The sequence below is a fragment of the Vombatus ursinus genome, unplaced genomic scaffold (assembly GCF_900497805.2).
Source record: "Vombatus ursinus unplaced genomic scaffold, bare-nosed wombat genome assembly UNPS02014798.1, whole genome shotgun sequence".
In the NCBI taxonomy this organism is placed as follows: Eukaryota; Metazoa; Chordata; class Mammalia; order Diprotodontia; family Vombatidae; genus Vombatus; species Vombatus ursinus.
Window position 1 is genome coordinate 46,057,373 of NW_020954576.1, and position 72,089 is coordinate 46,129,461.

Consider the following 72,089-nt stretch of genomic DNA (forward strand, 5'->3'; position numbering starts at 1 on the left):
TAGTTCTTTCTTTGGATGTGGATAGCATTTTCCATCATGAGGCCTTTGTAGATGTCTTATATTCTTGTATTGCTGAGAAGGGTGAAGTCTATCAATATTAGTCATCACATAACATGGCTGTTATTGTGTACAATGTTCTCCTGGTTCTGCTCACTTCACTCAGCATCAGACCATACAAGTCTTTCCAGGTTTTTCTGAAGTCTGCCTGCTCATCATTTCTTATAGCACAATAGTATTTCATTACATTCATATACCACAACTTGTTCAGCCATTCCCCAATTGATGGGCATCCTCTCAATTTCCAATTCTTTGCCACCACAAAAAGAGCTGCTATAAATACTTTTGTACATGTGGGTCTTTTTCCCATTTGTATGATCTCTCTGGGATATAGCCCTAGAAGTGCTATAGCTGGGTCAAAGGGCATGCCCTTTGGCCATAATTCCAAATTGCTCTCCAAAATGGTTGGATCATTTCACAGGTCCACCAACAATGCATTAGTGTTCCAATTTTCCCACATCTTCTCCAACATTTATCATTTTCCTGTTTTGTCATGTTGGCTAACCTGATAGGTGTGATGTGGTACCTCAGAGTTGTTTTGATTTGCATTTCTCTAATCAATAGTGATTTAGAGCATTTTTTCATATTACTATAGATGGTTTTAATTTCTTCATCTGAGAACTGCCTGTTCATATCCTTTGACCATTTATCAATTGGGAAATGACTTGTATTCTTATAAATTTGACTTAATTCTCTATATATTTTAGAAATCAGGCCCTTATCAGAGAGATTGGTTGTAAAAATTCTTTCCCAATTTTCTACTTTCCTTCTAATCTTGGTTGCATTGGCTTTGTTTGTGCAAAAACTTTTCAATTTATTGTAATCAAAGTTATCCATTTTGCTTTTCGTAATGTTCTCCATCTCCTGTTTGGTTATGAATTCTTCTGTTCTCCATAAATCTGATAGGTAAACTATTCCTTGCTCTCTCAGTTTGCTTACAGTACAAGCCTTTACATCTAAATCATGAACCCATTTCGACCTCACTTTTTTTTTGTGTACAAGACACCTCATCACCCACCTCTGAGCATTTTTATTGGCACAGTGTCCCTCATGCCTAGAACACTTTCCACATCTCTGCCTGCTAGTTTCCTTGGCTTCTTTCCGATCTCGTCAAAAGCCCCACATGCTATAAGAAGCCTTTCCTAGTCTCTCTCAATCTTAGTGCCTTCCCTCTGAGATTACCCAAAACAGACTAGGATTTTTAAACTTAGAAAATTTTAAATGTCAAACTTTGACCCAAGGGATAAAGAATGAAGCTCATAAATTAGTTAATTGAAAGAAATTTTCATTTTAATTCATTGTCCCATTGAAAAAAAGGTTTAATGAGCAAAAAAATAAGACCATTCAAAACCCCTACCAATGCAAGAATAACAATGGAGTCATGAGTTTTGAAGCCAAAAATATAATTTAATATTTAACATCTTCTGTGCCTTGGTTTCCCAGATAAGGTGCTAGAATGTCTTCCTCCATGCACAAGTCACCTATAAGTTTGATTCATATGAAATAAATAGATAAAAGGAAACATGTTAGTTAAAATACTTCATATGTTAAAAAAAATCCATCTTTGCCCCTTCTGCAACTCAGAATCCCAGGAAGTCATGAATTGTTAACACCATCAAAAGTATGTCATTCTTATAAAGGCAAGGTGATCTGCTCTTCTGAGTTCACCTTTATAAGTAAGAAACAAATGATGATTTAAATACTTGATGTAAATTTGATTTTTATAGCCATAGATACCTGATTTTTCATAACCAACTCCTGAAAATGAAGAGTATAAAAACATTTAGTGATGACTGGAGAGAGTCCTCAAAATTCAAAAATTATAACTTTTATGTATTTGTGCATATATATATATATATTTATTTATTTATTGGGGACAGTCAGATGGCATGGTGCTGGACCTAGAGTCAGGAAGACCCCTCTTGATAAGTCAAAATCTAGTCTCAGACACTTACTAGTTGTGTGACTCTGGGCAAGTCACTTAACTCTATTTGCCTCAGTTTCCTCATCTGTAAAATGACCTGGAAAAGGAAATGGCAAACCACTCCAGTAACTTTGCCAAGAAAACCTCAAAGGGGGTCATGAAGAGTAGGACATAACTGAAATGACTGAACAACAAATATATTTTAATTTATTTAAATAAATCTTTATATATTTAACTTTTAGATATTTATATATACAACATATAACACTTCATGTATTTAACTTTTATTAAAAATGACTTATAATTGAAGTGTGTACTATAAATGAGAAAGTATTTGTAAAGCACTTTGAAAACCTCAGTGCTATTATATTGCAGTGTTAAATATTATCTATTAAATTATTCTATTCTATGTAGAGCTGATGTGAACAGTATTGCTCTTATGACAAGAACTATAAAAATTGTGAATGGCATGCTCTCCTCTAAAACCAAAGGTTGCTTAAAAGATGGAAACATATAGAAACAAAGGATCTGATCAGAATCCATAATCTCTCTTCCTCTCCTCTCCTGCTTCCACACACAGCTATAATTCTGGATGCAGTTTTCTGTAGCAGGCAATCCCTGTCTCTTTTAATCCCAAAGTGATTTCTCTCATTTGAGATTTTCAAGGCCCATAAGCTTGTATTAGGAAAGGTAGAAAGGACAGAGGCAGAGAAGCTAAATAACATTCTTGAACCTTGTAGGGAACTTTGATCAATAGAGGAATTGAGCGTTGAGCCATTGAGAGGAAGTCTGGTTACCACAGGTAAGCTGGCAGTTCTAAATATACATTTCTAAAGCTGTTACTAGTCAGAAAAATGTAAATGAAGAATGAGAAGGGATTCAGAATGACTCAATATGCAAAACTATACCTGTAGGAACTTCAATTTTTAGATGGCACCCCTAAATGCCTGCCATTAAACCTTATCGTTGCAGGCTAATATAAAAATCTGACATGGTATCAAGTAAATATTGTTTTAAAAAAGACTTAGATGGAATGAATACAAGTATGGTATTAATAAAATATTAATATATGCAGAAATAATTTACCTTCATATCTGGCTGAAGATTATCAATGTTATCACCAGGATTATTGTGTCAAGTTGATTTTCTTTCTCTACAAATGAAACATTTGTTATATCTGTAAATTAAAATGATCCACAATGGTAATATTCCTTTTCAACTTACTCTAACCTCTCTTTATTCAAAGGATGTTTATATGGAAATAATAAATTTCAAGTCATGGACCATTTTCCTTTAATTCTTTCCTTTATGGAGCCACAGAATGTTAACAGCTGGGAGGTATGTCATCTAGGGGAGCAGTTTTCAAACTTTTTGGATTCAGGAACCCATTACACTCTTAAAATTACTGAGGACCTAAAAAGCTTTTGTTTATGTTATATCTATCTATATCTACTGTGTTAGAAATTTAAATTGATAAATTTTAATTCATTTAAAATAAAATAATAGATAAATTATGAGTTAACATAACATATTTTTTATGAAAAAAACTATATTTTCCAAAACAAAAAAATTAGTGAGAAGACTGGCATTGTTTTAGGTTTTTTTGCAAATTTCTTCAATGACTGGCTTAATAAGAGATAGCTTGATTCTCCTATCTACTTCTGATTTCAATTTGTTGTGATATGTTATTTCATTTGAAATACATAAAGAAAATCCAGTTTCACACAGACATGTGGTTGAAAAAGGAAGGCACATTTTAATTGGCAAATTACTTCTCAGTATTATGAAAATATTTTGGCTTTTCAGACCTACTGAAAGGGTCTCAAGGACCCTCAGGAATCCATGGACGAAAGCTTGAGTTTCATTTATCTAGAGAACTAGAAACATTCTAGTCCAACATTATATAGATGGTAAAGTAAGGACCACAAAGGGAAATTGACTTGCTTAATGTCATGTTAGAAGGCAAATGGCAAAGCTGGTATTCCAATCCAAGCCTTCTTGACTCTGAGGTCCATTCCTCTTTTCACTACACTTTTGTTTCAGAAACCCTAGTTACTTCAATCTGTGGAGGACTATTTTCCATTTTAGGACAGACTAGGTTAAACAAGGACAAATTGTAGGATCAACATAAAACAGCTTCTTAGAAACTCAAAAAAAGTAATGTAAAGTTTGAGTTTAATATTCATTTGATATTTTCAAATGTAAGTCACAGTATTATGCATAACATTTTTTCAAGAAGAATTTCTCATCGGAACCCATAAATTCCATCTGTAAAAAAATTGATACATTGATGGATTTGTGATCTTATTAACATTGCTTCTTACTCCAACAGAACAGATGGCAACCCCATCACAGCTTCTCATCCTTACTTAGAATATAAGAAATCAGAAGAGACCTTGGAAGCTATCAACTCCAACTGACCAGAATCTCCTACATAATACTATTGACCAACAGGTCATTTAGACTTTGCTTGAAGATCTCCAGTGAGTGGGAACCCATTACCTCCTGAAATGGCCCTTCTACTTCTGGAAGTTTTTTCATACATTAAGCCTAAATCTGCCTCTGCAACTCCTATCATTCCTACTTCTGCTTTCTGAGACCAAGCACAGTCTAATTTCTCTTTCACCTGACAAGCCATCAAATATTTAAGAATATTTCATTCTTAGCAATGCTTTATAGACATTTTTCTGGCAGCATCAATTATGACTATGTTCATCACAGTAGGCAGATAGTACTTATTGAGGTTGAAAAGTCTTGGGAGGTTCCTATTTTGATACGGATACATACCCCAGAAAGACAGCAGAACTCTCAGTGTTAACACGGTTGCATAAATACAGGGGCCTTGGAACCCCTTAACATGGTGTAGCCAACCACCACTGTTTGTCTCTTATTCACCTGGTCCTTACTAGATAATTTTCCAGCTCACAGAACCTGTGGGTCCACATGATAATTCCTTTTCAGTCACTCCAGGAGCTCCCTATTGCCCTTGGGATCCAATATAAAGTCCTCTGTTGGGCATTTTAAGCACTTTATAACCTGACATCTTCTTAACTTTCCAGTCTTCTTACACATTACTTTCACATAGCCTGCAGTCCAGAAACACTGGTCTCCTTACTCTTCCTCACACAAGATTCTCCATTTCCTGGTTCCATGCATTTCCACTTGTTTTTCCTCATGCCTGGAATCCTCTTCCTCTTCATCTCTGTCTCTTGGCTACCTTGGTCGGTAAGAAACCTTTCCTGATCCCCCTTAATGGCAGTGCCTTCCTTCTTAGAGTATCTCCAATTTATCCTGTGTATATCTTTGCTTGCATATAATTTGTTTGCATGTTGCCTCCCCCATTAGACTATGATCTCCCTGAGAGCAAGGATTGTATTTTGCCTTTCCTTATATCCTCAGTATTTAGCACAGTGCCTGGCACAAAGTGGCATTTAATAAACGCTTATTAACTTGACTTGATTCACAGTACAGGCTGCTGTTTCTTCCTGGGAGGGGCAAGGTCCCTCTCCTTTAGGAAGAAGATTGTATTTTAACTCACCTCCAAGTATGCAGTGGACCTTCTTCCTTTTCTTCACTATGTAACATTTTTTTACTCTCCCAATATTTTGAAATAATTAAGAATTCTTTTCTTTCTTTTCAATTTTTTTCTCTTTAGTCTCATATTGAGAAACTTTTCCTAATTTTTTAAAGGAACACTTCATTGCTCCTGATAACCTGAAGAAAAGAGAAGTATTCCTCAAGCCCCTTTACCTTCTCTTCTTTGAAGACCAAAGTTGGTTTTGAGCATACACAGTGATAATATGGCTGTAGCAAAAAGCAAGCATCATATACACTATGCAGGTTATTGCAAAATTGTCTCTGTTCTCCATACTTACTGGAAGCAAGATCCATATTCCTTTCTTGTAGAACTCTTGTCCATTTTCTCCCATAAATCCCCCACGTGGATCTACCCAACATTGTCTGGTAGATTTCTTGATGTTGTTCATCTTTTCATTCTTGTGGATGTCATTATGCTGAGTGATTACAAATGGATCTTGTGAACGGTTCACTAATTATCCCCCATTCTTGCTTCATGACTGGCCTGCTTTCTTTTTTTGGCCATATATCTCTCTGGTCATTTCCCTATTTATCTCACTTATGCTATGCAATTCTTTCTTGAGAATGTGCTGCTGTAAACTACTTCTACGCACAGTGTGCCTCTCCATGGACCTCTGGGTGTCCTCAAATTATACCTCCTTAGAGACTGTATTTCTTGTATCACTGCTATATAGCATTACCAGAAGGATAATGATGTTAAAAAGATGATCCTTCATTCCAGGGACAAGTAATTCAAAGCACTGCAGAATTTCCCAAATGCAATCCAGCTTGCCCTACTATTCAGTTCTAGGCCTGTTAGTCTGTACACATGCTATGCACACAACAGTATTCACGATTTTTTTCCTGTGTAGATGGTTAGAAATGTTATGAGTGATTACGGATCTCATTTAGAAGGCTCTTCACTCTTCTGGGACTTGACCCAATTGGGGTTACATGGAGAGCCTCATCATTTATATTCCACTTCTGTTTGGATTCTGTGCTAACATCCTCTATGACAGAGGTAAACACATTTGGCAAGCTTATGTTTCCCTATTTTATGCTTCTCTCTCATATTCATACGGATCTGTGACCTCATTGATTTAGATGTTCACTCTAACAATGCAGATCACAACCATCGGTGCCTGCCCTTCCTGTGTAAACTTTGCCCATATTCTCTAATAAGTTTGTCATAGGCTGTGCATACAACATGCTGATAGCCTTCCTTGATGTCTCCTGATATCACAAGGATCTCAGTGGAGCACTTGGACTGTATACTTGTCCTCTCTTGCAACATCACCCTCACCAGACCATCTTCTCTTCCTCTGACAATTTTTTATTCCTGTTTTTCTTTGAAGTTCCTCATTGATTATATATTGCTGCCTGTTCACATCCACCATATATTTCTTCACTGTCCTTTGTGTGATATTTCAATTCTTCATAAAGGTTTTGTGTTCCATGTTTTATAGTCATATAGAGAACTTTGGTTTCAAAATATGGAACTTTGTTTCTGAGAGGATATTGGAGGAACTTGGCAATTTTCTAATTTCCTGAAGGCAATCCAATCTGATTTCTCCTTCCTATTTAATTACAGGCCCAATTTATTGTCCATTTTATCATCTGTCTCAAATTACACCCATACACACATACATATGTATATATACAACTTATATGTATATTATGTATTGATAGATTATTGTATTCCATAGACTCTCCATCCAATTGTATGTCATAAATGTGGCAATAGACATTTTTCATCCACTTGTTATTTCCAAATTTGATGGTCAGGCCAAACTCTTAAGAGGATTGGTATCTTTTTTAGGAGACTGCCATATTATAGGACTTGATACAACCAATATAATATCACTCACGAACAATAGTATCTATAGGACTCACCATTCACCAAATCAAAATTTGTTTCAATAGTCAACAAACAATAAAATCAGTGGAATCTTGTATCCTTTGTCTATAAAGATGTGGTCTGTTTTAAAATATTGTTTTCAGAAACCTGCCTATGAGAAGTGTCTCATGCCTTCATCAAGGATAAAGATAGATATTGTTTTCATAAAGATTTTATAAAGATGGCAAAGTAAGTATAGGTTAATAGTTACATTTTTTTAATCTTTTTTCTGGTAATAGCAAGGCCAATAATTTTTTTTCAAGCCTTTGGGCATCTTGCACCCTTCAGATAACTTAATAACTGATTTCTAAATACCCTCACCATTATGCAGACTTCAGCATAGTTCTACCCTGTATATAAATGGTCCCAATTATTGTTGCCATCTCTTTTTACTTTAGTACTATTTCTAATTCCCCATGCAACACAGTGGGAACTGTGACACTGGAGTCCAGATGTGGTGGCTCTATTGTGATTTACGGAGAAAATAGTTTGATCTGGAAATACAGATAAATCTTTTCCATTTTTCATGTTTGTTCTTCTTCCACTTAAATAGTGGAAGAAAAACTTAAATAGACTTAGATGATTTGAAATGATCTGGTATACTTGTATCTCTCTCCAAGATAACTGTAAACTTTTTTTCTTTCCACTACTTTTCAGTGTTTTATGGGACAGTACTACTTAATCTTCTATCATCTAAAACATTTAAAAATCAACTTATATTCTAAACTAGTGTTCTTCTTGGCTATCATATCTCTCCACATGGCAAGACCAAATGTTTGTTGCGTAGGACAATTTTTAGGCTCTTTTGTTCTCCCCAATATGGTAATTAATTTACATCAGCTACACTTCCATAAGAAATCGTGATATTGTCAATGTCCTGTGTCCTATCCATTTCCAACTTTTCAGTGTCAACAGCATGTTTAAGTAGGTCACATTAGAGTTTTCTCAATTATATACCACATCATCTCATTTTTATCTTTTCTTCTTATTTAGTTTTGATTTTTATCTTTGTTCTAAGAAGCAGATGGTTTGCTTTTTATTGAATCCTCAGTGCATAACACACAATAAAAGCTTGCTCATGATTGCATATAGATGACTGATTTGGAAGTGATTCACACACTGGTAACGAGTTTTTTCCCATCTATTAGAATATAATCAGTTTAATTTCTTTTATGTTGTTCAGCATTCACCATACTCCTCTCAACTTTTCTTGAAGCAAATGTTCATATTATACAGGGTTAAGGCTTCTGTACAGTCTATAAGCCTTTGGCTTCTTTCATTTCTTATTTCCAAATCATACTTTCCAACATTTTTTCCCTTTGTTATCTATTTCCACTTTTGCATTAAAGTCACCAAATATTAAAACATATGTTAATCTAATTTGGAAGTTCTTAAGATGTTCTTTATAGAATTTCTCTTTCTTCTCATTCTTTGCAACACATGTTGTTTCATAACTTTAGTTAGAGGAGTTATTTTACAAATGGTTATTATGAGTAATGCTATTTAAGATGCAAGTAGGTTTCTTCTTACCTTTGGATGTCAGGATGCATTTTGCTAACTCTTTTACTTGCTTCCCTAAGGAGAAACTGTGAGCCATTCTTCCAATTATAATTTCATTTAAGAAATTCAGTGAGGTTTTCAAGATTGATATGATCCATTTCTTTCAGTTGTATGTCATTCACTAATCACTGGACAAGGATCTTCATTTAGAGTACAAATAACTTGGTTCTCTAAAATGGTGGGGTTTTTTTTTTAGCTTTCTTTCCCCTTTTCTGTCACTCTGCCATAATCAGTTTATAGGTAGAATTGAGTCACACAGGACAAAAAGCTATTTTATGTTTTCATTGTTTTGTGGGTTACCACGAAAGACTTTCTCTGTATTCAGGTAGCCTGGACTTCAAAACACATGGTCTATTATTAAAACCATGCTTAAAGCCCTTCCATCATGAAATAACCTATCCAAGTTTGTATTTTGCTGGAATAACTCTCAAAAATTAGTATTAGTTACCCTTCTGCCATAAAATGGTTTCAAAGTAGAACTTTGTGGAGGGACATTAAACACAGGAAAAATAAAAATAAAGAAAAAATTACAATCCTAGAAAAAATAATAGGAAAATTTATTGGCAAAATGAACAGGTCTTTGGAGAGACTAACAGGTAATGGAAACAACTTTTAAACAAACAAAAGGATCTATAAAATAAAATGTATTATGTGAGTGTAAGATGTTTCAGTAAAACTTACATGCTTGCAAGAAGGAATAGCTATAAACAATGTTGGCCAGCACAGTCTTTTATAGGGACGTTTCATCCATGATTTATGTGTTTGAAAAGAGCATACTGAACTCATGAAATGATAACAAATGAAGTCTATATTAATAATTAATAATCCAAGATGACCTTTTGAATTGGAGAACTATGGGAAAAATACAATTTATTTAGGCAGAAGTAGTTTAATAGTTTAAGAGTAACACAGGTAAGTGGTGCCGTGGTGGATAGAGTGCTGGATCTGCGGTCAGGAAGACACATCACCCTGAGTTCAAATCTGGCCTCAGACACTTACTAGCTGTGTGACCCTGGGCAAGTCACTTAACCCTGTTGGCATCAGTTTCCTCATCTGTAAAATGAGCTGGAGAAGGAAATAGCAAACTACTTCATTATCTTTGCAAAGAAGACTCCGAATGGGGTCATGAAGAGTTGGACACGACTGAAAAACATCTGAACAACATCAGTTTAAGGGAAATAGCCTATATTTTAAATTTGTTTTAATGCTTTTTTTCAATAGTTATCATTATTTTTTTAATTAATTAATTTATTTTTAGTTTTCAACATTCACTTCCACAAGATTTTGAGTTCCAAATTTTCTCCCCATCTCGTCCCTCCCCCCACACCACGAGGGCATGCATTCTGGATATCCCTAATCTGCCCTCCCTTCTATCTCTCCCCCGCTTCTCTTATCTGTTTCCCCTTCAAATTTCCTGTAGGGCAGGATAGATTTCTATACTCCATTTCCTGTATATCTTATTTCCCAGTTGCATGTGAAAACTATTTTTTTTAACTTTTGTTTTTAAAATTTTGGGTTCCAAATTTTCTCCCTTCCTCTCTCCCCACCCACCCTCATTGAGAAGACAAGCAACTCGATACAGGTTATACATGTGTAGTCATGCAAAACACTTCCATAGTAGTCATGTTGTGAAAAACTAAGCATATTTCCCTTCATCCTATCCTATCCCCCACTTATTCTATTCTCTCTTTTGACCCTGTCCCTCCTTAGAAATGTTTGCTTCTGATTACCCCCTCCCCCAATCTGCCCTCCCCTCTATCATCCCCCTGCTCTCTTGTTCCCTTCTCCCCTATTTTCCTGTAGGGTAAGATAGATTTCCATACCCAATTCAGTGTGTATGTTATTCTCTCCTTAAGCCAAATCCAATGAGAATAAGATTCACTCATTCCCTCTCACCTTCACCTGTTTCCCCTCTACTGTAAAAGTCTTTTCTTGTCTGTTTTATGTGAGATAATTTACCCCATTCTACCTCTCCCTTTCTCCTTCTCCCAGTATAATCCTCTCTAACCCCTTAAATTTTATTCTCCAGATACCACCCCTTCATCTTCAACTCACCCTGTGCCCTCTATCTATCTATCTATCTATCTATCTATCTATCTATCTATCTATTCAACTATCTATCTATCTATCTATCTATCTATCTATCTATCCATACACATAATTTTTTCCCTCCAACTACTCTAATACTGACAAAGGACTCATGAGTTACAAATATCATCTTTCCACGAAGAATGTAAACAGTTCAACCTTAATAAGTGTCTTATGATTTCTCTTTCCTGTTTACTGCTTCATGTTTCTCTTGAGTCTTGTATCTGAAAGTCAAATTTTCTAGTCAGCTCTGGTCTTTTCATCAAGAATACTTGAAAGCCCTCTATTTCACTGAATGACCATTTTTTCCCCTGCAGGATTATACTCAGTTTTGCTGGGTAGGTGATTCTTGGTTGTAATCCTATCTCCTTTGCCCTCCAGAATATCCTACTCCATGCCCTGCGGTCCCTTAATGTAGAAGCTGCTAAATCTTGTGTTATCCTGATTGTGTTTCCACAATACTTGAATTGTTTCTTTCTGGCTGCTTGCAATATTTTCTCCTTGACCTGGGAACTTTGGAATTTGGCTACAATATTCTTAGGAGTTTTCCTTTGGGGATCTCTTTCAGGAGGTGATTGGTGGATTCTTTCAATTTCTATTTTGCCCTCTGGTTCTAAAATATCAGGGCAGTTTTCCTTGATAATTTCTTGAAAGATGATGTCTAGGCTCTTTTTTTGATCATGACTTTCAGATAGTCCAATAATTTTTAAATTCTCTCTCCTGGATCTATTTTCCAGGTAAGTTGTTTTTCCAATGAGATATTTCACATTCTCTTCTATTTTTTCATTCTTTTGGATTTGTTTTACAGTGTCTTGATTTCTCATAAAGTCACTAGTTTCCAATTGCTCCATTCTGATTTTTAAGGAAGTGTTTTCTTCAGTAAGCTTTTGGACTTCCTTTTCCATTTGGCCAATTCTGTTTTTTAGGGCATTCTCCTCCTCATTGGCTTTTTGGACATCTTCTGCCATTTGGGTTAGGCTATTTTTTAAGGTGTTATTTTCTTCAGTATTTTTTTGGGTCTCCTTTAGCAAGCTGTTGACTTGTTTTTCATGATTTTCTTGCATTACTTTCAGTTTTTCCTCTACTTCTCTTACTTGCTTCTCAAAATCCTTTTTGAGCTCTTCCATGGTCTGGGACCAATTCATATTTTTCTTGGAGGCTTTGGATGTAGGAGCTTTGACTGTGTTGTCTTCTTCTGGTTGTATGTTTTGATCTTCTTTGTTACCAAAGAAAGATTCTATGGTCTGACTCTTTTTGTGCTGCTTGCTCATGATCCCAGCCAATTACTTGAGTTATAAACTCTTTGTTAAGGTAGGGGTCTGCTTCCAGTGTGGAGAATGTACTGTCCCGAGCTTCGGGGGTTTTGTGCAGCTGTTTTCAGAGATACTGAAAATTTTCATTTCTTCTGAGGTACTATGATCAAGGGCGAGGTGTTCACTCCTTTCCTGGCCTGTTCTCTGGTCTATGAGTGACCATAAGCACTCTTTTCTGTCTTGGAACTGTGAAGAGGATTCTCTCTCCACTGGTACTACAAGCTCTACCATGCCAGCGCTCCTCCCACCATCCAGAACTGTGACCCAGATCCAAGCATGGGCAAAGCAAGAGAATCCTGCACCAGCAGAGAGATCCCTGCAATCCCCCTCTGATCAACCACTCGGTTCCCCCTCAGTCTGTGGGTCAGAAGCTCTGGAAGCAGCCACCACCCCGAGGCTGAGCTCAGGGAATGGGGGTGGGACCCACCTCGTTTATCTCTCTCACCACAGACACAGACCTTTCCTACTGACCTTCTAAGTTGTCTTTGGCATTCATGGGTTGAGAAGTCTGGAAACTGCCACAGCTGCCTGTGATTCTGTCCTCTGAGGCCTGCTCCAGGTTCGCTGAGGCCTGTGTACCCACACCGAACTGCACTCCTCTCCCAGCCCGGCACGATATACCTTTCCAATCAACCATCCAGGCTGTCTTGGGCTGGAAATTTGTTTTACTCTGTCTTTTTGTGGGTTCTGCTGCTTTAGAATTTGTTTAGAGTCATTTTTTAAATAGGTATTTAGAGGGGTTTGGGGGAGAGCTCAAGCAAGTCACTGCTTTTACTTTGCCATCTTGGCTCTGCCCTGATCAATGCTTTTTTTTTAAAAAAAAATTTTTTTTAAAGATTCGGTCTCTCTATCTCACCTAGGCGAAAAGTGTGGTGGCTGCTCACAGGTCCAATTTCACTGCTGATCAGTATAGAAGCTATGATCTGTTCTGTTTTTTGTTTGGTTTTGTTTTTAACTCTAGCACCTCCTCCTTAGGCAGCCTGGCTCCCTACTACATTCGCCTTTGCCCTAAGAGCTCCACATATTGGTGCTACACTTGATGTGGATCAGCTTAGCATCTGATCAGCTTAGCTCATGGCAGCTCAGAATTCACAAGCTCAAGGGATTCACCAACCTCTGACTCCCTGGTACAAGAGATTACAGGTGCATGTGATCATGACTGGCTTTTAATTTTTTGCAAATGCTTTGTTTTGGTAGAGTTATGGATATTTGTCAATCCCTTCAAAGAAACTTTCTGGCTAAAAGAAGTTAATATTAGAAACTGTAATATTAGAGATTGTAAATATTATAAATAAAAAAACCCTTTTCTTATAGTGACAGCAAATACAGGGGAAAACAAATCTTTAATGAATTACCATGAATAGTTCTAATCAAATGCGTTTGTGTACTTGACAGAAATACTTACCACTGGTAGAAGAAGACTCTGAGAAGGGAAAAAAAAGGTAAAATGTAAGGTTGCAAATAAATTATTATTATTATTTTTTTTTTGCTTTTTGGTTAGGCAATTGGGGTTAAGTGACTTGCCCAGGGTCACACTGTTAGTTAAGCATCAAGGCCAGATTTGAACTCAGGTCCTCCTAAGTCCAAGACTGGAGTTCTATGCACTGCACCACCTAGCTGCCCCAAGTCAGTTATTTTTAAAATTGTATTTATGTAGCAGCAGTGTAGAGCCATCACAACAGAGAATCAGGGGACTGGTCACTCCAATGGGTAACTCCTAATGTGTTCTCTATCAGTGTGGGCTGCATCATACATGGTTTCTGTACTTGCTCCCATTCCTGGTGTGTATTTTTTTTTGGAGTGCTTGCTGAGTTTACAGGGGGCATATTGTACTTTGAACAAGAATTGGCTTTGTCAATTAATTACAATGATGTGATTTGTGCATTTAAATCACTCACATCTGGTGAGAGTGTCTTATTCTCAAGAGCAGGAAAATGAAGAAACCTTAAGCTATTCGGGTCAATTTGGCTTGCTTAGCTCATTATCTGGTAAGAGAAAAAGACCATGAAAAGGGACTGCATGTTTTCATAAGCCTGATTATCACTCCAGTAAAAATTTAGTATTTTATGTCTCATTTAAAAAAAATTATTTTAAGTATAGTTATTAATTTAAAAAATTAAATTTTGTTTTCTATATTTTGATGAATAAAATATTTATGATTGAATATTTAATAAATGTTTACATAAAAAAATGCCTGGGTACACACTCTAACAATATGTACTATGAATGACTGGAAAGGATTTTGGAGGCTGACAACCACATATGCGACCCTGGGCGAATCACTTATCTCAGTTTGCTTTAGTTTCCCCATCTGTAAAATGAGCTGGAGAAGGAAATGGCAAACCACTCCAAAAAAACCCCAAATGGGGTCATGAAGAGTCAGATATGACTGAGAAATGACTAAACAACAACAGCAACACTCCAAGAGAGTTATTTAGGGTAAATTAGAAAGAGACATTTTAACCAAGTATGGGACTAACTAGAATAACTCTAAATTATAAAAATAAAAACTAGTGGAGAAGAAATTATAATTAAATTATAATTATATTATATTATAATCACATTATAATATTATATTATAATAAGAATTAAAAATTTAAAAATTCCTCTCTCTGTATGTATTTAAATCTGGAATTTGGTAATGATATTCAAGGCTAGTTGTTTTAAATAGGTATTCTATTTAAAGGTCAATTATCTCCATCGCAGGTAAAGTATGGCAATTGCATAAGTTTTATCGTTTGACCACGTGACTCTGAGACACAGCTGTTACCTGGTGACAATACTTACTAATTGTAATTTCATGCCTTTTATTGATGAAGCATAATGTGATGATAATAATAAAATTCTTAAAAGTTAAATCTGGAAATCTAATATATAAAGCCATAACAATAATGTTATAAGAAAGGCTGCACAAATACAATCTAAGGAATGATTGGTATATATGAGTACAACAGAACTGTCATGAAGGTCAGAGTGGAACACAAAACAATTCAGTTCAGTATCTACTTGAAGACCTTCAATGACAGAAGAAACCTTTATCTTCCCAAGTACCCATGCACACTGCCATATATAAAAAAGTGGTTGAATGAGTGAACCTTCTGGAGGCTAGAATATCTGGTAAATTCTTGATTTGGCTTGCTGATAATTTCATTGTTCAGAAGCTAATGGAGGTGATGGGGGCGAACTGCTGAAATTCTGTACTTCATTTTGACCAAAAAGGAGGAATTGGCAATTTGCTGGTATAGTACTAAAAATGGGAATCTTGGGGGAAAGAGTGTTTAACAGATAAAGAAGGGAAATACCATGCATAGTTTGGTGTATATTTTACATTTTATGAGACAGCTTTTAAAAATTCAGGCACAAGATATGTGGGATTCTATGGCTTAAGACTCTGAAAGAGAAGTCAACTTAATGAAGATAGGAGATAGAAAAGTTATGATTGCATTGTGCCATCCTGCATTATAAAATCAATCTTCTGTCTCTTTGTGTTGGTTTATTATACTCCTCTAGTCCCTGAGGCAAATGTCCACCAAATTGCTGCTCTTATCCTTCTTCTCATGGTGATCTCACTCATTTCCATAGCTTCAATTCAGTGTATTTATGGAGATGGTTCCCGAATCTATATATTTGGCCCTAAAATTTCCTGAGCTTCAGTCCTTCATTTCCCACTGCTCATTGGATAACACCATTCAGATATACTGCCCTCACCTCAAATTCAACACATCTTTTGATGCTTTTGCTAGGAGCTGTTTTGGTCAAGTTCTATGGAGAATTAATGTGGCAATCTTCAGTGGTCACTAGAGGGCAGCATGTTTTCATCAAGAACAAGTCATGCCATACTAACTTCTTTTCCTCATGCAAGTCATTTAATAAATATTTGTTTAATTGAATTTCGACAGGATTATTAGACTGATACCTAGATTTCAACAACTACCTGGATATCATAAAGGTGGACCTGAAGGTAGAACTGTTAGGTAGATTCTTAATTGATTGGATAATAACCCAAATAATGGCAATTAATTGATGCATGTAAACCTGAAAGTGGGGTTCTAGTGAACTCTAGTGGTTCTACAAGGCCCTTGTTTTACTCAAAATTCTTATCATTTACTTAGCTTAACTACAGATGATATTCTTATCAAATCACGATGGCACAAAACCAGGAGGAATGTCTAGTATGCTGGAAAACAATCTTAATAAGATAGACGGATGATCCAAATCAATAGGGATATATGAAAAGTTCTGCATTCAGATTAATTAAAAAAAAATTCACCAAACACAAGGGCAATATGGCTAGACAGCAATTCATGTGAAAATAGATTTGAGGTTTTAGTGGCTACAAGCTCAATATAATTTGAAAGTATACTATAAGTTAAAAATTTGGTTACAATCTAAGGCTATATTAATAGAAATATGGTATTTGTACTCTGATGTTTCACTGGAAGATGGAAATGACCTCAACTCCTTGATAGCAGAGATTGTCTTTTGTCTCTTTTTGTATCTCCAGCACTTTACACAGTGCCTGGCACATAGTAGGTATTTAATAAATGTTTATTGATTGATTGAAAGCTATAGCAGCAGACTAGAAATTCTGGAAGTTTCAATTAAGTTGGAAGCCATTAGAATAAAAGCCTGGTAGAACACATATCTGAGGACCAGTCTAACTATATTTGGAAAGATGAATCACCAGAAAAAGGTTGTTAGCCACAGAGTAATAATTTTTTTTTTTGGCCACAGTAACTCAAAACATTTACAGAGGTAGGATGCAGTAGTGATTTGTGTTAATAGAAGGAGGCCTCACATCAGTGAAGTTCATATTTCTTTTGAATTACTAAAGAGATATCCAGAACAAAGGACGTTATAAGCCTATTTCATACTGCCCTGGTTAGATCATATTTGTAGTACTATTCAGTTCTGGGTGTCATGTATTAAGAGAGATATTGACAGAATGGAGATCATCTAAAAGTTGGCAACCACAATGGGAAGCTATCTTGTTTTAAAATACAAATTCAAAGAAGAGCTCCCTGTACACAAATATCTGGAACAGAAAAAAGAAAGGTAAATTAAAGCATGACATTTCGTAACTGGTAAAATACTTACTAATAGTAATAGTGATAGTGGTGGTGATGTTGGTGATGGTCCTGACAGTGGGAATCTTAATATCTAAGAGGAAAAAAAATAAACTTGGTTAAAATGTGATGTTTTGCCCTTTCTCTGTACATTGTCTACTGTGATGATCTTGTCTCTTCCCATGGATTCAATGATCACTTCTATGCAGATGGTCACAAAATCTATGTATTCAACCATAAATTTTTGGGGTCAGGAACTTTTAAAGATACTCTTGAGAGTGCCGATGAATTTCTTGAGAAGCTAACAAATTAGGATGTGCTTCATTAATCCTAACAGATTAGTATTTAGGGGCCTCTCTTAGAAAGGCAACAGATGTAGTAGACTCAGGAAGACTTAGGTTTAAATCCTACATCAGACACTTACTAGCTCTGTGACCCTGGGCAAGTCATTTCACCAATCTGGACCTCAATTTCCTTATTTGTAAAGCAGGGGGAAGGGAGCTGAACTTAATAACTTCTAAGATCCTTTCCATCTCTAAATCCATGATCCTGTGATCTCCATAGGATTAAGCAGGAAAAAGGAATTGTTTTATAGCAGTAGGGATATACTAGACATAAGGAAGATATAGTAAAGGTTGCTAAATACCACATTCAAGCACCACACTCATTTCAGAATATCATAGAGATGGAAGATAGAAGATGTATGGATTGAATGCATTGGATGAGATAGATGCCAAGGTGCTTTTCACCCTTCAGATTCTGATGCTATAAAGATAATGAGTATAATCATTTCATAAAAGGAAAAGCATTAGAGGACAGAAGATGAGCCTGTAGTGAGCTTGGTATGAGACCCACAAAGCCAGATAAATCATCCTGAGAGGTAGTACCTACACTGTTGAGCTCATGGATTTATTGAAGTGTTAAAGTATATGAGCATATATTGGGGGGTGGTAGAGTTAGCTCCCCTATTAATAGCTCTCCATCACTAGACCATTGCCAGGAATTAGTTGATCAGATAAACGTAGTCACCTTGAAAAGTGCAATGACGAGAAGGGACAAAAAGGCAAAAACATTTCAAATGGTGAGGTAGAAAAATTGAGGGAATAAGATGAGTTACCAAGGTGGGAAGGAGCTCTGAGTAGCATTAAGGATGTGTAAGCCCAGTGTCAGGAGAGGTGTATACTAGTCTGATGGGGCATGGTTGACCCTCAGTGAACATGGTAATATCCAACAGGCTTTTTCTCTACGCTGTACCTATCAAGGCAGGCTAGGTGCGGCTGCTGCCGTGACTGGAGGGTGTGATGGCGCACATGGTGTCGCATCCTGTTCTCTATCCGCCAAGAAGAGAACTTGAGTGGGAAGCAATCAAAAATAAGCACCAATATCAGGTCAAAGTCGTTGAGAGATCAATCAGCAGGAGTACGGAAAGGCACACAAGAAACCATAGACGAAAGAGCCAAGAACAGAAAGACAAAGGCAGGAAACCTGTATGCATAGGTGTTCAGTGAACGGGAAGTAAACATCTGAGGACATGGAACGTACCTAGAAGACTCTGTGATTGCTCCCAGCAGAACTCACCTCTATCTCCTACTTTCTGGTACGCTCTAGCCCCTCCCTCAGACTTTAAAAAGTAGATAATACTAACACTTCAAGAATCCATGATTTTGTCTGTGTGGGTACTCCCTTCACCGAAACACTATGCAAAGTCTTATGACTTAGGAGATGATCTTTGAGAATTGCTGCCGATGAAAAATCAATCACTCTGTGCCCAACCCAGTTATAAGTCTACATGAACTGAGGTGGCAGCTGATGTTACAGTCTACCTTCAAGCCCATTCTCAAAGACTTTTTAGATTCCTAATATCTTCCTGATCTTAAACTCCAATTGCTATAGTTTTAAAGAAACCAGGTCACATACCTGCTGAATGACATCTTCAGGTAACAAGGACAGAGTTTCTTGCTCCAAGCCCAGCTCTCTATCCATTATACCACAATGCCTAGGTTATCATTATCATGCAGCTCACTTGTGCCCACCAGCTGTGTCTCCATTTTCCTCGAGGTCACCCATAATATTAATTTCTCAGAGATTCCAATGTTCTAAGATTTGCATCCTTAAACAGTATTGCCAGGAGAACATTTGTACTTGGGTCTTTGTGCTAGGGAGAAGCTTGGGATCATTATCATAATTAATCATAATATCACATAATTTCCTAAACACATTCCAGCTTAATCTCTTTATCCTATCAAATTTGGGGTCCAATTCACTATCCAGCTGCAGCATCTATCCAGAAGATGTGTACTTAAATCCTAATCCATCCAACTTTATAGCATAATCTAGGAAACAGGCATTTTCTATCCATGTAGTTTTTTTTTTTTTTTTTTTTTGCTGAGGGACTGTTAGGCTGATCTCTTTTGAATAATCATGGATCTCATTGAGGAAACTATAATGTTCTGAAACTTGATACAAGTAACCTAGTTTTATCTACAAATAGGACCAGCTAGAGGAACTCACCATGTACTGGGAATCCTCGCATTTAGAAACTACACAAGAAATCCTTCAGAGTTTTAGCCTATAGGATGTTAGAATGTCTATAAGTTTGAGGGAAGTTCCAATCTGTAGTTTAAAGAAACGAGATCTATACTGTATACTATTAATAGGAATCATGGCATTTATAGTTGAAGTATCTTAGACAGAATCTAATCCAACCTTTCTAAGACATCCAAATATTGAAAACAAGAATAAATGAATCTTGTTTTCAAGTAATTTTCTTTTTTAGATAGAGATAAAGGGGGAGAAAGAGAAAATGAGAAAGAATTGAAACACAGTAAATGGAAAGAGAAACCTAAAGACAAACTAACTTTATATATTTTAGATTTTATATGTTTTATATATATATATATATATATGGAGAGAGACAAACTATTTTAGATTTTACATATTTACATATTATTTATGTATATATGGCTAACTTTGTCTATTTTAGATTTCATATATTTACATATATATGTGTATGTACATATACACATATATGTATTCGATAAGCTAATTTTATATATTTTAGATTTTAAGGTTGGTCCTAGCTCTGAGTTAAAAAAAAGAAGGAATGAGGATAGTAAGAGGCACACGTCTGCAACAACTCTTCCTTCCCAGCTCTTGCATCCTCGTGTTCTTCTGATTGGAGAATTAAATGCTTGAGGTAAGGAGGTTTGAGCCAAGACAGAGGGAAGAAAAACCGACACCTGCTGAAATGCAGGATAAGAAGACCTATAAAGACTCTCCCCTTTTCTCTCCAGGTGTGGCATGCAAATAGGATTCAATCAAATTATTTCATTACAGAGATTACTAGTGTAAGGGATTTGTCTAAGTTCATTCACTGACCTCATCACAAAAAAGGGCCAATTAATGAGATATTAAATTGACTACGTAATTCAGCCACACCAAGTGATTTCTTAATGAGGTACAAATTAATCTCTTGAGTGAATCAGGGGTCATAATGTGATATGACAAAGAATGACAGACAAGACCACAAACACATCGGCCAAGATGTCAAAGTAATAATAATAGCTAGCATTTAGAGCAATTGAAGGGCAGCCAGACAGTGCAGTAGATAGAGTACCATGCCTGGAGTCAGGAAGTTTCATCTTCCTGAATTAAAATCTGGCCTCAGACATTTACTAGTTGTATGAACCTGGTCAAGTCACTTAACCCTGTTTACCTCAGTTTCCTCATCTGTAAAATGAGCTAGAGAGGAAGAGAAAAAACAGAAAAATCTCCCTAATGAATACTGATGCAAAATTTTAAAATAAAATACCAGCAAAGAGATGATAGCAATGGCAAAAAGATCATACACTATGACCAGGTGGAATTTATACCAGGAATGCAGGGTATGGAAGCCACATGTAGCCTACATCCTTGGGTGTGGCCTTTTGACTAAGTTCACGGTTTACAGAACAAATCCTTTTATTAAGGGGATTTGTTCTTTAAAGTTTGGATTCAGTCAAAGGGCCGCACTTGATTCTAGAACATCAAGGGAAATGAAAAAAAAAAGTACGTTTTGAGTAACGACTAAAATGTTTAAGATCTTAACATCGTGCTTTGGATTCTGAAGGTGCTTCTGCTTACTGAATTGAAATGTTCACAAATTTGCTAAAATTGTTACTAATAAAGCAGAAAAAATACTATATTTGGAGTCAGAAGGCCTGGATTTGATAATTACCAACTTTATTATTTATAAGCTCTATGGCCTTGATAAAGTACCATAGCTACTCCGAATCTCACTAAATCTCATCTCTAAAATGGGTAAAAGAGGTAAAGAGCTGGACTAGAACACCAGATAATCTCTAAGGTCCCTAAAGATCATGATCAGAGCATCTAGGAATTATTGGATGCTGTACTGAAGCTCTCTTCCTCTCCAAATTTACACCAAGTTGTAAAGAACAACTCCCTCACCTTTGCACTGATATGCAAAATAGTAGGGACATATTTGTCCCCAGGCAAAAATGAGAACATAATCCTGTGGGACACTGTGGTCAGAGACTGGAATGCCAATGTAAATATGTTAAGGCAGCTACTTGCCCATGATCACCACCAACGCTACAACAAAAACAAAACACTTAAGAACTGGCATTTAGAACTTCTCAGAGGAAGAGGGCTGTGGGTGTGAAATATTCCTTATCTGTCAAATTCCATGCATGTGTTGGTTAGTTTTGCTGAAGGGCTTTTCTCCCCCTTCCCCTTTCTCTTCTTTTGTTTGCAGCAAGGGATGGCTATCTGGGTAGGGGAGGGAGGAGGGAGATATTTAGAAATGGATTCATCTCAGCAGCAGCATCTCTAGATACAAAAATCCAAAATATATCAGTGAAAATTAAAGACCAACAAAAACCTATCAACCACCACCACCAAAACAATGTTCATTTGTCAATGATTGCTGGGACTTAAGCTAAGAAACCTAATTGTAGGGGTGAATCCAAGAGGAGGAGTGGAAGAAGTCTTCTCCCTCCTATAATTTTATTTATTTTTTTATTTTGGCTAGGCAATGGGGTTAAGTGACTTGCCCAGGGTCACACAGCTGTGTTATGTGTCTGAGGTCAAATTTGAACTCAGGTCCTCCTGACTCCAGGGCCAGTGCTCTATCCACTGCATCACCTAGCTGCCCCAAGTGCCCCCTATAATTTTAAAAGGCATTCTGTTAGATCAGAGGGAAGAACTTATTAGAGAATCTAATTAATTTGGAAGTACTGAAAGGAAGCTTGTCTGAGCTCCATGAACCCTCAAGTGTTGCTGAACATAATCTCTTTTCCCTCTATTTGTTTATAGCTCTTTGATAGCCTTTGAATTGCATTACATTTATGTAAGTAAATACATAGACTAAAAGCTATTAAATATGTTTACTTTTATTATATTTTCTTGTGTACATATATGAACTCTCCTGTGATATTGTAAACCCTGGGAGGGAAGTAATAATAACAAACCCTCAAGCATGGGGTTTAAGAGGAAGACAGTAGGCTGCTGAAGCTTACCAGCTATGTAACCACAGGCAAGTACCTGAGCTTTTCTGAGCATTGGTTTCCCCACATGTAAAATAGGGTGGGGGCTTATCATTTCATTGAAATGTGGAACTCAAGTGAGGAAGTGTCTTCTACTGATGCAACTCGCACCTTCTCTCTGAGCCACTGCATGTTGGGGGGCAGAACTTTAACCAACAGCTTCTGACTTTGAGGCCTGTTCTGTATCCAACACTGAGAGGTAACATACTACCTTTCATGTGTAAAATAAGAATAACATTACTTATTTAATAAATGAGAATTATTTAATTACTCAGAATAATATTACTCTAAATATTATATTACCAAACTCAAAGAATTGTTGTGAGGATGACATTTTAAAAATTGTGACACACAGTCAATTTTATATATATATAGACGTATAGCAGTACAGAAATACATTATGAAGAATAGTTTATTATATCACATTAAATAAATGTGAGCTATTATTATGTTATGAAGAAATATTTGTGGAATAGAATTGTATTATGGACAATAAAAAGAACAAACATATAAGTATGTATGTTAGAAAAGATGTAAAAATATATCTTTCTAGTTTTCGTCACACCTTGTTTAATTGAAATCATTGAAGGAGAAAAGGTTTTACTTTAATTTTGTTTCTTCCAACAAGAGTGCTGAATAGTTTTTGGAATGATGGCTTTGTAGCTGAAACTTGATCAAGTCTATTTCAAGAAATTTATGAAGCCCACTCTAGGATGGTAGGGTGTTTCTAATGGCCCCACTTCATAATATAAATGTTGTCTGGAAAGGGACCAGGGAAGAAGAGGTGGTATAGTGGGAGAACTGAAAAGAAGGTATATGATGCCAGCAAGACTCTCCCAAATCACCAACTTTGCTTTTTTTCTCCCCTTCAAAAGACTTCTGGTCATTAATCTGGGGATTCAGCAATGATGAAGAAAACAGCAGTGCTATGCACAGCACTAGTCCTATTGGTCACAAAGAGGGAACTGACTGATGTTTTAGGGTGTGGATGCTGCTGGAATGGTTGCCCAAGCCTCCACCTATTATGATGGATAGACTGAGTAACTGAGAGCAAAAATACAAACTACTTATTGGCACTGGGAGGTGGTACTGCCTGGTATTGAGGCAGATTCCTGGGACCCAGGACCAGCAGCTTTTGAAAGCTGTGTCACCTGGTGAGACCCTCTCATATTTTCTTGAACTAGCTGATAGATCCTGTGATCCCTAAAAAGTGTCCTAGGCTTGTGGCTCCTACCTCTATTCCTTTTGCTTCTTAGGGAAAGCAGAAAAGGGGTTTGTGATTTGGGAAGTAGAGAATTTTCCTCTTATATTCTGTATGATGAAATGTGTATAGCCACAGGGTACATTGCCTCTGAAGTTATATAAAAGATAAAATTCAACTAGATTGAAGAAATCTTCCCAGATATGGAGTAGAGATGGAGCCGTGGAGAAAGTTATGTGGAAATTTCCATCATTTTAACATTTCAGAGTAAGGTCCATTTCTTTATCTCTAGACTAATTTTTTAACCTCGCCAGTGTTCTACTTGCAAACTCTGGACACTCAAGTGAAGAAAGTAACAAGCATTTAGTAAGTACCTACTATGTACCAGGAACTGTGCAAATCACATTTCAAATATTATCACATTTGATCCTCACAACAACCCTGGGAGGTAGATGCTATTATTATCACTCTTTTACTGATGAGGAAACTGAGGCAGACAGAGGTTAAATGACTTGACCACGGTCACACAGCTAGTAAGTGTCTGAGGCTGGATTCGTACTCAAGTCTTCCTAAGAATCCCAAATTACAAAACCCAATGCAAAATAGCACAATTTCTAGTATACTTAATAGTAGAACAAATTCTTTTTTTATCTCCACCCAGTGAAGTCATAGAGATTTTGCAGATAACAGAAAAATGAAGTGCTGTTTTTCTTTCTGAAGTGCTGGTCTTTACCTGGTGTACAATGTGGAATACGAGGAACCCACAAGTTGTCAGAACCACAGAAAATCCTTTGCTCGCCTTCCATGTAAAATCCAGCATTGCATTCCAAAACCACAGTGTCTTGATACTTATAAGGTGGCCCTCTTCTAGACAGCATATGTCCATTTGGGAGAACTGGTTTTCCACAACGGACAACTGAAAATTAAATCAATCATTTTACATTGAAGTGGGGGAAGTGTTGAAAACAAAGACTAAAAAGAATCCTTTGAAAACAATTACTTTTTTCTTTATTAAAAGAATATTCATTATATTCATCTTTTCATTTTGTATCTTTTTTGTTTATATCATATTATAATGTGGGGTTGTGGCACTGGGACAAAAATGAACCACCAAAAATATTTTCAGACCTAATTTCATTTTTAAAGTTAATAAAAGTTTAGTGGTCTCATCATTAATAAATTAATAAAGTATTTGGAATTGCGCTAGGTATTATGGGATAGTAGTTAGAAGAATGTTTAAAAAAAAGATTTCCTACCAGTTATTTATAAACACTGTAAATCCAAAGCTATTCATAAGTATTTATAGCAAAGACAGAGCAGTGGTGGTTGTTGTCCAGTTGTTTCAGCCATGTCTAACTCTCTGTGACCCCATTTGGGGTTTTCTTGGCAAACATACCAGAGTGGTTTGCCATTTCCTTCTCCAGGTCATTTTACAAATGAGGAAACTGACGCCAACAGGGTTAAGTGACTTGCCCAGGGTCACATAGCTAGAAAGTGTCTTAGGCCAGTTTGAACTCAGGAAGATGAGTCTTCCTGATCCCAAGTCCAGCACTCTGTCCACTGTGCTACCTAAATGTCTGTATGTGGTTGAAATGCATATAAATTTCTATAACATGCACACAGACTCTGTCAATATAAAAAGGGGTCATAAGATGTGAGTAGTACATAGACACATCAGAGATTAGAAGAGGAAACACAGTCAATAGAATGTTATTATGTTAAAACTGTATTTTTATCTTTTTTAGTGAATTGTAGTTTATAATTTTTTTATCTTGTACAATAAATGAAATGGATAAAAATTATTTATTAAGAGTTTACTACTTAATACTAAGTATTAAGGGCTACAAAAGGTAGACAATTCCATCTACACATGCAGACACATGTATATACACATATATGTATACATATACAAATATGTATATAACATTTTAATTATTTTATATATACACACACATACATGTCTTCTATCTGTCTCTCTATCTCTCTATCTCTCTATCTATCTATCTATCTATCTATCTATGAGAATGGTGGGAAGGGAATTATGATGTAGGAAATCACAATGGTGATGAGGGTAACAACCAGACACTCAATTGCCACTCTCTTTTTAGAAGCAAGGGTAGCATTGATTTAATTACAGTTCTCAGAGCAAAAGGTGAAATATGTGGTGGTGGGGGGGTTATGATGGTGAATGGCCTGGTGAAGAGGAATGAAAGAGTGAATGAATAAATGAATTAATGAATGGAAAAAAATTATTAAGTGCTTGCTATGCACCAAGCATTGTAATAAGTACTGGGGCTACAAATGCAAAAGCAAAGACGGCCGTGGCCTACAAGAAGATCCAGCTGGAGGTGGCTAGGTGGTAGAGCAGTGGACCTGGAATCGGGTAAACTTGAGTTCCAATTTGGCCTCAGACACTTACTTGCTGTGTAATCTTGTAGGCAAATCACTTAATCTTTGTTTGCCTTAGTTTCTTCAGCTGTAAAGTGAGATGATAATAGCACTCACCTCCCACAGTTATGATGAGGATAAAATGATATAATATTTGCAAAGTGCTTTACAAACCTTAAAGAACTAGCCATTATTACATTCTAAACAACATACATAAAAGTTTGGTAGTCTAGAAGGGGCCATTTGGTCCAGAAAGTTACAGGGATTATGAGTAGAACCATAGGGGAGTAAGCAGATTAACAAATTTTATATGAGAAGAGTTGATTTGATCATGGTTAGAGGTTCCAGAAATGATGGGGAGGTGGGAAGGTAAGAAAGGGAAAAAGAAACAATAATGTTCTGAGAGAGACGGTCATCATTCTGGAGAGCAGTGCCCCAGGGCATAAGTTCTAGAGAACACAGCCTCTGGGTAGGCATACACTATGGGTAGTTATGGAGCTCAGCAAGTATTGAGCCCAGGGGTTTAGTTCCTCCCAAGCATGGCCTCTCTAGTTCTGTTTGGAGCAGGCAACAGGGCAGAAAATACAGGATAATATAAAAAATGTTAAATGCTGTGCTAAAATCTAAGAAGGCTTCATTATACAACATTCCCATTATACAACACTCTAGCAACCCAAGCTAAAAAGAAAATAAGATTGATCTAGTACTGATGGGGTGCTTGGGTGTTTGGGTGCTTGTGCTTGTGCTTGTACTCGAACCCCAATTTCTCCCTAGCCTCAGAAACACTGTCTCTGGCAGTTTCTCCCCAGCCCAAGCACACTGTGCCTAGCAAGTACTCATGGGTGGGCCCCAGCAAGACCCTTATCTCTCTCCCTGGTGCAGTGACAAACAGCACCTGAAAGAATTATTAGTTTGAACTGGCTTTGCACTGGGTCACAAAGATATTCTTACCCACTGGACTATCTATACTACTGCCTTATCTCATTATGTACATCCTAGACTCCTCATTATCTACATTCTAGCCCTAAGATATATGGATATGCTCTACATCTATCTTGTCAAACAAGACATTGACTGGTGGCAGACTGGACAACTCTCAGTTAACCCAACTGCTAGTTAACTTAAAACCACGCCTCTATGTGGCTCGTCCCTTGTAGGCTTTTCCCAGTGAACTCTGTGTAAAATGCCTGTGCAATACATGCAAAAAGTGCATGTTCCTTTAAGAACTGACCACTCCTTACACACTCCCTAATCCTGCCCTGAATCACCTACTTAGCATATTTGGTACATGTTTTATTGTATTTTATTCTATATAAACTTTAACTGTACCCCTTTAAGGTTACAGGTTCCTTAAGAATCCTTGCCTGCTGAAAAGTGTAACAATAAACTTTTTGCCAACTTGACTTAAAGAATGCTTGAGTCTGTGAATTCATTCCAGACGACCCCGTCCTGTACTCCAGTCTTTGAGGGGTCTCAACCTCTCAGACCACAACGGTATGACCTGTTTGTAATCATACCATGGTGCCTCTTAGTGATCATTGCCTTTCTGAATTTACACAAACCTTTTTAAAAAATACATCCTAAACAAGTCATTCCCCAATTGATAAATGGTCAAAGGATGTGAACAGGCAATTTTCAGATGAAGAAATCTGTAGTCATATAAAAATGCTCTAAATGACTATTGCTTAGAGAAATGCAAATTAAAACAACTCTGAGGTACCATCTCACACTTATTAGATTGGCTAAAATGACCAAGAAAGGAAAATGATAAATGTTGGAGTAGATGTGGGAAAACTGAGACACTAATGCATTGTTGGTGGAGTTGTGAACTGATCCAACCATTCTGGAGAGCAATTTGGAACTATGCCCAAAGGGCTATAAAACTGTGCATACCCTTTGTTCCAGCAATACCACTATTAGGTCTGTATCCCAAAGAGATCAAAGAAAAATGAAAAGGACCTATTTGTATAAAAAAAATTTATAGTAGCTCTTTTTGTGATGAAACTTGATTTATAGTGCTTTCCCCTCAGATTCTCTTGAGATGACACTAATTTGATTAATCTCCTTTGATTAGCAAGAACCAATACAACTAGAACTTAACCCATTGTTATGTTTGAAATGGGGCTGTCATGCAGAATTGAATTAGCAGTCACTTAATCCTTCCTTCCTACTCTTTTCTTTTCTCCTGCTGCTCAGACTCTATAGGTTTCCTTTAATCTTCCTGTTACAGTCTCTGCTGATGTTTCTCTGCATGTAGGATCTGATTCCTTACTTTATTTGTTTTCTTATTTTGGTTGATATGGTTAGGTTTATAATAAACATTTTTTAAAAGATGCATTTACACCAGAGCTGTGCTTATCTTTTGAATCCCAAATGTATACAATTAAACTAGGCCAAAAAAAGAAAAATATAGAAAATTTTAATTTCCACATTTTTGGTAGATATGAGTTTAAAATAGTTCATTTCATTTAATATATCATTGGTGAACAAAATGGTCTAGTTTTTAAAAAAATAAAATTGTATAGGTAGCTAGGTGGTATAGTGGATAGAATTGTAGACCTGGATTCAGGAAGACTTGAGTTCAAATCAAGCCTCAGGTGCTTACTTGCTGGGTGACCCTGGGCAAATAAATTAATATCTGCCTCAATTTCCTAAATTGTAAAAAATGAGAATAATAACAGCATTTACCTCTCAGGGTTGTTGTGAAGATAAAATTAGATAGTATTTGTAAAGCACTTTGCAAATCTTAAAGCACTATATAAATTGCTAGTAATTATTATAATCAAAAGATTTATATTTCAAATTAAATTTAGATTTATATTTCATATTAAATAAACCAACTAAAATGTGATTTTGAACATCATGACATCAAAATTAATAAACTGGGGTTGTTTTTACATAGAGATGTTTAGCTACATGGATCCTAACCAGACATCATTCTTCCTTAATTTCCAAAGTTTGAGGACAATGACAGAATTTTTTCTGAGGAAGCTAATTAGGAGAAAGATTTGCCTTTATGGCTTTGGGGGCTTAAAATATAGAGATGTGTGATATAAATACATACATATGTATATTTATAATATAAACATAATTTTGTAAAGAGAGAGAGGAAGAGAGAGAGAGTGCTGCTAGTACCTTCCCTTCTAAGGTGACCTTATATCTGCTTTCTTAATATCTCATTTGTACATTTTATCTACTCTGTTAGAAGGTAAGCTTCTTGAGAGTAGGGACCATTTCATTTTGTCTTTGTCTCCCTAATACCTGACTTATAATGGATTCTTACTAAATACTTACTGAATGAATGGTTGAGTCTATGTATTGATAATCATTTAAGATCAATTGAGCCCCAATAAGGGCCAAAAACCTGAATTAATCTTTTCTCTCTGAGCGAACTAAAAATGCCCCTTCCTGTGTCAGCAGCTACAGGACCAGATGAAACTGACCAGCATTCTTCCTGTTTGTGATCACTAAACACAGGATACCTAGGACGAGACACTCTCTTGAATACTGGGACTTTTCTTATCTTGGACATATCTATGGACATATGTTATGTAGGGGAAACACAGATATCCTGGATCTATAATTTCAATTGACACTTTGACATTCTCCTATTTTATTGTATTTACAACCTATTCAACTAAGAAACTTCCTTTCCCATGCTATATGTTAAAAAACATATGGAGGCTATATTTTTTTGAGTAACCCAGACATCCTGAGTCAGGGTTTAAATGTCCTCCTAAAATTGCTTGATTCAGTCAGAGTTAAAGCTCTGGCTCCATGTACATGTCGCTAACTTAAGGGAATAAACAATATGATATTACTTTTCACTTAGCTTGTTGCCTCTTTAAACAACTTTCAAGTCGACAGTAAGTAGATGATATGAACTGATATTAAACTCAGCTGGTCAAAGGTGGGGGCTACAAATGAAACTAACTGATAACACACCATTTATACAACTATATTTAAAGAAAAGGGATTCACAAAGAGAACTATACAAATATGCAAACCTATCTACAGAGAGTCTTCAAATGTTTATAGTTAACCTTCTTAAGAAATATAACAGCAGTAGTATTAACTTTAAAAACAATAATTAGCATCTTCTTTCATTTTCCAGGAATGCCTAAAGTCATTATTTTTCTAATTTTCTTTTCATGTTTATATGAATCAATGAATCAAATTCATAAAAATGAGTCACCTTTGCATTGAGGGGGAAGGGCACTCCATACTCCATCTCTCATGTTTTCTGTAGTACAATGGATGGATTTCTCTCCAATAAGTGTATGTGGTTCATTACATGTATAAGTCACTGATTGTCCATAATTAAAATAATCTTTAAAATCTCCTGTGTATCTCCCATTGTCGATAGTTGGAGGTGGATGACAGAGAATGACTGAAAAACAAACATACACACAAGTGCAAAGGGAGCTCAATAGTGGTTTGAATAAGGTTTCAGCTTCTTCAAGATTCCTCTCTTCCCTCCTTCCCCTTCTCCCTCTTTCCCTTTTCCTCCCACTCCACCCACAAGGCATTATGACACAGTAGAAAGGCCTCCTCAAAGTCAGGAAGAACTAAATTCTGTTCTCTTCCCTGATGTATACACGCATCCAGAGCAAGTTACTTAACCTCTCAAAGCTCTGAGAAACTCTCTTAGGTTATAAGCATAGAAATCAATAGAGAATCTCATAAAGACAGAAGCAAAAACAGGGAAAAATTCAGAGACACCGTAACATATTATACTATGTATATTATAAAAACAAAATTATGTTATGGTGGAAAATGAACCACAATGAAGAAGAGAATTTTAGAGTCCCTAGAGATTACGAGGCAATAGAAGGGAAAAACAAACAAAAAACTCCAGAATAATTCAAAAGAGAAAAAACTTTGAAAAGATACTAAGATAAAAATGGGGTCAGAAACTAGAGCTTTCAATATTGAATTAAAGACAAATCACAGGTACAAAATTTAGAACACATGATGTAAAGTATCTCCAAAGACGCAGAGGATTTGAAAGAGAGAATGACAGATATGAAACTAAAAAATACAGAAATGGAAGAAAATTTGGTAGAAGAGAAGCAAAAACAAAAGTGGTAACTTTAGAAGAACACATGACTTCTATTACAAGACCTTGAAGATAAGATACACTGAGACAACTAATGTATAACAGTCACCCTAGAAATCAAATAACCTGAATGCCATACTGCAGGAAACTGAACAAGGTAACAAATCTTAAAAAATAATCATCGACAATGTTAATCCTCACATATACTCAGTACTCCTGGCACGCCAGCCTCTATTCTCTGGCAGAGTGGGCATAAATAGACCCACTGTCTTGTGCCTTGGAATACACTTAGGGATCTCCTTTCTTGATTCAGACATTCTACTCTACTCTCCCTCACTCTGTTGCAATAAACATCAGACATTGACCAGTCAAGATGGCAGGGTGTGTGGGAGGGGAGATAAGGAAGAAAATTGGGTGAATCAGGCTTCTGTTTACTTGGAATAGCCCTTGAGTTACAGAAATTCTACCCAGAACATTTATTCTGCCCTCCCTGACTTTGCAAAACCTGGCAGACACCGATGGCTAGAGAAACAAAGAACAGACTGAATTGGGACAGGGCATGGCTGTACCAGACCTTAAGGAAAGGGGACAGAAATCCAGTTAGGGCCAATCCTATCCCTTTAGAAACTACTTGGGGCAATGAAAAAAGTAAATAATTCAATGTGAAGTTTGAAATAGCATTCTGGTCTAGCTCCAAGAGTATACCTACTATCAAAGGGGAAGTAGTCACAAAGTAAGTGACAGGGAATGTGAGAGAAAAAAAAAGCTAAAACCACCAAAGATTTCAAGATGAAGATAATTCAATTAAAAACCTAAACCAACAAAGAAGACATTAAAATTAGAAAGATGCATAATAAAACATTGAAAAAATACAAGCATCTGTAAATGAATATTACTGCTCAAATAAAGTTGAACTAATGCTTGATGGAATCATAGAACCACACCAGGATGTCCTAGAATGGTTCAAAAAACAAATGAAAATCTTAAGAAGTTAGAAGAGAAAATATTAGAAATTTTGTCTTATACAGAAATAATTAGCAGAATAGAAAAACTTGAAGCCATTGTAGTCTCTCCAAAGAAGCAAAAGAGAGAACAATAGATTTGAAATGCAAATATACTGAAGTGGACAGTCTAGAAGAAGATAAGCAAGAGGAAATAATACTAAAAGATACTACAAAAACAAAAACCACTGATTTTGAAGATAGGATTTGCAGAGAGAACAGAAATCAGAAGTCTCCCAGAATATGACAAACTAAAAAAAAAAAAAAAAGCAAAACTCAATACCATAATGCAAGAAATAATAAAACTGTCCAGAACTTTTATGTACAGAAAACAAAGCATCAGTTAATAAGATTGCTTTCAGAAAATAATAGAAAAACCTATGCTTCAAAGTCTAAGACATACAGTGCTTAAATTGAACAATTCCAATGAGAAACAACATATTATTCAAGCAGTCAGGAGAACAGCTTCCAAATATAAAAAAGGAGAGAAAGTTCAAATTTCTGTAAGAGTATTCTGCAACTACTAGAAACCCCAAAAGGCATCAGAATAATATAATTTGAAAAGCAAAGGAGGTCAAGATGCAACCCCAAAATAACATACCTTACAAACCTGAGCTTAATCAGAAATGTAAAAAACATTTATGTTTAACAAGGAAATAATTTAAACTATTCTTGCAAAAAAAAGATATGAAAAAATAATTTGATTTGCCAACACTTGGGGGTAGAGTCAAGATGGTGCAGTGAGAGGTAGACATTTTGTCTTTTCCACTTCATATATTTCTCCATGATGACCTAGAAAACATGCCAAACCAATTTCTGATTGGGAAAGCCAAGAAAAAGTCACAATGAGTCAGTTTTTCCAGCCCAGGGAAGCTTAGGAAGATAGATAGAAAGGACTGAAGACCTACAGTAGGAGTTGGTCAAGTGCACAGTGCAGTAGCAGTAGCATGGTAGGAGGAAGAAACATCACAGGACTGCGGCAGCAGCAGGAATGGGGAGCAGTATAGCTCCCAAGGATGGTAAAGGGACTGAAGATTCAGGCAGAAAGACAATGCAGGGGATTCCTGTACTATCACTGGGAGCAGGAATGGATGCCATATGGCAGCTCTGTTGCTAATTACCCTGTTCTAGATGACAGTTCCTGGGAGGAGAAGAGCAGTCACGGTCACGAGGGAGCAGGGGTTCTACCTACGTAAGGAGCAAGGAACAAGTTCCTGAGCCATAGCTGTGTGACTCGAAGCCCAAGAGCAAAGGAGGGATTCAGTTTTCACCTTTAACCTTATACATAAGTTTGCAGTAGAATAAAACAGGACAGGACCAAAACCAAGGGGAAGTCAACAGTTCAATCACACTGAACCTGCAGAACCTTCCAGAATGCTAACTGTGACTCAGTGTCCAGCAGCAGTCTACGAAAACTCAATTACACATAAGCCAACAAAGCCAAATTGGGTCAGGAATTTGCAGACCAGGAAGGCAGACCTCTACCCAGATCACACCATTTTGGAAGCACCAAAAACTTACAATTCCCCAGACTTAGTTGTGAAAACAGGAGATAAAAAGACTCAGGCCAGACTCCAGGAGTGAGCATAGCTCAACACTGTAAAGTCCAAAGTCAAGAAGTAGGCTGGAAAAAATGAGCAAACAAACAAACAAAAAGAACCTGGATGCAAAAAAGTTGCTATGGTGACAGGAAAGCTCAAGACACAAACTTAGAAGAAGAAAACTTGAAAACATCTACAAGCAAAGTCTAAGAGGAAAAAAAATGCAGACTGGACACAAGCTCAACAAGAATTCCTAGAAAAGTTAAGAGATTTTTAAAAAGAGCAAAAATAAAATTTTAAATCAAATGAGAGTACTAGAAGAAAAATTGGGAAAAAGAAAAGATCACTGTGCAAGGAAACTATAAAAAGAGAATTAACAGCTTGGCAAAAGAGGCACAAAAGTACTGAAGGAATTCATAAAAGATCAGAACTGATGAGGGGCAAAGCCAAGATGGCATATTAGAGTCAGAAACACAGCTGAACTCTCTCAATATTCCCCTCTAAACAACTTTAAAGTAACACTTCAAATCAAATTTTGAAGTGGCAGAGTCAACAAAGGGTAATCCTGAGACATTTTCCCAGCCAAATAAGCTTAAGAGGTCTGTAGGAGTGATCTGTGACATCAGGTTGGAAGTCTGTCCACAGCTGCCACATATGTGGCAGCAGCAACTGCCACAGCAGCTTCAGGAGCTCTCAGCTCAGAGAACATAAGGGGGTCAGACAACCATTCAAAAAGAGATTCCAGGGCACCTGTTGCTGGTGCTGGGTATGGGGTCTGGTACTGACTGGCAACAGTATTGCCTATACTGGGTTGCAGTTCCAGGGTAGAGAGGAATGCATGTGGTTGGTCCCAGAGGAGCAGGGACCCTGGTTACAGTTCCAGGGCAAAGAGGAGTGCTAGTGCTTCTGTCTAGAGGGGAGCAGAGTTCCTTTTTGGGTAAAAAAAAACAGAGTACAGACCATGAGAGTGGTGACGAAAACTCTTCCCAGATCATACCACTTTGGAAGCATCAAAAAACTTGCAGATCCCCAGAACTAACTCTGAAAACAGCAGCATGAAAAAGCCTGAAGCTTAGGACAGTACCTCTTCACCCTCAAATGAGCAAAGTCCAACTTTAACATAAAGTTCAAAGTCAATAAATAGGTTGGAAAGATGGGCGAACAGCAAAAAAAGAACCTGATCACAAAAAGCTACTATGGTGGCAGGGAAGACCAAAATAAAAACTCAGAAGAAGACAGTAATGCAAAATAGCTATAAACAAAACCTCAAAGAAAAAATGCTAATTGGACATAAATTCAACAAGAATTCCTGGAAGAGTTAAAGAAAGAGATAAAAGTGGTAGATGAAAAATTGGAAAAAGAAATGAGAGTGATGTAAAAAAACTATGAAAAGAGAATTGATAGCTTGATAAAAGAGACACAAAAAAATACAGAAGAAAATAACACCTTAAAAAATAGACTTGATCTAATGGTAAAAGAGGCACAAAAATTCACTGAAGAGAACTCCTCAAAAAGCAGAATTGGCCAAATGGAAAAAGAGGTACAAATGCTTACTGAAGAAAATAATTTCTTAAAAATCATAAATGGGTAACTGGAAGCTAATACTCCAGGAGACATAAAGAAACAATAAAACAAAGTCAAAAGAATGAAAAAAAGAAGAAAATTTGAAATATCTCACTTGGAAAACAACTGATTTGGAAAATAGATCAAGAAGAGACAATTTAAAGAATTACTGAAATATCTGAAAGCCATGATCAAAAAAAGAGCCTAGACATCAATATTTCAAGAAACTATAATGATATCTTAGATCTAGAGGGTAAAATATAAATTGAAAAATTCACCAATAACCTCCTGAAAGAGATCCCAAAATGAAATATCCAGGAATATCATAGCCAAATTTCAGAATTCCCAAATCAAAGAGGAAATATTTCAAGCAGCCAGAAAGAAACAATTTAAATATCATGAAGCCACAGTAAAGATCACATAAGATTTAGTGGCTTCCACATTAAAGGATCAGAGGCCTTGGAATATGACATTCTGGAAGGCAAAGGAGCTAGGTTACAACCAAAAATAACCTACCCAATAAAACTTAATATAATCCTTTAGGGGAAAATGGATGTTTAATGAAATAGAGAATTTTCAAACATTCTTGACTAAAAGACCAGGACTGAATAGAAAATTTGACACTGAAACACAACACTCAGATGCAGAAAAAGCTTTTGACAAAATACAATAGCCATTCCTATTAAAAACACTAGCGAACATAGGAATAAATGTAATTTTCCTTAAAATAGTAAATAGTATCTACCTAAAACCATCAGCAAGCATTATCTATAATGGGGATAATCTAGACGCTTTCCTAATAAGATCAGAGGTGAAACAAGAATGCCCATTATCTCCACTATTATTCAGTATTGTACTAGAAATGTTAGCTTTAGCAATAAGAGAAGAAAAGAAATTGAAGGAATTGGAATAGGCAATGAGGAAACAAAACTATCACTCTTTGCAGATGATAAGATGGTATAGTTAGAGAATCCTAGAGAATCAATTTAAAATTATTTGAAATAATTAACAACTTTAGCAAAGTTGCAGGATATAAAATAAACCCACATAAATCATCAATATTTCTATATATTACCAACAAATCCCAGCAGCAAGAGATAGAAAGAAAAATTCCATTTAAAATAACTATAGACAATATAAAATATTTAGGAGTCTACCTGCTAAGATAAAACCAGTTAAACTATACGAACACAATTACAAAAATCTTTTCACACAAACAAATTCACATCTAAACAACTGGGAAAATATCAATTACTCATGGGTAGGCAGAGCTAATATAATAAAAATGACAATTATACCTACATTAACTTTCTTATTTAGTGCCATACCAATCAAACTACCAAAAATTATTTTATAGAGCTAGAAAAAATAATAACAAAATTCATCTGGAAGAACAAAGGTCAAGAATATCAAGGTAATTAATAAAAAATGCAAAGTAAGGTAGCTTAGCCATACCAGATCTAAAACTATATAATAAATATATATAATATATATTATATATATATAATATATAATATTATATATATTATAGCAGCAATCATCAAAACTATTTGTTACTGGCTAAAAATAGAATGGTGGATCAGTGGAATAGGTTAGGTACACAAGACACAATAGTAAATTACTATAGTAACCTACTGTTTGAGAAACCCAAAGACTCCAGCTTCTAGCATAAGAACTCACTATTTGACAAAAAGTGGGGAAACTGGAACATGGTATGGCAGAAACTAGGCATAGACCAACATCTCACACTACATACCAAGATAAAGTCAAAATGGATACATGCTTTAAATTTTAGATATAAAGGGAGATAACATAAGCAAATTAGGAGATAAAAGAATAGTTTACCTGCCAGATCAATGGAGAAGGAAAGAATTTATGACCAAACAAGAGAGAGAGAACATATGAAATGCAAAATGGATAATTTTGATTACATTAAGTCAAAAAGTTTTTGCACAAACAAAGCCAATGCAACCCAGATAAGAAGGAAAGCAAAAAGCTGGGAAGCCAATGTTTCTGATAAAGGCCTCATTTCTAAAATATATAGAGAACTGAGTCAAATTTATAAGAATACAAGACATTCCCCAGTTGATAAATGGTTAAAGGATATAAACAGGCAGTTTTCAGATGAAGAAATTAAAGCTATATATATAGTCATATAAAAAATGCTGTAAATCACTACTAACTAGAGAAAGGCAAATCAAAACAATTCTGAGGTACCACATAACACCTATCAGAATGGCTAATATAACAAAACAAGAAAATAATAAATGTTGGAGAAGATGTGGGAAAATTGGAACACTAATGCATTGTTGGCGCAGTTGTGAACTGATCCAACCATTCTGGAGAGCAATTTGGAACTATGCCCAAAGGGCTATAAAAATGTGCATGCCCTTTGACCCAGCAATAGCCCTTCTAGAGCTGTATCCCAGAGAGATCATAAAAATGGGAAAAGGATCCACATGTACATAAATATTGATAGTAGTTCTTTTTGTAGTGGCAAAGAATTGGAAATTGAGGGGACGCCCTTCAATTGAGAAATGGCTGAACCAGTTGTGATATATGAGTACAATGGAATACTATTGTGCTATAAGAAAAGATGAGCAAGCTGATTTCAGAAAAACCTGGAATGATTTACATGAGCTGATGCTGAGTGAAGTGAGCAGAACCAGGAGAACATTGTACACAGTAACAGCAACACTGTGCAATGATCAACTATGATAGATTTAACTCTTCTCAGCAATACAACGATCCAAGACAATTCCAAAAGACTTGATGGAAAATGCTATCCACATCCAGAGAAAGAACTATAGATTGTGAATGCATATCAAAGCATACTATTTTCACTTGTTTTTTGGTTTTTCTTTCTCGTGGTTTTCCCTTTTTGTTCTGATTCTTCTTTTACAACATGACTAATGTGGAAATATATTTAATATGACTGTACATCTATAACCTATATCAGACTGCTTGCAGTCTTGGGGAAGGGGTGGGAAGGGAGGGAGGGAGAGAGAAAAACTTGGAAATCAAAATCATATAAAAGTGAATGTTGAGAACTATTTTCACATGTAATTGGAAAATTTTTTAAAAATTTTATTAAGTAGGGAAAAACACAACACAGCATAAATATAATGATCCAAAATAATTCCAAAGGACTTATGATGAAAAATGCTACCCACTTACAAAGAAAGAAATGATGAAGTCTGAATGCATATTGAAGCATACTGTAAACAAAACTTACTATTCTTGGTTTTTGGGGTTTTTTTGGTCTGTTTTCTTTTATAACATGGCTAATATGGAAATGTTTTGCAAGACTATACATTTATAATCTATATTAAATCAATTGCCCTCTCAAGGAAAAGGGAGGGGAGGGAGAGAGGGAAAGAATTTGAAAATCAAAAATTTTAAAAAATGTTAAAAATTTTTGTTTACATATAATTGAGAAAAAATAAAATAAAAATTAAATGAGAAAAAAGGAACACAAGATTCAAGAGAAACATAAAAAGGTAAACATGAAAGAGTAATCATAAGGGACTCAAAATTAAACTGTTTACATTCCTACCTAGGAAGATGATTCATGGAACTCCTAAGAACTTTATCATTATTAGGGCAGTTAAAATGAGTTTACATAGTCAGAGGGAATGGGTATGAGTAGATGTTGAAATGATCTCCCCCCAAAAAAATGAAGGGACAAAAAAGAGGAGTATATTGGGAGGAGGAAAGGAAAAGGGAGAATGAGGAAAATTTTCTCACATAAAAGAGGTGCACAAGGAAGAGCTTTTACAGTGAAGGAGGAAATGGTGGGGTGGGGGAGACAGGAAGTATTTAAACTTCATTCTTGTCAGAATTGGTTCAAAAAGGGAAGAAGATATAAACATATTCAGATGTGTATAGAAATCCATCTTACCTAACAGGGAAATAAGAGGGAAAGGGAATAAATGAGAAGAGGAAGGATGATGAAAGGGAGGGCAGATTAAGGGATGCAGTGATCAGAAACAAAATGGACTTTTGAGGAGGGACAGGACAAAAAGAGAGAGAAAAGAACAACCGGGCAAGGGCACAGTAATCACAGGTGTGAATGTGAATGGGATTAGCTCAGTCACAAAAAGGCAGCAGAGAGAGTGGGTTAGAAGCCAGTGTGCAACACTATGTTGTTTACAAGAGGTACATTTGAAACAGAAAGACATATACAGGGTAAAATGAAAGGCTGGAGCAGAATTTAAGATGCTTCAGCTGAAGTAAAAAAGGCGGAGGTAGCGATCATGATCTCAGCCAAACCAAAAGCAAAAGCAGATCTAATTAAAAGAGATAATCAGGGAAACTACATTTTGCTAAAAGGTACCACAGACAACGAAGTAATAGCAAAAAATTATATATCAGGTTTCTCTGATAAAAGCCTCTTTTCTCAAATAGATAGAGAACTGAGTCAAACTTATAAAAATAAGAGCCATTCCCCAGGTGATAAATGGTCAAAGGATATGAACAGACAGTTTTAAGAAGAAGAAATCAAAGCTATCAATAGTCACAGGAAAAAGAAAATGCTCTAAATCCCTACTGATTAGAGAAATGCAAATTAAAACAACTCTGAGGTATCACCATACACCTATCAGAAGTGATGAATTCTGGAGGGGATGAGGGAAAATAGGTACACTAATGAAGTGTTGGTGGAACAGGGAACTGGTCCAGTCATTCTGGAGAATGACTTAAAACTGTGCCCAAAGAAGTTTAAAACTGTGCAGACCCCTTAACCCAGCAATACAATTACTAGGTCTGTATCCCAGAGTTCAAAGAAAAAAGAAAAGGACCTATGTGTACAAAAATATTTATACCAACTATTTTTGTGTTTGCAAAGAATTGGAAATCAAGGGGATGTTCATCAATTGGGAGCAATGTTGTAACGATGATCAACTGTGAAACAGTTGGCTACTCTGATCAATACAATGATTCAAGACAGTTCCAAAGGACTCATGATGAAAAAATGCTATCCACCTCCAGAAAGAGAACTGATGAACAATGACTACAGACTGAAGTATAATTGTCTCACCTGTTTTGTTTTATTTTTAACTTTTGCAATATGGCTAATAGGGTAACAGGTTTTGCATGATTTCACATGTAGAATTGATATCATATTGTTTACTTTTTCAGTGGTTATGGGAGGGGGTCAGAGGGAGGAAGAGAATTTGGAACTCAAAATTTAAAAAGAAAATAATGTTTAAAAATAAATAATTTTTTTCAAATATCAGAACTGACCAAATTGTAAAAGAGGTACAAAACCTCACTGAAGAAAATAATTCCTTAAAAATTAGAATCGACCAAATGGAAGCTAATGACTCCATGACACATTAAGAAGCCATAAAGTCAAAAGACTTAAAAAAAATAGAAGAAAATGTGAAATCTGTTATTTGATAAACAGCCAACTTGGAAAATAGCTCAAGGAGAGATAATTTAAGAATCAGTGGGCTAACTGAAAGTCATGAACAAAAAAAAAGCCTAGACATCATATTTCCAGAAATTATAAGGAAAACTACCCATATATCTTAGAGCTAGAAGGTGAAGTAAAAAATGAAAGAATACGCCGCTCTTGAAAGAAATCTCCAAATGAAAACTCCCAGGAATATTACAGCCAAAATCCAGAATTTCCAGGTCAAGGAGAAAAAACTGAAGGTAGCCAGAAAGAAAGAATTAAAATACTATGGAGTCACAGTCAAGATAAAATAATATTTAGCAGTTACCACTATAAAGGAATGGAGGGCTTGGAAGATGATATTCTGGAAAGCTAGGATTACAACAAAGAATAACCTACCCAGCAAAATTGAGTATAATCAGACGGGGGAAATGAATATTTAATGAAAGAGAGGCACTGATCAGCTTTATTGCATTTCCCCTCCTCTTTTTGCTCCTCTGTTTTAAAAATTCTTTGTTCTAGGAAGGGAAAGGAGAAATAGAGAAATCTAGACAATGTAAAACCAAAAGATAACAGAACACTATTAAAAACTGGATTGTATCCCAAAATTACATGCCCTGTAAACATACCCATTATTTGAAAATGGAAAAACGAACCTCAAAGACCAATAAAATCTGAAAGAAATTATCAATGAAAATCCACAAGAAATCCCTCCAAGCAATACCAAAGGAAATCCAAACTGATTGAATGATATGACTAACAAAATTAGTAATAGATTCTCTGACTACTTTTTCCTTTAATTAAAATTTAATATAGACATAGAGATAATAATAAGATTTGTAATCCATCTGACATATAATGTATAACAGAAACTTTAAAAACTAGAGTTTGGAATAAAGATGTATATTTCAACGATCAATATCAGTGGGTAAAGAACATTTTAAAATACTGAAAAGGCATTTACATAGATGAGAAAAATAACAAGAGTGAGGGGCAAGGGCAAGGTGCTGACATTTATAAAGGCAAAGCTCCTCTCTTTATACAAAGATATAACCTCATATTGCCTACCAGATATGGGGCTGATGTTTCTCTTTCAGAATAAGTTCTGGCATTCATTAGATAGCTGGGTTTAATAGCTTTAGAAAATAAATTTTTGTGTTGCAAATCTCAGAATGAATAGTACCTTCATTCTTAAAATAAATGCTCTGAGTGTTTAAGGTTTAAATAAAAGTTAACACAGTATGCAAAATACGCGCCAATGCTCCTTTGGCAAGGCAGTTTTAAACTGTATTTGCTATGCAAAATACAAAGTTCACCCTGTGAATTTTTGTGGCTTGGGTTAGCAACTTACTTTGGCAATGTGGAAGAGGTTCACTCCACCCAACCCGGTTTTCACCTACAATTTGACATAGGCTCTCACGCTCACCGACTAACAAGAACCTAAAGGTAAGAGTAAAAAACATTTCTGTTTGCTTTTGTGTGAATCGTGGGGCAATTCAGAAAAACTGGGGATTTAATATCAAAGAAAAGGGAGGTATGGAAGAAAGTCCTGCTGATAGATGGAAAGAATGCAGTAAATAAACAAGGTCATGAAAAAAGGTGGATGGATTTGCTTATCTCAAATCAAAGGAATAATCAAAATTCTTGAACAAGAATGACAGAAATAAAATCTTCAAAATAAATATTGCTTATAACAATCTGATAATAATCACTAAATGTCCTTTGGGAAATGGGTAGTCTCTTAAATTTTTATCACTTCCTTGTAGATTCTGAGTATTTTCCAATGGGTATAAAAAAGATATTTAAAAAATTTTTCCAAGGAGTTAGGAAAGAAATTGTTATAATCACATGAATTTTTTCAAATTCCACAGTATACACACTTACAACTATAAAAACAACAACAATAATAATTTTAAAACATCCAGAAAAACATACACAAGAAACAGTACCAAAGAAGACATGGGAAGAGATTGTTTCATTACTATCATCATATTAAGATAAGGCACTGTCTTTTTCCTACGGGAGCAGTCTAGTTGCTGAAAGGGTAAAGAACTTTTGTGCACAAAAAACCTAAATGAGGTTGAAAATTAATTTTAGGAATAGAAATTCAATTGTTGCGTAAAGAAAAAGGATTAAATCATTTTGTGAAGGATGCAGGATACTACCCCCATTTGAATGTGAATGGTTGGATTGCCAAAAGGGGCAGAAAAAGAACCTTTGTCTATTAATTATTATTATTGTTATTATGGCTTTTTATGATTATGAATTTGATAAATATCAAACATTTCCCCACACAAAGAAAGAAACAGAGGACTATATCTGAAATCATGAATCTCCTCTATGAACTTTTTTTTCAATGAATATTTCTAATTTAACACGGTAAACCCAGCAATGCTCTTCTTGCCTATGTTCCCTTGGGAACTTCATTCTACTTGCTTCTGTGTCTGAAAATGTAAACTTTCTAATAGACCTCCAGTTCATCACATCTATACCAAGAGGCAGGTAGCAGGAATCATCATCAAAAGAGGGATCATTGCATTGGTTATAGTTCTTAAGTTTTTTTTTCCACACTTATTTTCTTTTATAATGGAGTATTCATTGTAAAACACTGTCCTCCTGGTTCTGCTTAGTTCACTATGCATCATTTCATACTGTTCCCCCATTCCCCAGTTTACATCTTCTTTTTATGGGTTGTATTCTCCCATCAGAATGTAAGGTCTTTGAGGACATGGACTGGCTTGCTTGCATTGTATAATTCCTAGTACAGAGTAAGCACTTAATAAATTAAAAAAAAAGAAGAAAGGAAAACCAAATCGCTAATATCAAAAGGGAAAAAGGAAAATTCACAAGGAAAGTTCATAACAAATGAAAAGAAAATAAATGAAATTATTAGAATCCAACAATATACTGGGAGGTGAGGGGGATGAAAGAGTAAAAGGGGAAGTGAGGGACAGAGAGAGAAATGGAGACAGCGAGAAAAAAAAAAGATTTTTGTTGTTCAGAGTTGTGTCCAACTCTTTGTAACCCCACTTGGCATTTTCTTGGCAAAGATACTGGAGTGGTTTAACCATTGCCTTCTCCAGATCATTTTACAGATGAGGAAACTGAGGCAAACAGAGTGAAGTGACTTGCCCAGGGTCACACAGCTAGGAAGTGTTTAAGGCCAGATTTGACTCAGGAAGATGGGATCCATTGCTCCACCTAGCTGCCTAGAGAGAATGATTGTATTAGAGAAAAGATACTTCCTCAGTCCCCTCAGGGATACCCTTAGAACCCAGAGGAGGCCACGGAACCAGCTTTGCCCTGAGAGAGAAAAGTGAGTCCAAAGCATTACTCTATTCCAAACGGCTGGTAAGAGTTTAAAAAAAAAACTATTTTGAAAACTATTTGTCCATATCCTTTAACTACTTGTCCCTTGTGGAATGGACATACAGACATGCTAATTCACTGGTCCTTACTCTAGGCACTGCATGCTTACTTTCAGGCACCGCATAAGCCTGAAAATTTGCATGTTTGCCTGCATATTGCAATGTTCATCTGCAGTGGGTCAGTGGAGGCTTTGCACAGTAGTAACTAGTCTTTTCCTGTCTGCTAAGTTATATTCAGTATTATATTTTGTGATTTTTGGGGAGATGTTTGCCATGTTTAGTGACTTCCAACTTTCTTCTTGAAGAAAGTAGTGTGATCCATAAGTTAGACACACTTGCATATTCTGAGAAGCCTATGGATTCTTTCACTTCTTAATCTTGAACCATGTTTTCCAACATATCAGTCAGTCAGTCAGTCAATAAGTGCCTGTTCTGTGTTAAGCACTGTACTAATCACTGGAGACATGAAATTAAGCAAAAGACAGTCCTTGACCTCAAGGAGCTTACAATCTAATGAGGGAAACAATGAGCAAACATATGCAAACAAGCTACATACAGGATATATAGGAAATAATTAACAAAGATAATTAAGAAGAGTTGAGAAAGGGTTCCTATAGAAGATGGTATTTTAGCTGGAACTTCAGGGAAGCCGGGAGGCAGAGATGAGGAGAGATGGCATTCTAGACATGGGAGATGGCCAGAGACTAGAGCCGAGAGATGGAGTGTCTTGTTCATGGAACAAAAAGGAGGTCAGTGTTACTGGATCAAAGTGCATGTTGTAGGGAGTAAGGTGTAAAAGACTAGAAAGGGGTGTGTGTGTGTGTGTGTGTGTGTGTGTGTGGTAATTACAAAGGACTTTGAACTCCAAACAGAGAATTTTGTATTTGATCTTGGAGACTGTAGGGAGACATTGGAGTTGACTGAGTAGAGAAAGGAGTCACATGGTTAAACTTGTGCTTTAGAAAATCACTTTGGTGGCTAAATAGAGGATGACTTGGAGTGGGGAGAGACTTGAGGCAGGCAGACCCACCAGCAGGCTAGTGCAATAGCCCAGGTGTGAAGTGATGAGGGCCCACATTAAAGTGGTGGCAGTGTCAGAGGAGAGAAGGGGACATATTTGATAGATGTTACAAAGGTGAGAGAAGGGGGTGTATTTGAGAGATGTTGCACATATTTCACCATGCTCCTGTGTGCTCACCTTTACAGTGATGATAGCTAGCATCAAGGTTTGACTTGATCTGGAGAATCTTGTCAAGTTTTTTTTTTCTATGATTTCTCTATTGCTTCATCCTCCTCTGTGCCACTTGGCATCATTTAAGCCAAAACCCTCTTTGTATTCACCTTTTTGCTCTAACTCAGCTACTTATGATGAGCAAGGCAAGATGACCAAGAGCTCCATGAAATGGGGTTTCATGTTGTTTTTGAGAATAAATGAAACCAATTCTGCAAACTCATTCACCTCCCTGAGGGGAAACTATGAGCTATTCTTCCATTTAGCTACACCTTATGTTTTCTATTTTCATTTATAATGCAAAATTGTAAGTATGGATATGGTTCACTTGCTAAAGTAGCATCTCAACTTAGACACTGGACATAGATTTCATGTCTAGAGTACCAGCCAGTGCGTGTTTATACATGGTCTAAAAACTATGGTACTTGGTGAGTTTTGTCCTCCTTTGTACCAAACCACCATCATCACTGAAGAAGCATAAGAAAGGACCACAAAGTAATGAAGGCCTGGACAATCAACTTAACCCTTGTCTGTCTCAGTTTCCTCAATTATAAAATGAGGATAATAATAGCATGCATCTACCTCCTAGGCTTGTTGTAAAGATCAAATGAGATATTTGTAAAGAATTTAGCACAATGCTTGGCATACGGCAAGTTTTTAACAAATCCTTCCTTCCCTCCCTCTTTCCAGTTCCTTCCCTCCCTTCTTCCTTCCTACATTGCTTCCTTTCTTCTTTTCTCTCTCCCTTCCTCCCTCACTTCCTTCTTTTCTACTTTCCTTTCTCCCTTGCTTATTTCTTTCCTCCCTTTCTTCTCTACCTCCCTTTCTCTTTCCTTTCTTGCATTTTTCACTAGTATATGTTTCATGGGTCTCCATAGCCAAAGAATTTATCACCCAATGGTCAACACACTACTGATACCTTTGTAATCATCTAGGCTGGCCCTCAGTCAGTAAACTGTTGCTAAGACTATAACTGAAGTTCTTCTAGTTTGGAAGAACTTTCTATCACTTATGCACCCCTGGTGGAGTCTTCAAGGACTCAAAGTTACTTCCAAAACACAAAGGGGAATACTAAATAGATTTTGTGGAGTATCCATCAAAAAGATGCAAGAAATAAGAGGCAAAAATTGAGGGCTTGATAATGTAAATATGAAAGGATTTTGTGTGATAAAAAGAATTCTCTCTAGAGTAAAAAAATGGAAATGAACTAGAGAAAACATTTGCAAGAAATGTATAAGATAAAGGTCTGATATCCAGAATTTGTAAGGAAATGTGTATGGATATACACATATACACATATGAAACTTATAATAATAAAATACTGAAAAAAACTCAAACCATGTAGAAAATGGGGATGATTATTCTGGACAAGAGATGACTTTGCAAGAACATGACTGCAGTCTTCCCATATTTCAGTTTCAGTTACAGGGGTTGTCGTATAGAAGAGGGAATCAGATTTACTCTGCTTGGCTATGGAACATACAACTTGAACCAATGAGTAGAAGTTAAAGAGGCAGATTTAAGCCCAATATAAGGCAGTTTTTAAAAAAAAACAATTGTAATTGCCCAGAAATGGAATGCCAAGCCACAGAAGACAGTGATGGGCAGAATGGTATTGTAAAGAACTCCGGACTTGAAGCACGGGGTCTAAGAGTTGGGATCTCTGAAATCAACTTAGTCCATCCTATACCTGAACAATTCACTTCTCTACAATCTATCTTATGAGTGAATATCCAGACTTGGTGAAAAACAAACAAACAAAAACAAACCTCTATGAAGGGGGGAAACCTTAAATGAAGCCAAATCTGCAATAATAATAGCTAGGGCAGGGGGCACGGTGGATAGAGCACTGGGTTTGGAATCAGGAAGATGCATCTTTGTGAGTTCAAATCTGGCCTCAGACACTTACAAGCTATGTGACTGGACATACAAGCTATGTGACTGGACAAATCATTTGAGTCCATTTGCCTCATTTTCCTCATCTGTAAAACGAGCCAGAGAAGGAAATGTCAAACCACTTCAGTATTTTTATCAAGAAAACCCCCAAATGGGGTTATGAAGAGTTGGATACTACAGAACAACAACAACAATAACAGCTAGCATTTATGTAGCTAATACATAAGGCTTTGCAAAACACTTTATATATGTTATCTCACTTGAAGGGAAAGGAAGGCTTTAAAGCTTGCACTTTACAGCTTGCAAAACACTTTATATATGTTACCTCACTTGAAGGGAAAGGAAAAAGAACAATCCAGGGGTGGGGAACCTACAGCCACATGTGGCTTTAAGAATGTAGGCTCCCCACCCCTGGAATAAGCATTTACTAAGTATCTACTATGTGCCAGATATTGCGCTCAGCACTTTTACAAATTTACAAATATTATCTCATTTGATCTTCACAGCAACCCTGCAAGGTAGATACTATTATTATCCCCATTTTACAGATATGGAAATTGAGTCTGAGAAGAGTTGACTTGTCCAGGATCACACAGCCAATAAGGGTCTGTGGCAGGATTTAAACTCAGATATTCCTGACTCCAGGTTTAGCACTCTATCTACTATACTACCCAGCTTGCCTATTCAGAGCTTGCTATTCACTTCCTGCCTTCTGAAGTCAAAGAGAACAAGTTCAATCCTTCTCTGCAAATGCCTCAAGACTCTAGGACTTATATTTGTCACAAACAGGAGAAGAGAGATTCATTACATGATCAGAACTGGAGGGTAGAGTTTTCTGGTATAGCAGACTTTTAAAAATCTCTATTGTAGACATGGAGGAAGATGGAAAGTTGTAGAGAAAATGCATCAGGGGCAGTGGATTCAGAACTTTTCACAGGAGACTGACCATAAGCTGTGTGTAGCTTTTTCCCTTCCCTGGCTTATAGCTCAGTTTATGATGAGAATCCAACAGAGTGGCTGACCATGGTGTATGTACTGCACTCTCAGGGCAGCATTGTTCATTATGTAAGAATTCTTTGCTTTTTAAAAGTTTTACTTCCTGGCCATTGTGAACAATGGTTTTCTAGATAAAAGTAAAGTATTTTTTAATTTAAGATTTTATTTCATTAAATATTTCCTAATTACATTAACAAAAATTTTTTAATAATCATTCACAAAAATTTTGAGTTCCAAATTCTCTCCCTCACTCTTGCCTTACTCCCTTCCTTGAGAAGGCAAACAATTTGATTTCAATTATATATGTGAGGTCATGCAAAACATATTTCCATATTAGCCATGTTGCAAAAAAAACTCACTAAAAATAAAACAATAAGAATAAAGTTTAAAAAAGTATGCTTCAATCTGCATTCAGAGTTCATCAGTTCTGTCTCTGGAGATGGAGAGCATTTTTCATCATGGGTCATTTGGAACTGTCTTAGATCATCTGGATCAGAGTAGCCAAGTCATCCTTTACAATATTGCTATTACAGTGTCCAATGTTCTAGTGTTTCTGCTCATTTTACTTTGCATGAATTCATCTAAGTTTTCCCAGGTTTTTCTGAAAATCTCCTGCTTGCCATTTCTTATAGCACAATAGCATTCCATCACAATCAAATAACTACAACTTGTTTAGCCATTCCCCAGTTGATGGGCATCTCACCAATTTCTAATTCTTTGCCATCACAAAAAGAGCTACTATAAATATTTTTGTACATTATATCTCCTCATATAGAAATGTAAACCTTTTAACCTTATTGTGTCCTTATGATTTCTTTTTCATGTTTACCTTTTCATGCTTCTCTTGAGTCTTGTGTTTGAATGTCAAATTTTCTATTCAACTCTGGTCTTTACGTCAGGAATGCTTGAAAGTTCTCTATTTCATTAAATATACATTTTTTCCCTTGAAGGATTATACTCCGTTTTACTGGGTAGGTTATTCTTGGTTGTAATCTGAACTCTTTTGCCCTCCAGAATATCATATTTGAAGCCTTCTGCTCCTTTAATGATGCTCAATCTTGTATGATCCTGACTGTGCCTCCACAGTATTTAAGTGGTGTTTTTCTGACTGCTTAAAACATTTTCTCTTTGACTTGGGAGCTCTGGAATTTTGCTATAATAATCCTGGGAGTTTTCACTTACGGTTCTCTTTCAGGTGGTTATCAGTAGATTTTTTTCAATTTTTAGTTTATTCTCTGTTTCTAGGATGTCAGGGTAGTTTTCCTTGATAATTTCTTGAAATATGATGTCTAGCTCTTTCTTTTATTATGGCTTTCAGGTAGTCAAATAATTCTTAAATTGTTTCTCCTCGATTTATTTTCCATGCCAGTTGTTTTCCAATGAGATATTTCACATTGTCTTCTATTTTTTCTTTCTTTTGGTTTTGTTTTATAATTTCTTATGTCTCATGGAGTCTTATCTTGCACTTGCTGATTTTAATTCTTAGAATTTAACTTCTTCAGTGAAAACACCTTTTTCTCCCATTTGGCCAATTCTGCTTTTTAAGGTGTTGTTTTTATCAGTGAATTTTTGTACCTCTTTCTCCATTTGGCAAATTCTGTTTTCTTGAGTATTTCCTTTTGTCCCTCTTTTACGAAGGTGTTAGTTGTCTTAATAATTTTCTTCCTTTGCTTTAATTTCTTTACCTAATTTTTCACCTACCACTTTTATTTGATTTTAGAAAGTTTTTTTTTAGCTCATCCAGGAATTTCTTTCTTTTTTTTTTTTTTGGCAAGGCAATTGGGGTTAAGTGACTTGCCCGGGGTCACACAGCTAGTAAGTGTCAAGTGTCTGGTCTGAAGTCAGATTTGAACTCAGGTCCTCCTGACTCCAGGCCTGGTGCTCTATCCATTGCACCACCTAGCTGTCCCTCATTCAGTAATTCTTGTTGAGCTTGTATCCACTTCACATTTTTCTTTGCGGCTTTGTTTGTAGCTGTTTTGACTTCATTGTCATCTTCTTCTGAGTTTGTGCTTTGGTCTTCCCTGTTATCATAGTAGTTTCTTATGATCAGGTTCTTTTTTTGTTGTTTGCTCATTTTTTTCACTCTATTTCTTGATTTGGAACCTTATGTTAGTGTTGGGCTCTCTTCTCAGCTTGAAGGGGGAGGCGCTCTGTCTCAAGCTTCAGGTCTTTTCACACTGTTGTTTTCAGAGCTAGTTCTGGAGGTCTTGAAGTCTTCTGTGCTTCCAAGGTGGTCTGGGGAAAAGTGTGGTCACTGTTCTCTTGGTCTACTGGCCCTTACCCAGGAAAGGCTCCTGACCCCTTGAGATTGCAATTAATACTGCTCCGTATGGCCCTCCTTCCTTGGAACCAGAAACAAAACTGTTCTCAGAGTCCCTGATCCCTTGGGGCCAGAAGTGATACTGCTGCTCAGGGATTCTACTCCCTCTTGACTGAAAGTACTCCTCTCCTCCCTTGAGCTATAATCCAGAAGTGGACATAGGTAATGGAGTTGCCAAATAAAGTCTGGCCCTGTTGTTCAGCGCTAGAACAGGAGTCCCTTGTAATCTCTTTCTAACTAGCTGCCAAGTCCCCTTACCACGACTAACTTGACAGCACCCAAACCTGCAGCTGCTTCTGTCACTACACCGGCATCCCACCATTGTTGTTTTATCCGCATGGGTCAGCCTCCACCCTCATGTCATAGAGTTCTCTTTCCAACCTCCTAAATTATCTTTGGCTGTTGGCTCTGCCATTCCATGATTCAATTTGAGGTGTTATTTTAAAGTTAATTGGAGGGAAATATTGGGAGAGCTATACCTCCCTTACTTCAGTATCCTGAGTTTACTTATTTATTTTTCTATAGAAAGGATGATAAAGGAAGGAAATCTGTGGATAATTGTTAAATTCAACTGGCCAGGAAATTACCCTCTCTTCTTGGAAATCAACAGGGCTCATAGCATTTTATAAATTCTATCTGCAATTCAGTTTTTTTTTTAAGTTCTGTAACTTTTCAGAGAGAGGAAGCCAGGTGGAACTGGGACCTTTGTCCTATATTAAAACCTTCACAAGCTAATCTCATTATTTCCAACTAGACAGGTTACTTCCCACCAGGACTTTCCTATACCCACTGAAGAGAGGGGGAAGAGGAGTTGGGACTTCAAGGGATCACTTCCTGAGGCCTCCACAGTGACTGCTGCCAGACAATACTTAGAAGATAGTTACTGCACTGTCCTTTTCAACCCTTTTCCTTCTTCCTGACTTCCCCCAAGCCTTCTTTTCTCCAGATAAACACCCTCTACTCCTTTCTTCTGACTGTATTATAGCATGATCTAAGGCCCTTCATCATTCCTGTCACCTTGTTTTGAATGCTTGCTAAAAATAACCATTATCCTTCCTAAAATGTGGCAACTAAAACTGAACAAAAGATTCTAGATATGGTTCTCACTAAGGCAAAGAACAGCAGTTTGAATCTTGACCCTGACTCTAGTTAGTTGTACATCCATGGGCAAATCACCTAATTTCTCTGAGCTTAGCTTCCTTATCTTCCTTATTTATTCTGTAGGATGTTGATACAAGTTTTACAAAAGAATTTACCTGTAAGCCTTAAAGCACAACAGAAAAGTGAGTTGTTACTATTATGAATTCCCTCGTACTGTACATTTTCAAAGTGAAGAGTGGAAGACCATTTGAGGAGATCCATACTTCAAGGATGGGTTGGGCTAAGTGATCTCTGGGGTCCTTTCTTACTTGAGATAAATACAAACCTTTACTTCAGTAACAGGTTTAAGGAGACCAGAGTTACTGAACTCTCAACTTGAGATTGGGGAAAATAAGTTGAGTGATGCCAGGTATGGGAGAAGGTACAGATTGAATGGAAATGAATGAAAAGTTTGACAACAGTGAGAAAAGAGGTTCTAAAACTTTTTTTTTAAGAACAACCTGGTTTATATTCTATTGCAAATTCCCCCAGTGAAGGAGTCTGCTCCAAAAGTATCATGGGAGGTATAATCCAGAACCATCTCCTAAGGATACTATCTCCCTGACACCAAAACATTACGAGAAAATGGTGGACTAGATCTCAGAAGAGGGCCTTTATGCAAGTTTACTCTCTAAGTATCCCCACAATATTAACTGAGTTTCCAAGATTTAACTAATGAAAATCAATCCAATTGTGTCCTTTAAATGTAGGACTTCCCCATGCTATCTATTCTCTAAAAACTGGACTCAGTAGATACCCATTGATTGAAAATGGCTAAACAAATTGTAGTATATAAATATGAAGGAATATTACCACATTACAAGAAATGATGACTATGAGGACTACAGAGAAACAAAGGAAGATACATGAACTGACGAAAAATGAAGTAAGCAGAACCAGAAAAACAATATACATGATGATTACAATATAAATGAAATGAGCAACAGAATCGCTGACATTATAATGACCGATTTTGTCCTCAAAGAAGAGATATGAAAATAAACTTCCTTTTTTCTTTGCAAAGGCATAGGACCACAGATATAGATCACTGCATATAATTTAGTATGTTGGACTTATCTGATGAAACAAATTGTTTTGCTGACCTGCTTTCTTTACCTCTTTAATTCTTTGTTACAAGAGGTGGCTTTCATGGGGTAGGGGAGTGTGGGTGGGGTGGGATTGGGAGAGGAAATATTGTGAAATATAGGTGATGTAAGAATACAAGGTCAATAATAACAAAAATGAATTATAATATGAAATCATTCTGAACCAGTTAAGATCAATGAAATATATAACACACAAGTGCAACAATTAGCTTGAGATCATAACAACAAAAATCATAAAGAACTCTGGGCTGCCCTAATATGAATACAAGTAGCTATTAACCTATTCCTTCACATTTTTGGCAAAGGAAGGTTTTAGAATTTTTAAAGAAAGGATCCTCAGTAACCGTAGACTACAGAGAATTAAAAATAGAAATTTCAACCTTATTTTGGTTCTTCAGTTATTTATCAATAATAATAAATATAATGACACATCAAAGTTAGCAACTTACCCTTTATCACAACTAAAAGTAATAGTTGAACCAAATACAATGTCCTCCTCGATATTAACATGACCATTGGCTAGCTCTCCAATGTTAGGGCACCGTTTTTCTAGTAAGAAATAAAGTGAAAAAAAAGAAATAAAGTGAGAATTAGTTGCCATTTCACATTATGTGAAGCACATATTAGTTTTTAAAATCAGGGTCATAATTATACTGAGATATTTGGGGGCAGTGGACCCTAATTAAAAACTCTTCCTCATGCCCATCAATTGGAGAATGGCTGAACAAGTTGTGGTATGTGAATGTAGTAGAATACTATTATACAATAAGAAATGATATGCAGGCAGATTTCAGAAAAACCTGGAAAGATCTGTACCAATTGATGCAAAGTGAAATGAGCAGAACCAGAAAAACATCATACATAGTATCAGCAACATGTATGATGATCAACTATAAATGACTTAGCTCTTCTCAGCAACACGATGATCTAAGACAAGTACAGAGAACCCATGATGGAAAATGCTACCCACATCCAGATAAAGAACTGATAGACTCTGAATATAGATCAAAGCATACTTTTTTTCACTTACTTTATTTTTTTCATGCTTTTTTCCTCTTGATGTTTTTTTCTTTCACAACTGTGACTAATATGGAAATACGTTTTACAAAATCGCACATATATAATCTATATCAAATTGCCTACCATTTCAAGAAGTGGGGAAGGAAGGATGGAAGGCGAAAAATCTGGAACTCAAAATCTTGTAAAAACGAATGCTAAAAATTATCTTGATATACAACTGGGAAAAAATAAAATACTATTAAAAAAAAGAAAATTCTTCTCGAACCAAACCAAACCAAAACAAAATAAATAATTAAGATTATGTAAACATTTATTAAGAACCTATCTGTTAAAGCTCAATTCAAATGCCACCTTCTCCATGAAACCTTGTCTAATTCTCCCTCCTTGCTTTCATTTCTATCAGGGCACTTTGTTATTCCCTAATATACTTATCATATATTGTGTATAGTACAACTATTTGTGCTGGTGTCTTATTCAGCTACTAGGTTACAAGCTCCATAAGTATAAGGGCTGCGTCTTATTTTAACTTTATATTTGTTTCAGCACTTAGAAGAGCTGGTACTTAAGACCCTGGTAGTGGGGGTGGGAGAGCAGGGGCGGAAAGGCAAAGAGCTTAACAAACTTAGACTATGTGGAAGGAAATAATATGAGCTAGTGCTAGAAAGGCTGCATAAACCCAGATTGTTTGGGTCCTTGAATGTCAAAAAAAAAAAAAAAGGAAGATGAACTTTACTTGGTAGGTAATAGGGAGCCACTGAATATTATTGGCCAGAAGCATGATATAACTAGGAAGAATGGAGCAATTGGGGTTTTTGTTTGTTTGTTTTTGACAGTGATATAAGGTACGGATTGGAAAGGGGAGAGACGGGATGTTATTGCTGTTGTCCAGGCAGGGTTGGGAACAGTGGTCTGAAGCTGTAATTTCTGCTATTAGGAAGGCTGACGCTAGTGGACTGCTGTAACTAGGGAGTTCTGAGCTGCAGTAGGCTGAGCTGATCAAGTGTCCACACAAAGTCGAACACCAAGATATTCAGGCTCTGGGAAGAGGACACCAGATGGCCTAAGGAGGGGAGAACTGGCCCAGTTAGAATGGAGCTGGTCAAAGCTCCCATGTCAATCAGTACTGGGATCTGGCCCATGAGTGGCCACTACACTTCTATCCTGGGTGAAATATGAAGTCCTAGTCTTAATAAATAAAACAAATAAACTAAACTAAATAAACTAAATAAATAAACTAAACTAAATAAACAAACTAAATAAATAAACTAAACTAAAATAAATAAAACAAAAACAAAAACAAAAACAAACACAAACAAAAAACCCATGGTCTATGCAGATAATAATAGGGGCCTGATTCTAGATAGTTGCAGTGGAAAGAGAGAGGAAGGGACCATGCAAAAGACACTCCTATTGAATCAATAGGAGTAGCTATATGGATATGAGAACTAAGTGACAACTGGAAAATAAACCTAAAATTCTAGCCACTGGAGACTGGCTGAATGGTGGTACCAAAGACAATAATAGTGAAGTTGCAAAGAAGAGCAGGTTTAGTGAGTCAGGCAAAACAATGTACCAGTACTCTGCACTGAGGGAAGAGCTGTATATTTCATAAGTTCTCTGAAGTAAAGGTCACTATAATGTGATAACTTGTCCTCTCATCATATCAAATATGAATTCTAATGAATGAATGAATTAATGAAAAAGTATTTTTTAAGGGCTTACTTATTAGGTGCCAAGCACTGTGCTCAGCCATAGGGCTACAAATACAAAAGTGAGACAGTCCTTGCCCTCAAGGAGCTTATATTCTAATAAGGAAAGAAGACACATGCTCAATAGTGGTATCACTGGGTCAAAGGTTATGAACAGTTTAGTCATTTTTCCTGTATAATGTACTTTTGTATGTGGGCATTTTTTTTTTCAGAAAAAGAACAGTGTCAGAAGAAACACACATCCTCAGATAAAAATGTTAAAAGCAAAACAAAGACTTGTTCTGATGACCTGAGAGAAAACTGCTCCTCATATAATATGATATGATATAATATATGATATAATGTAATATGATGTAGTGTAGTGTTGTGTTATGTTATATTATATTAAATTTATAATAACATAAATAAATACACTGAGAGGATCTGTTTGAAGACAGAGGCCCAACTGACTTTAAGATGGTTTCAGGACATTGTGGTTCACTAGCTCACTGACATATGACTATTTTCAGAGTTTTAAAGGTTATACCTGAGAAATCATAAATCAACTAACTGTTTAGGGACCATTAGCATGGAGTCATACCTGACAGGAAGATGGGATTTTTAAGGTTCATAAATCAGATGTAAGGTATTGCTGTTGAGAAGGCCTTGACTTGAGGTTTCAGAAACCATATGATGAGACAGGCAACAATCAGATAAAGATGGAGGCTGGAGGGGATGATGCTTGCCGGAGAAGTAGGGGACAAAAGACACAGAAGGAAATAGGAGGAGATGTTTACAAAGGACAGAACGAAGAAGCTGACAGGCAGGTTCTGGGGCTGTTTTACTGGGAACTATGCTCACTGTAAGAGCAGGATCACTTGGCGGAGAGCTGACCGGTTGGAGAAAGGCTGAATCAACTGAGAGGTCAGGAGTACAAGGGATTCTGGAGTAGTAGCTAGTGAAATATTAAAGTGATAGACCTGGGGTCAAAGGTGAGTAGGGAGCAAAGGGAAGCAGGAATGAGAGATGGACTGGGAGCACAGTGATGGGATAAGGCAATGGTGTCAAACTCAAATAGGAGGGGGGCCACTAAACCACACATAAGGACCCCTACAAACTGCATGCTGACTTAGAAAACTATGTATTACCATTACCTATGTTCTGTTATATTTTTACTTATTTTGTTAAATATTTCCCAATTACATTTTAACCTGGTCCTACCACACTTGGGCTGCAACCCAAAGGACCTTGTGTTTGATATTTCTTGAGTTAAGGAACTGCAAGTCACATTTAACAAGCATTTAGTAAGCCCTTATCTATGTGTGTGGAGTAGGATAAGCCCCGAGGATACAAAGAAAAAGCAAAAATGCTACCTTCAAATTGCAAAGAGTCAAGGGTAGATTTAATGTTAGTGAAAGAGAGGGAAAACTGAAAGGATGGAATGTTCTGGCAAGAGAATACAATGTCAAAGTGTCAGACCTTGGAGATTTTAGAATTCTAAGAGTTAGTGAGTTCTATGGTATGACCAAGCTAATGATTAATTTTAATATGGTCACTGGGGTTTAGAAGTTTGAAGATGCTAATGATCAGGTTGCTAGAAGGGTCATCATTTTTTGTGTTCCCCCATTAACTATTTCTGGAGTCCACTACAAATGGCCATGATTAGTACATATATGCTACAAATCGTAGTTATACCAAGATCTAATATCCATTACTTTTTTCCTACTTAAGTAATCCTGTATGTACACAAAAGGCAATTTCTGGCTTGCTAATTGATCATCCATGCCCTGCCTTCTAATCATAGGTGAGTTGGAAGACACCTCAGAGGCCATTTAATCCAACCCCCTCACATTACAGATGAGGAAAGTGAGGTCTCTGAAGATTAAGTGACTATTTGAACTGAAGTCCTTTGACTCCAGAGCCAGTACCCTGGGTCATCCTCTTTTCTCTCTTTGTACTCTTTCTCTTGTCAATATCATCAACTTCCATAGGTTCAGTTATGATCTCTATGCTGATGATTCTTAAACCTCTAAATCCAGCCCTAAGCTCTCTCCTGAGCTTCAACAACTGCCTGTTGGACATTTCCATCTAAATGTCCCATAAGTAATTCCAACTTAACATGATGAAAACAGAACTTCTTTTTCCCTCTAAACACACCCCTCTTCCAAACTTTCTTATTTCTGTTGAAGGCTTCACCATCTTTCCAGTTCACCAGGTCCACAACCTCAGAATCATCACTGACTCTACTCTCCCTCACTTCTGAAGCCAATCAGTTACAAAGTCCTGTCCATGCAACCTTTATAATGCCTCTCATTCTGTCCACCATGTATTCATACTGGTCCTCTTCTCACAGTTACCTCTCAGAATTCTTAGATTCCTTCAACATTCAACTTAGGGGCTCCTAGAGAAGCCTTTCCTGATTTCCTGACTTTTTCCCTGATGTCCCTCTTCATCTTCTGATATTCTTGTATTTCATTATCTGAGTAAGTGCTAGATCTCCTCAGAAGAATGCAAAGTTCCTTCAGTGTCTCTGTACCCCCAAGACCTTGCATGTTAAATACTTAGTTAATGTTTACTGAATTTAATTGAAGTTTTGTTTCAATTTTCTGGCAAAAATCAGTAAATTCTGATACATAACATAGTCAGTGGCCTTTTCAGAATGGCTAAATTTCATGTTTTCATCCAGGACATCTATCTTAATTCATCTATGTGCTAAAAGTACATTACTCTAATACTTAAAATCAAAGGGTTTAAATGCAGGAATAGAGGGAGTAAAAGCTTCTTTTGAAAATTAATGGAAAAGGGAAGAGTAACAGTTTTAAGAATGCTAACTTTCACAAAAGTTGGTTGCCTTGGACCATGTTCCATCTGCAAGACAAGTACGTGTAGGTTGGAAATTACGGTTTCTTTGGTAACCTGGTCGACAAGTATACGTCACACTGTAACCCTCAGGAAAGCTTTCCCGGCCAGCAGAATCCCCTGACATCAACGCAAATGGTAACTTTTCTGGGACATCACAGTTACCTACATGGAGAGAGAAAAAGAAGAAATACTGAAGAGAGAAAAAGAGTCACTTGCGGATCACTTCTGGTACAATGACAATCCCCATTGGAGGACATCCCAGACATCACCAATCACCATCACTTCCTCCTGAGGGCTCCACAAAGCATCTGTTTCTATCTTTATTAGTCGTGTAGCAGTTTAACCTGGGGTGGATTTATCTTGTTTTTATTGGCGGTATTTGGTTGGTTGGTTTCCTTGATACTTCCTCCCGTTAGCCTCTGCTGGGGAGGCCAGCGGGAGTCCCGAAGGCTCCAGACAAGGACCACCCATCCTTCGTCCTCTCTCCTCCCGGGCCTCTCCGTGGCCATGACAACGCACCCTTCCCCTCAGTCTGCGTATGCCTTTCCCTCTCTGTTCCTCCCCCAATCCCGCGCGCCCTCCGGCCATTCACCGCGCGCCAAGGGCAGCAGCAGCAGCAGCAGCAGCAGCAACGATGGTGCCAGGCAGAGCAGCCCCAGCGCGGGAGGCGCACTCCGGGGCCCGCGGCTCATGATAGCCCCCGGCCGGGATGCACCGTGGGGTGCTCCGCAGTGCGGAATGCAGAGGGACGTCTTTGGTCCTGGCTCCGGACCGCCGGCAGAAGGAGTGGGGCGGGGGCCAAGGACACCGGCGTCGCGCTGGGCTCTCGGCGAAAGCCTGTGAGGGCGGGGCGGGACAGGAAGACAGCCCCACCCTTTGCTCATCGAGGTGTCCGGCGGTGTGGGAAGCATCTGCAGCCCGCCGCGCCCTCCACATCCACCTAGTTCCGAAAACCAAACCCTGTGCGCAGCCACTCCCTTCCGGACCAGCCCTAGTTAGGCGCCCTCAAACACCGTCGCCGGGCTTTATCTCGCGTGCACACAGTGTCTGTGCGCTGGCGCTGCAGTTGGACTTGGGAGCCTCTTGAGGGCAGGCCCTTTTTTTTATCCCCTTCGTACCCTCGGCACTTGGCACAGTGCCTCGCATTATAGCAGGCTCTTCATAATTGCTTCTTGATTTGAACACATTGCAATCTGATTGTAGAAAAATAAAATGTAATAATGCCTGGTGACATAAGTAGGAAAGAAGGAGAATTTTTTTTTAAAGAATAGAAGTTTCTTTGGTGGGAAGAAATGACTAGGAGAGGGCATTCGAGGCGTGGGGTACAGCCATTACAAAGGAACTGAAGTAGGGAAAGAATGAATTGTGTGAGGACCAGCAAGAAAGCCATCCACGGAGTGCAGACAGGTGGTAAATATATGATGCCTCTGGAAAGGTAGTCTGGGGCCAGGTGTGCCAAACAGGGGAGTTTATACAGCGGGAGAAGGCTCCCTTGTTCCAATACTATATCAGAGCTGACCATATGATTTTGCCATCCAGAGCAAGACCATGATTTAGTTTTCAGTTTGGTGGGTACATGGCCCCATAGAGGGAAAGGGGGACCTCCTCGGTAAACTATATGGACTCCTCATATTGAAACTTGTAGTTCCAAAGCATTAAAAGTGTATTTCAAAGTAGGCTATGCTACAATTCAAATCATATTTGTTAATCAGAAAAAAAAAAAACAAGGCACATAGGATTTGGAATATGAGAAATAAAGAATTGAGATGTTCGGCTATGTGTTCACTAGGACAGGTCTATTTGAAAAATGAAGGATTATCTGTAGTTTTTCACATGAGACTAAATTTTGCTGTAAGGCCCAGAAAGACTTAGTGAATAGAAAGCCAGCCTTGCAGGATGAAGACCTGTACTGAAGGCATGAAGATCCCTATTGCTAGATGGATTTTCCATACTCAGATTTCCCTAGGCCAATGAAATTTCAGGTTGAGACACAACAGGAATGTGAGCGAATGAATGAGTGAATGAATGAAAAGGCCCAGTGGTCCTTAGAATACAAGCAATGAAGCAGATGGTAAGGAATCTTCTTTAATGTAATTTCCAATGATAAAACTATATCAATTTTTGATTCTGAATCATTTGCCTGTGCTGAGAATTCTGGTGGCAAGAACTTTATTTTTCCAGTTCTGGGTAACCATGGCTGCTGAGGCAGGGGATTTCTCCACCTACAGATGCATTTGCCAGGTCCCATCTCCACAACAATTGCTTTCCTGGATGATAGTTACAGGGAGCAGGCTGGAAGCAGAGTTGGTGGTCTGGGAGGGGGACCCTGCTATTCCTGGGTTTTGGAGACTTACCTTTGGGACAAAGAGTTCTCAAATTTTTTTGTTTCAGAACCTCTTTACACTCAGAAAATTTATTAAGGACCCCAAAGAACTTTTATTTATGTGGGTTACATACATCAATAGTTAATAATACTAGAAATTAAAATGTATAATTTTTAGAAATATTTAAAATAGCAGTAATAAACTCATTATATATTAAAATAACATTTTTACAAAAAAGGAATATTTTTCCAAAAACAAAAAAAAAGTGTGAGAAGAGTGGTATTGTTTTACATATTTTTGCAAGTATAGGAGAAAAAGTCATCTGCCTCTGATAGGACTTTTATTGGGACTTACTTGTCAGAACTTTTAAAATGCAAATATGCTCTGAAGTAACAGCACTTTAATCCTTTTGTTATATATATAAAAAAAAGAATATGGTGAAGGGTTCTCAAAGCTCAAATAAAGGCCCAATCCTTTATGACCCGACCTGGTATCAGGTAACAGCTGATATCATTTCCAGTTGTACCAAAGGCACAGCATTGTTGGCTATAAGACCTACAATGTCATATGAAATGAGGCAGTTACTACCTTGGCACCACCAAGGTGCATTAAGAGTACATTATTGGGGCAGCTAGGTGGCACAGTGGATAGAGCTCTAGCCTTGGAGTCAGAAGGACCTGAGTTCAAATCTAGCCTCAGATGCTTGACACTTACTGGCGGTGTGACCTTGGGCAAGTCACTTAAGCCCAATCGCCTCACCAAAAAAAAAAAGCAAAAAAAAAAAAGAGTACATTGTGTAATTATGTACCCAATTCCACAGCATTATTCCAGTAACATATTGGAATATTCCACTGTTCCAGAGTATATTGTGAGCTTTAAAAAGCAACAGGATTGAAAAGAAGCAGAAGAGATTCTGGATCCTTCAAGAAAATGAGAGAACCAATATGTGAGGAAAGACCCAGGTGCCCAAACTCTTCCTGTCCTGAGTTTTCGCCTTCCAGCTTTGAGGATAGATCAGCTCCTGAGACTAGGAGACAGTCAAGAAGACGTGGGTTTAAATTCTCCCTCACATACTTGCTAGCTGTATCACCCTAGGTGTAGTAAGAATAGTATTTTACATGGGCTGAGGTGGCTTTCCTTGAATGAAGGAAGAAGGTCATGCTCAGGTCTACTGGCATAATGCCTAGTCTATGTGGAATTGGTGCTGTGGAGGTTTAAAGGAAATGCCTCTGCCCTGTGAGGATGGCTGACTTGTGCTGCTTTTGCTGTAGTGAATGTGAAGGCAAAGGGGAGTAATGTTTTGGCTGAATTAATAACTAGGAATTGTAACCTTTTTAATCTTATTATAAGTGTAACCATGTTTCAGACAAAAATTGAATTCACATAAATTATTAAAAAAAACAAAATTCATTAAAATCAAAGTTAAAATTCTTATGGTATAATGTATTAAATGTATACAGCAGTAATTCAGGAACTTTTGCTTAAATGAGACAAGAAGAATTTAAAATAAAAAAACATTTTAAATCCCATTTGTAGTTTCCACTTGTAACCAGTTGATGTCACCATGGCACATAATTTGGCTTGGCTTTTTTTTTTTTTTTTAAAACTTCCTCCTCCCAATAGGAAAGCAGAACAAATTCCTTCCAAACAATGCCTTTCTCTTCCCTCTTTGGCGTGGCCTTTCCTTTGGTCCTTGACAAATGTCAAAGCTGTTATTTGTTGTTATTCCTGATGTTACAATAACTTAATTTTGTACTAGAAGCACTGATTTCAATTTTTATTCTTTTCCTGTTAACTATCCTTACTTATTTTTCTTGTATGTCTTTTGTCTGACTTGTTTGCTTGTTAAATACCCCCACTCACATATGGTTTCTTTTAAAGAAGTGACTTAAATTCCTCCGTTTTTCTTAAAAATTCATCTTTTTGTCATTGATGATTAAGGTCAAATTTCCAGGAAGTTATTTGTAGACGCAACTTGCTCTCTTTTGAGTTTTGGAATATCATATTTCAAACTCTAATTTTGCATAGTCAAATAATGATTCTGAGGTATTGGATTTGATTTTCCTCAATAACCACTGGAGTTTATTGAGTAGGGAGCTGACATGGTTGGACCTGCACCTTAGGAAAATCTATTTGGTGACTAAATGGGGATGATGGATTGCAGTGGAGAGACGTTTAAGGTAGGCAGACCCATCATTAGGCTTTGTAAGAGTCCAGGCAATGAAATGAGTGGTGGCTGTGTCAGAGGAGAAAAGGGGGCATACGAGAGATGTTGCAAAGTTGAAATCCACGGATCATGGCAATGGATTGGATATGAGAGGTGAGAGATAGTGAGAAGTGGAGGACCACATGAAACTTGTGAGCCTGAAAGACAGGGAACATGATGATGTCCTCTAGAGTAATAGGGAAGGTAGAACATAGGGAACATTTAGGGAAAAGATAACGAGTTCTGTTTTGGACATGTAGAGTTTAAGATGTCTCCTGGACATCCATTCTGAGATGTCTGAAAGGCAGTTGGAAGATGTGTGATTGGAGATCTTGCACCATGGTATTTAGTCTTTTTAAATTAATCATTTTTTCCTGAGTGACATATGATTTTTAAATTATTTCTGTGTATTTATTCATTTAGGTCAATCACTTTGGCATTTATAGAACTTTATGTTTTCTTCCAGTGTGTTTTTAAAAATTCTTTTGTCAAATTTTCTTCTGTATTCCTGTATTTGAACTCCCAATCTGCCATTCTTTTATTATTTTTTTTCCAGAAGCTGCTATTCTGGACAGATTCTCCATTGTTTATCAACTTATATAATCTTTTATTAGCAGTATTGATTTTTTCTTTGACATCTCTGATCTTTCCTAATTTGCATTATTATTTCTTCTTTCAATCATTATTTTATTTATTTTTATTTGTCTTCTGAACTATTACAGGATTCCTTGCTGTTTTCCCATTATTTCTAGGAATCTCAGATTAAATTTTTTTTTATTTTGGAGTTTTCAGGTTCCCTAACATTCACTAATTATGTTCTATCCTTTTCTAGATCATTTAAGCATTTTTCCTTCTCCTTTTATGAATCTCATTGATGTACTATCTGCTTGGTGAGTATAGAATAACTTGAGAACACTTCCAAACAACATAAAGTGTAAGGTACTCATTTTGTTGTTGTTGCTGAGTCATTTTCAGTCACGTCTGACTCTTTGTGATCCCCATTTGGCAAAGATACTGGAATGGTTTGCCATTTCCTTCTTCAGATCATTTTATAGATGAGGAAACTGAGGCAAACAGGATTAAGTGACTTGCCCAGGGTCACACAGCTAGTAAGTGTCTGAGGCCAGATTTGAGCTCACGAAGATGAATCTTCTCAACTTCAGGCTAGGCACTTGATTCACTGTACAACCTTGCTACCCAAGGTACTCATACCAAATGAATGTGAGTTCTTTTTGCCCTGGAAATCTCTGTATTCCAGTTTAGGGCTATTCTCTTTTGGTTTTCTTATGGGTTAGTTTGACATTGAACAGGAATGTATTACCGTGAAAAGAGGAAGGTCCATCATCAGAACTCCAGAATTGTTAGCAGTGCCCTACTAGACCAGACCTATGATCTAGCCCAGAGGAGTTAAATACCTAGCACACAACATTCTCAAGTACTGTCCACACTTAATTGAAATGTAATTGGGAAATATTTAACAAAATAAGTAAAAATACAATAAAACATAGATAATGTGGTTTCTAAGTCAACACATGGCCCACAGGGATCCTTATTCCTACATGGTTTAGTAGCCCCTGTTTCTATTTGACTCTGATACCACTGGTCTAGCCAATCTAGGATTGCTTCTGACAAAAGCACCAAGTCATGTTATATATGACCATGTTTAATGTCTTTCATTGGCATATTACTCATATATTTGTAACAAATGTTTGGATCTGCATGGCCCTTGGCTTCAATTATTTTCTCTCATCTCCTAGTCTGAATCCAAGAAAAATTTTTCCTTGGTTGCCAGTTTTCTAAATCCCTATTTTCCTGGACTAATTTTGTGCTGGGCGGGAAAGAGTCTCTGATCTTGAACCAACCTCCCTTTAAACCTCTCATCCTTCTGGTGATTATCCAGGATGAGGTTACTGAGATAACCTAGACAAGTCAACAACAATAGTCTAGTCCTTTCTGAGGCAGTTTTATTGCTGACCCTCCTTGGACTCTGAGTCATGCTCCCACTATGGTAAACCTTGTAATTCCTAGAATTAAATTAAATTGGGAAGCTTGAAAAAATCATGGAATCAAAGCATTTTCTATCAAACATAAGACCTTTATTTTACAGAAAAGGAAATCGAGTCCTAGGCAAGGATCAGTGACTGGCTGAACACCTAACAGCTGGTTCATGTTAGAACAAGGATCAGAACCTTGTTCTCCTAATTCCTCTTACAGTGATCATTCCAATGTATCGACTACCTTGCTTTCCTGGGGAAAGACTAACAATGATTCATGACAGATCTGTCATCCATTAATTTATCTAAAATTTTTCTAAAGATATTTAAGTTTTCAGTTTGTTCTACCTCTTGAGGTCATGAGTTTTATATGTTGACTAACCACCATGTGAAATGGTGTCATACTTCTTTTAGATATGCCCTTTCATATACACAGCTTTAATCTAGTAACCTTGCATTGGATGATCAAGTTTATTTACCTTACCCCACCCTTCTTGACTTCATAGACTTGATCACATTTCCTTTTAACAACTTTAGTCTGAAGATTATTAATTTTTTAGCCTTTCTGCTACCAGCCATCTGACCTCCATTACTTGAATCGTTTTAACTGACCTTCTCTAGTTGTTTCCTATTTAATGAAGTAGAAAGTTCAGCACCACACATGTTATTTTAGGTGAGGACTAACTACAGTTTTGTGCAAGAGTAAGGTATTGTTTTCTGTCTTAATTTTTATTCTCTACCTCATGTCCCTCAATGTCTGTGCCAAATCTGTTTTCTCCTAAAGCCAGTCACACTGCTCTACTCTCTCAGAAAAGGTCTATGCCAATTGCATCACATCAAAAGCTTCTCCCTCTTTTAATCAGATCACTTCAACATCATCTCCCTCTCTTTCTTGTTTTACTCCACTCTTAAAGGAAGAGATAGACTTTTTCATTGCACATGCTAACTCCTCTGCTTGTGCCCTTGTGCCTTGAGCCTATCCCTTCCTATGTCTTCTAAGATCTTGTCCTCTTGATCATCCCCTCTTGGTCTCCCTAATGTCTATTCCTTCTTATCCACTGACATCTTCCCCACTGCTTTCAGAAGCATCTGTATTACCCCCATCTTTAGAAAAAAGGTAAACAAAAACAAAAATTTTAACTTAATTCTATCATCCCTTCAAGCTACAATTCTATATCTTGCCTCCTTTTCGCAACCAAACTCCCAGGAAAAAAATTGTCTACATTCATTTGCCTCTATTTTATAATCTCACACTCAGTTCTCAACTCCTTGCAATTTGGCTTCTAGCCCCATCACACAAATGAAATTGTTCTGTCTTAGGTAACAATGATCAATTGTTAAACCCAATGGCCCTTTTTCAATCCTTTCTAGACAATCTTTTCTCCCTGAGTTTTTATGCCATATCTTTTTTTTCTTTTTTTAGATTAATTTATTTTGACTTATCAATAATCACTTCCATAAGCTTTTAAGTTTTAAATTTTTCTCCCCCTCCCTTTCCACCTCCCTCCCCAAGATGGTGCACAATCTGATATAGGCAATACATATACATTCCTATTAATCATATTTTCACATTAGTGATATTGTAAGGAAGAATTAGAACCAATAGGAGGAACCACCAGAAAGAGGAAATAAAACACAACAGAAGAAAAAAAATAGCAAATAGTATGCTTTGATCTGCATTCAAACTCCATAGTTCTTTCTTTGGATGTGGATAGCATTTTCCATCATGAGGTCTTTGGGGATATCTTAGATCCTTGTATTGCTGAGAAGGATTAAGTCTATCAATATTAGTCATCACACAACGTGGCTGTTACTGTGTACAACATTCTCCTAGTTCTGTTCACTTCACTCAGCATCAAATCATAAAAGTCTTTCCAGGTTTTTCTGAAGTCTGCCTGTTCATCATTTCTTACAGCACAATAGTATTCCATTACATTCATATACCACAACTTGTTCAACCATTCCCCAATTGATGGGCATCCTCTCAATTTCAAATTCTTTGCCACCACAAAAAGAGCTGCCATAAATATTTTTGTACATGTGGGGTCCTTTTCCCAATTGTATGATCTCTTTGGGATATAGCCCTAGAAGTGCTATTTATTGCTGGGTCAAAGGGTCTGCACATTTTTATAGCCCTTTAGGCACAGTTCCAAATTACTCTCTAAAATGGTTGGATCATTTCACAACTCCACTAACAATGCATTAGTGTTCCAATTTTCCCACATCTTCTCCAACATTTATCATTTTCCTATTTTGTCATGTTGGCCATTCTGATAGATGTGATGTGGTACCTCAGAGTTGTTTTGATTTGCATTTCTCTAATCAATAGTGATTTAGAGCATTTTTTTCATATTACTATAGATGGCTTTAATTTCTTCATCTGAGAATTGCCTGTTCATATCCTTTGACTATTTATGAATTGGGGAATGATTTGTATTCTTATAAATTTGACTTAATTCTCCATATAGTTTAGAAATTAGACCCTTATCAGAGACACTGGTTGTGAAACTTCTTTACCAATTTTCTACTTTCCTCCTAATCTTGGTTGCATTGGCTTTGTTTGTACAAAAACTTTTCAATTTAATGTAATCAAAGTTATCGGGGCAGCTAGGTGGCACAGTGGATAGAGCACTGGCCCTGGATTCAGGAGGACCTGAGTTCAAATCTGGCCTCAGACACTTAACACTTACTAGCTGTGTGACCCCGGGAAGTCACTTAATCCCACTGCCTAGCTAAAAAAAAAAAACAACCCAAAAAACAACAAACAAAGTTATCCATTTTGCTTTTCATAATGTTCTCTGTCTCCTGTTTGGTCATGAATTCTTCTGTTCTCCATAAATCTGATAGGTAAACTATTCCGTGCTCTCCCAGTTTGCTTACAGTATCAGCCTTTATATCTAAATCATGAATCCATTTTGACTTTATTTTTGTATATGGTATGAGATTTTAGTCTATGACTAGTTCCTGCCATATTCTTTTCCAGTTTCCCCAGCAGTTTTTGTTAAGGAGTGAGTTCTTATCCCAGAAGCTGGGGGTCTTTGGGTTTATCAAATAATAGATTACTGTAGTCATTGACTACTGTGTCTTGCATACTTATACCTATTCCACTGATCCACCACTCTATTTCTTAGCCAGCACCAAGCAGTTTTGGTGATTGCTGCTTTATAATACAATTTAAGATCTGGAATGGCTAGGAAACCTTCCCCTGCATTTCTTTTCATTAGTTCCCTTGATATTCTGGACCTTTTGTTATTCCAAATGAATCTTTTTATTATTTTTTCTAACTCTATAAAATAATTTTTTGGTAGTTTGATTGGTATGGCACTGAATAAGTAAATTAGCTTAGGTAGAATTGTCATTTTTATTATATTATCTTGGCCTACCCATGAGCAACTGATGTTTTTCCAGTTATTTAGATCTGACTTTATTTGTGTGAAAAGTGTTTTGTAATTGTGTTCATATCGTTCCTGGGTTTGTTTTGGGAGGTAGATTCCTAAATATTTTATGATGTCTACAGTAACTTTAAATGGAATTTCTCTATCTCTTGCTGTTAGGCCTTGTTGGTAATATATAGAAATGCCCATGATTTATGTGGGTTTATTTTATAGCCTTCAACTTTGCTAAAGTTGTTTATTATTTCAAGTAGTTTTTTACTTGATTCTCTAGGATTCTCTAAGTATATCATCATATCATCTGCAGAGAGTGATAGCTTTGTTTCTTCTTTGCCTATTCTAATACCTTCAGTTTCTTTTTCTTCTCTTATTGCTAAAGCTAGTATTTCCAGTATGATATTGAACAACAGTGGTGATAATGAACATCCTTGTTTCACCCTTGATCTTATTGGAAATACTTCTAGCTTGTCCCCATTACATATGATACTTGCTGAAGGTCTTAGGCAGATGCTATTTATTATTTTAAAGAAGACTCCATTTATTCCTTTGCTTTCTAGTGTTTTTAATAGGAATAAATGTTGTATTTTGTCAAAAGCTTTTTCTGCATCTATTGAGATGATCATGTGGTTTCTGTTAGTTTTGTTGTTGATATGATTAATTATGCTGACAGTTTTCCTAATATTGAACCAGTCCTGCATTCCTGGTATAAATCCTACCTGATCATAGTGTATTATTCTTGTGATAAGTTGCTGTAATCTATTTGCTAATATTTTATTTAAAATTTTTGCATCTATATTCATTAGGAAAATTGGTCTACAATTTTCTTTCTCTGTTTTGACTCTTCCTGGTTTAGATATCAGCACCATATTTGCATCATAAAAAGATTTTGGTAAGACTCCTTCTTTACCTATTTTCCCAAATAGTCTATATAGTATTGGAATTAATTGTTCTTTAAATGTTTGATAGAATTCGCTTGTAAATCCATCTGTCCCTGGAGATTTTTTCTCAGGGAGTTCATCAATGGCTTGTTCAATTTCTTTTTCCAAGATGGGGTTATTTAAGTATTTTACTTCCTCTTCTGTTAATCTGGGTAATTTATATTTTTGTAAATATTTATTCATTTCACTTAGATGGTCAAATTTATTGGCATAGTTAGGTAAAATAGTTCCTAATTATTGTTTTAATTTCCTTTTCCTTGGTGGTAGATTCACCCTTTTCATTTTTGATACTGGTAATTTGCTTTTCTTCTTCCTTTTTTTAAATTAAATTAACCAAAGGTTTATCTATTTTATTTGTTTTTTCATAAAAATCAGCTCTTAGTTTTATTTATTAGTTCAAAAGTTTTCTTAATTTCAATTTTATTAATATCTCCTTTGGTTTTCAATATTTCTAATTTGGTGTTTAATTGAGAATTTTTAATTTGCTCTTTTTCTATTTTTTTTAGTTGTTTGCCCAATTCATTATCTCCTCTTTTTCTATTTTATTCATGTAAGCATTTAGAGATATAAAACTTCCCTTAAGAACTACTTTTACTGCATCCCATAAGTTTGGTACATTATTGTCATTCTCTTGAATGAAGTTATTGATTGTTTCTATGATTTGTTGTTTAACCCAATCATTATTTAGGATTAGATTATTTAGTTTCCAATTATTTTTTAGTCTATCTTTTGATGGCCCTTTATAATTTTTATTGCATCATGATCTGAAAAGGATGCATTTAATATTTCTGCCTTTCTGTATTGGATTGTGAGGTTTTTATGCCCTAGTACATGGTCAATTTTTGTGTATGTGCCATGTACCACTGAGAAAAAAGTATATTCCTTTCTGTTCCCATTCAATTTTCTCCAGAGGTCTATCATACCTAACTTTTCTAATGTTCTATTCTCCTCCTTAACTTCTTTCTTGTTTATTTTGTGGTGAGATTTATCCAGTTCAGAGAGGGGGAGGTTGAGGTCTCATTCAAATTCACAATTATGATTACTATCTGTGTCTTTCTCTCCATCCTTCTCCCCCTCCGTTTATGCTTTTCTTTCTCCTTTCTCCTTTTCCCTCCTTACTAGAGTTCCTCTTTGCTTTGAAACTGTGGCCAGAGCCCCTGCTCCCTTGTCACTGACCACCAGCACTTCGCTCTGTCCTGGAACTGCAGTCCAGCACTGCATATGGGCAATAGAGTTGCCAATCAGTGCCAGCTGTGCCTAGTGGCAGCAAAAGGTCCCCTGTAATCAATCTCTTTCTGATCAGTCATCTGACTCCCTTACCATCTCTGGGCTGAGTTCCTGATGTTGTTGCTGCTGCTGTGGCCACTGTTGCCGCTTTTGCAAGTGTGGGCTTTGGGCTGGCTTGTACCTCATGCCACAAACTTCTCCTGCTGACCTCTTAAGTTTTCTTAGGCCAAAAAAAAATCTCACTCTGACCTTTTGTTAGCTCTGCTGCTCCAAAATTTGAGTTGAGACACTATTTTATAGTTGTTTGGAGGAGAATGTTAGGAGAGTTCAGCCCCTAATCTGTTATTTTGGCTGTACCCCCAAAACCCACTCTTTTTCCTAGCTTACCTATTTTTCCCCTTCTTTGTTTGACTTTTAAAGCTCTTTACCCTCTGGTTCCAGTTTACCTTTCCAGACTTATTGTACAATATCCTTCTTTATGCACTCTACATTTTATTTTTTATTTTTTTTATTTTAAATTTATTTATTTATTTTACCCCAGTTACACGAAAAAACAATTTTTAACATTCCTTTATAAAACTTTGAGAGCTAAAGTCTCTCCCTTGATCCCTCCTCAGCTCTTCCCCTACTAAGAAGGAAAGCAGTTCAATATAGGTTACACACGAGTAATCATGCAAAACATATCCGTAATAGTCATGTTGTGAAAGACAACAGACAAAAAAACTCAAGAAAAGTAATGTAAAATAAAGAGTATGCTTCAATCTGTATTCAGACACCATCAATTCTTTCTCTGAGGATGGATAGCCATTGTCTCAGATTGCTGTATTGTTAAGAAGAGCTAATTCATTCACAGCTGATCATAGTACAATATATGTACTCTACATTTTAGCCAAACTGTCCCACTAACTGTTCCCCTTACAAAACATTCCATTTGCTATCTCTTTAACCTTGCACAGACTGCTTCCATTCTTAGAATTCAGTCTTTCTTCACTTCATCCTTCTCACATCTATAGCCTCCCTAAAAGCTCAGCTCAAGTACCACACTTTCTATAGGAAGCCCGTCCCCATCTCCTTAGTTGCTATTGTCCTCTGCTCTGAAATTATTTTGTCTGTATTGTTTTATTTTGTTTGTAGACTGAATTCCTTTCTACTAATATACATAGCACATTATTTTCACTTAAAGATGGCACTTGAAGATGA

The 72,089-nt window shown here is 36.7% G+C and overlaps 1 protein-coding gene across 1 annotated transcript; it reads right to left on the minus strand.

The window, feature by feature from the left end:
* Positions 1–1,443: 1,443 nt before the first annotated feature.
* On the minus strand, positions 1,444–59,753 carry LOC114050009 (C4b-binding protein alpha chain-like). The gene is made up of 10 exons (XM_027871521.1): positions 59,401–59,753; positions 58,779–58,970; positions 53,688–53,787; positions 42,530–42,618; positions 30,812–31,006; positions 24,962–25,144; positions 17,513–17,575; positions 13,821–13,838; positions 3,068–3,134; positions 1,444–1,538 (listed from the first exon to the last, which is right to left on the minus strand). Exons 1-9 carry the CDS (start codon positions 59,717–59,719, stop codon positions 3,070–3,072), a joined length of 1,224 nt encoding a protein of 407 aa, XP_027727322.1. The 5' UTR covers positions 59,720–59,753; the 3' UTR covers positions 1,444–1,538; positions 3,068–3,069.
* Between the last annotated feature and the right edge of the window lie 12,336 nt (positions 59,754–72,089).

What these genes read in the sequence shown, in the direction of transcription:
- LOC114050009 (XM_027871521.1), bottom strand. Translation starts at nt 59,719, where the DNA reads ATGCTTCCCACACCGCCGGACACCTCGATGAGCAAAGGGTGGGGCTGT. An exon ending in GCTGCTGCCCTTGGCGCGCG is followed by an intron (nt 58,971 to 59,400) that starts GTGAATGGCCGG and finishes CTCTCCATGTAG; the next exon opens with GTAACTGTGATGTCCCAGAA. An exon ending in ACTTTTAGTTGTGATAAAGG is followed by an intron (nt 42,619 to 53,687) that starts GTAAGTTGCTAA and finishes TCTTACCTTTAG; the next exon opens with GTTCTTGTTAGTCGGTGAGC.